At 39.1% G+C, this 71,192-nt stretch overlaps 5 protein-coding genes across 7 annotated transcripts; all 5 read right to left on the bottom strand.

Annotated features, from left to right (window-relative positions):
* Positions 1 to 4,229: 4,229 nt before the first annotated feature.
* LOC111905735 (probable serine/threonine-protein kinase PBL28) lies at positions 4,230 to 6,136 on the bottom strand. Its single transcript, XM_023901464.3, has 3 exons — positions 5,171 to 6,136; positions 4,859 to 5,074; positions 4,230 to 4,739 (listed from the first exon to the last, which is right to left on the bottom strand). The coding sequence occupies exons 1-3, from the start codon at positions 6,086 to 6,088 to the stop codon at positions 4,488 to 4,490; spliced, it is 1,386 nt and encodes a 461-aa protein (XP_023757232.1). The 5' UTR covers positions 6,089 to 6,136; the 3' UTR covers positions 4,230 to 4,487.
* Positions 6,137 to 32,165: 26,029 nt separating this feature from the next.
* Positions 32,166 to 34,559, bottom strand: LOC111905736 (probable receptor-like protein kinase At5g59700). Its single transcript, XM_023901465.3, has 3 exons — positions 33,615 to 34,559; positions 32,806 to 33,021; positions 32,166 to 32,676 (listed from the first exon to the last, which is right to left on the bottom strand). Exons 1-3 carry the CDS (start codon positions 34,557 to 34,559, stop codon positions 32,434 to 32,436), a joined length of 1,404 nt encoding a protein of 467 aa, XP_023757233.2. The 3' UTR covers positions 32,166 to 32,433.
* Positions 34,560 to 49,941: 15,382 nt separating this feature from the next.
* LOC111896661 (uncharacterized) lies at positions 49,942 to 52,964 on the bottom strand. Its single transcript, XM_052769065.1, has 5 exons — positions 51,828 to 52,964; positions 51,384 to 51,731; positions 51,045 to 51,294; positions 50,396 to 50,946; positions 49,942 to 50,328 (listed from the first exon to the last, which is right to left on the bottom strand). Exons 1-5 carry the CDS (start codon positions 52,962 to 52,964, stop codon positions 50,038 to 50,040), a joined length of 2,577 nt encoding a protein of 858 aa, XP_052625025.1. The 3' UTR covers positions 49,942 to 50,037.
* A 1,757-nt stretch (positions 52,965 to 54,721) lies between these two features.
* LOC111905738 (receptor-like protein kinase HERK 1) lies at positions 54,722 to 58,164 on the bottom strand. Its single transcript, XM_023901467.3, has 4 exons — positions 57,216 to 58,164; positions 57,013 to 57,132; positions 55,320 to 55,421; positions 54,722 to 55,037 (listed from the first exon to the last, which is right to left on the bottom strand). Exons 1-4 carry the CDS (start codon positions 58,149 to 58,151, stop codon positions 54,786 to 54,788), a joined length of 1,410 nt encoding a protein of 469 aa, XP_023757235.3. The 5' UTR covers positions 58,152 to 58,164; the 3' UTR covers positions 54,722 to 54,785.
* A 1,581-nt stretch (positions 58,165 to 59,745) lies between these two features.
* Positions 59,746 to 66,126, bottom strand: LOC111905739 (heterogeneous nuclear ribonucleoprotein Q). 3 transcript variants are annotated; one of them, XM_052768681.1, is made up of 10 exons: positions 65,967 to 66,105; positions 65,750 to 65,865; positions 61,595 to 62,099; positions 61,403 to 61,519; positions 61,141 to 61,281; positions 60,868 to 61,041; positions 60,566 to 60,773; positions 60,284 to 60,471; positions 60,105 to 60,193; positions 59,746 to 60,024 (listed from the first exon to the last, which is right to left on the bottom strand). In XM_052768681.1, the coding sequence occupies exons 3-10, from the start codon at positions 62,057 to 62,059 to the stop codon at positions 59,862 to 59,864; spliced, it is 1,545 nt and encodes a 514-aa protein (XP_052624641.1). In that variant the 5' UTR covers positions 62,060 to 62,099; positions 65,750 to 65,865; positions 65,967 to 66,105; the 3' UTR covers positions 59,746 to 59,861. The 3 variants fall into 3 exon arrangements, with proteins under 3 accessions (XP_052624641.1, XP_052624639.1, XP_052624640.1); XM_052768679.1 differs by lacking the exon at positions 65,750 to 65,865 and having other exon boundaries at positions 65,967 to 66,126; XM_052768680.1 differs by lacking the exon at positions 65,750 to 65,865 and having other exon boundaries at positions 61,595 to 62,554; positions 65,967 to 66,118.
* Positions 66,127 to 71,192: the final 5,066 nt, after the last annotated feature.

Genomic DNA, 71,192 nt, shown 5'->3' with positions numbered 1-71,192 from the left:
TGTTCATAAGTTTCTCCAACTTTCCCTCCCTTTCAGTTTATTTATTTGTGTTGTGTGTTGTTGTTAGAATCAAGATCTATCTCAAATGGGTGTTTCCTAAATCAATTCACAACACCCACTTCCCTTTTCGTCATCTATAGCTACAATTACCTCTAATTTTAAAGATGATGGTGAAATATATCTCTACAATGACGACATCGACCAGAAATTCAAGAACTTTTCTACACAAAATGATTTGGGATTTTGGGTTTGTTTGTTTGTTTTTCAATAGTTTTAAAGAAGCAATATGAAATAAAGAAGAAAATAGTGAACAATTTAGAGAATAACAAGGTCTGGCTTCTTGCAAAGTCTGGTGGGCGAGGCCCGTATCTCCTAAGTAGCGTGATCAGAATCAGAAAAGTATATGTATAGATAACATTTGAGGAAGTTGTACCTGCATAGCCCAGGATAGGTGAGACCTGGGGGCAAGGCGACTTAGTAGTATGGTTTGGGTGGGACATGTGGGCGAGTCCCGTGTGTTAGTAGCAAGGCAGGTGAGACCTAGCAGAGAGCGTATGGTCAAGATATAGGATCAGGGATTTTAGGATTTATAGAGCCAAGAGTGGCAATGTGGATAGAGAAGTTGCGGTAGCCGAAGTTTTATATGGAAGTCGCTGGGAGCGACTGAGAGGCTGATTAGTGGTTTAGTATCCGGGTGGAATCCGATATTCTAGATAGTGGATAGATAAATTTGGACCTGGGATGTCCCGTTTCCTTTGGAAGGTAAATAAGAGACAACGTGATGTTTGGACAGAAGTAGAGATTGTGAGAGTTATTGGGTTGGGTAGCTTGTGGATCAGAAGAGCGAAGACACTTACAGTTGGATTGGATAATATCAGAGCAATTGATTTGACACTGTTGCGCAACTCTCGTTTGAGTCTAACCGTTCTAGGGATGAATCTTCTACTCGAAGGATTATCTGAGCCTTCTGTCAAGTATAATTGTCCTGCAGATGGTTATGCAGGGACAGTCTGTCAGGGAGACAGACCAGCATGGATTCGATCTCAGGAAGGGCAGAAGTGAGTTGCTGAAGCTTCAAGTTCATTTTCTTCTGGAAGGAAGTTCGGTTGGCTCTCAGTTTTCTTGAGAGGAATAGGTTACGCATAGAACCGTTAGTTGCGTTCCGCGGATCGTTAGTTGGATTCAGGTGTGAGTAAGGAGCAATTTTGAGGACGAAATCCAATTTAAGTAGGGGAGAGTTGTAACACCTAGTTCTGAATATACCGGGTTGTGGTCTTAGAGGCCAAGGGTATATGTGATTCGGTCATCTATGGGTTTCGGGTCTTATTCGGAAGGATTTTAGGCTTGGGGGTGTGGCTAGGAGCGTAGGATTTCCTGCCACCTTTTCATGGATATAAAGTTCTTCGGAAACAAACTTAAAATGAAGAAGTTAGAGCATTTTGAAGTTATTGTCATTATTGACCCTTAATGGAGAAAGATAGCAAGAAAGGACCATGCATGCAAGGTGGCCAGCACGAGAGTACACCCAACGTAAGCTGGGGGTACGCCCAACATAGAGAAGAAAGTGGACGCATGTGTGGGAGGAGTACGCCCAGTGTACGCTCAGAGTTTCTAAACCCAAATTTTAGGGGTAAGCACTATATAAAGAACATAATGCCCTAGATATCAGCCTCCCTCTCATCCTTAAACAGCCACCACGAAACCTTAATCCTCCATTCAGTGTTCTTGGAGCTTTAAAGGCAATTAGAGAGCATTTTGGTGTTGTGAAGCCACTTTCCAAGCAAGTAAAGAGCATACCATGGTGGTGGATCAAAGGAGAAGTATTAGATCCAAGATTGTGGTTCCATTTCAGATCATCTTGAGGTATAAAGCCTTGAAATTTCCTCAAGTACACTTAGATCTAATGTAGTGTGGTTTTGGAGTCATTTTTGGTCCCAAGTAGAGAGCTTTTTGGTTCAAATCCGACTCCTAGGCTTAGAGTTGCCACTCTCAGTGCCAAATGAGTCCCTAAGGCATAAAGTTGTCATCTTGGATGTCTTATTGGGTTCATGCATTAGGTAAGATCACTTTTATGAGAATAGAACGCCATTTTGGAGATTGGGCTTATCAGGGTCATGTTAAGTCACCAAGTTAGTGACTTTATTGATTAAGACGTTGAAGAGGACTTGGATCTGTGTTTATAGCCGTTGGGATAGAGTATTAAGTGCTTAATGGAAAAGTGACTTAACAGAGAAGTATGTTGGACGTACATGCAAGTACGCACAGCATACACACCATGCAGTGTGTACACTTAGCGTACAGAGGAGTACGCCCCGCGTACTCATCAGATATGGGCTTGGCATGTTTTGGGCCTCGGATTGGGCCATGTAGTGGATTTTGGTTCAATGGGCCTTAGTGGGCCATCAGAAGTCAGATAATTTGGGCTAAGAATATGTTGGGCTTAAGGTAAGGCCCATTAGAGGGATTGGGCCCAATTTAACAAATTGGGCAACTAGTGGGCTTGGGAAGCCTACCTAGTGTTGGGCCTTTTTAGATCATGTTTTGGGCCTTAGATATGGACCAAGTTGGACTATGGGTAAAATGGTCATTTTACCCTAAGGAGAAATATTGGTTTGGACTAATTGTTATTTTGGGTAATGGTAGCTCGGGGAGTCGAGAGATCAGCAGTTCGGGGATCTACCAACTAGCAACGAGAGGTTATTCGCAGGATTCTACAGTCAGCTTGTGAGGTGAGTTTTCTCTAGTAGGAACAAGTCGAAGGCACCAATGTCGGCCTGTTTATGTATGTTAGTGTATACCGGATTTAGATCTGATGTCGTGGTTAGCCAAATGTAGTTTATGTGCTTCCGAATTATGGTCCGATGTCGGGGGGGGGGGGGGTGTCGAGGAAGGTTTATGTTTATGTTTCTGAACTACGGTTCGATGTCGGGTGGTACCCGAGGAAGGAATGCATGTTTAGTTATACTTGTTGTCTTTATAATACTAGTATGTGCCTGGTAGGTAGATGCGTGTGGGCAGGGGGCCGTATCTCATCACTAGCTGAGTGTGGGCGAGGTTCCATATCTCATTAATAGCAAAGTAGGGGTGGGGCCCAAGATAGGCGGGGCCTTGAGACTATCATTATTAGTGTTGTGTTTGCTTGTTATGTACTAGCTTAATTATGATTATATGTTTGCATGTGTATAGCGGGCGGGGCCCAAAGACAGGCGGGGCCTAGTAGAAACAGATATGTATACCGAGCGGGGCTCAATGTCAGGCGGGGCCTGATGCCGGATTCGTCCGATGTCAGGTATGGCCCTATTTACCGGGCTAGGCCCAATGTTTCAGTATATGATTGTGTGTATGGTATGTGGTAGTTTGGGGAGACTCACTAAGCTTCGTGCTTGCGGTTTTCAGTTTTGGTTTCAGGTACTTCCAGTTGCAAAGAGAAGAGCTCGGGATGACTGCATTGCACACACCAAGATGTTTTAGCCTGGGATGTTTGCTCTGATGTTTTGAAACTCTTATAACAATGTTTGAGATACTATAACTTATGTTTTGATGAAATTGGTTGATAACCGTGATTTTATCATTAAATTAAGATGAAAATTTTGGACCGTATTTTTGGGATGTTTCATCATAAGATTCAAAGACAAGGTTCTTCTTGGTTTATTCCTCTCACTGGTTTTCTTTCTAAAGTATGTAGGCGATGGTGGGGTTTCTTTGTGTTTAGAGAGAGAATGAGGAAAAAGAAAGAGACGATAACATAGAAAATCAAAGATAACGAAGAAGGGTAAAAAGACGTTGACTATGTTTAGGTATGGGGAGTGGGAGTATCGGTTTTTTTTTCTTTTTAAATAGTGTTAGTTAAAAGAAAATAAAAGGGTATAATAGTCTTTTACGTGGTTTAGGGACCATCTATTCAAGTTTTGGAAAGCATGCATTCCTATATATATATATATATATATATATATATATATATATATATATATATATATATATATATATATATATATATATATATATATATATAAAATAAAAAGTTATGACTTGTGGTAAACCACAAGACCATTTATATAATTTTGTCTAAAATAAAATAAAAAATCAAACACCAACAAAAGACTAAAGTTCATTACCGTATACATGAATTATGAATTTTTGAGATATGAGGAGAACTTGATTTTAAGTATAAAAATGACTAAAATTCTTTACATACTTCACATTGCTTTCTTTCTGCTACAACACCAACAAATAATCAAATAATATACATAAACAAAAAAGTTTATACATGACGTCCATCTCAACATAAATGTCTATGTGAACTGGTTTAATCTAATATGCTCAAGATATTCTAACACTACAAAATAAAGTTGAAGTGAAAGAAAAATAAAAAAAAATTAAGGATTTACAATATACTTTTACAAAATATATTTACAATAGATTACCAATTTACAACAATAGTAGTTCATATATGAATATATGATATATGCCACAAAAGTGAAGGTGTTTCATTGGGTAGCCTTTAAATAAATACCCAATCCATCTATATAAAGGCCAGCACGGCCAAAAAACCCCGCAAAGGAACCTAAATCCCAAGGTACAGAAAAACGAGTTCCCACCTCTGGACCAAAAGGCCCACTCCTCTTTTTGTTTGTTATAAAACACAACGATGAGATTAGTGTAAGAGTTGATTTCATTCCCATCTTCTCTCCAACGGTTCCATCGATCCCAATTATTTCTTCGTCAACATCAAAATCAACCTATAAATTAAGTATAAAACCAATATTAACAATCTTAAATAACAGATTATTTTTCGGCAAAACCTTTGGAAAATAATGCTAATCAATTAAAAATATATTAACTATTCAAGATTTATCACCTTCGATATTGTGATACCCCTGCGGGCTTTGCCATAATGTTGAGAAGAATCTAACGAACCACTAAAATCTTCAGTCGTAAAACCAATTGCATAAATCCACTGCTTGTGAGCTATCGTTATCTTCCTAAGCTTTTGATTGCTATCAAGCAGGAACGACCATGGACCTCCACCCGTTCTCGATCCCCATAATCCGATTCGAGTAATTCTACTGCAACTCTAGCATAAAATTAACACAAAGTTTGTAGCAATCAGTTGAAATTCTCATGAGATTACCATAGAACTCAACCCAGTTTCACGATAACAATGACTTACAATCTGTAACTCCAAAGAGATTTGTAGTTGTTCGATGATCACTGCCATCGTCGGACGTCGCTTCCGATCTATGTTCAGGCATTGATAAGCAATTCTGGAGAATGTTTGCAGCGAATTTGGTTTAATTTGTTTCCGGATATTGGGAAAAATGATTTCGTCTAGTTTTCCCTCTTCATAACGATGTTTGACCAAGTGAGATAAAAGCCGTTGCTCTTCGTCATATTTTCCGATCATTGCTCGCCTTCCACATAAGACTTCAAAGAGCACCACACCAAAAGAATAAACGTCGGATTCTTTTGTAAGTACCCCGGTGGCTACATACAGTGGATCAACGTAGCCGAATGTGCCAGCTAATTTCGTTACAAGAAAAGTGATATCCTGATTCATAGGGCCGATTTTAGACAACCCAAAATCGGAAATCTTAGCTTCCCAATTCTGATCCAACAAAACGTTGGAACTCTTTATATCACGATGTAACACCCTGTGACCCTCTCCAACGCCGCTATGTAGATAATTTAGTCCTCGAGCAGCACCAAGACATATCTGAAGCCGTTGCACCCATGTAAGATAATCGGTGGCCAGATAATTATCCAGGCTTCCACGAACCTCGTGCTCATAAACAATGATCTTCTCTTCACCTTCCTCACAAAATCCAACAAGAGAGACCAGATTATCGTGTTTGTAACTAGAGAGCATGACTATCTCCATCAAGAACTCTTGTTGTCCTTGACCGCCTTTCACATCTAACCGTTTTACAGCGACTGTGGTGGTAGCAGAGGTGGAGTCGCCCAGTTGGCCCTTGTACACCCTCCCAAATCCACCCTCACCGATGAAATTATCATCGGAAAAGTTGTTTGTCGCCAATTTGATGTCTTCAATTGGAATTTTAAGGTGTGCGAGTTCTTGAATAAGAGACATGATGGAGATATAAAGATTAAGCAAGAATTGAATGGCATGGATTTTTGTTGGATATCACTGAATTATTAGAGCATTAAAGTTGCATGCCAGATTTGAATATTCACTAACGTCTTTTTCAACCTTTTGTTTTATTAACATCCAATTGAATTAAACTTTTAGACGTTGAATTGACAATAGCTCCTGCGAACGTCGTCGGTGGCTTCCAAACTCATTAATAATCTAAATAAGAGTAGCATATCGATTCTCGATAATCTAGAAATTTTTAACCAAATGCAGAACAAGTAACTAATAAAAATAAGCACATACATTCAGGCATATGTTATGATGATGATGTTGAAAAATAACCTATATTTGTTATGGTACTAGTTGTGAGACGTTGATTAAATTAAATATAAAGGTATCTAAACAATAAAAATTTTAGAAGTAAATCCATGGATTCCACGTCATGATCATAAACCTAATATATTCACAATATTTGTAGAAGCCTTATATATTAATCCATAAAATAACAACCAAATCCGTCCAAGTAATGGCCAGCACGACCAATCCCCGTCTCTTCGCCAAAAGGCCCGTACCTCTTTTTGTTAGTCATAAAAGACAAGGATGTGATCACTCTGTGATGTGGGTACCAAAATCCAACTGTTGCTTCTATCCTAGTTATCTCTTCATCAACATCAAAGATAACCTACAAACATCAACAATAATCATGTTGCTAAGAACACGATCACATTATACTGGATTACTTGTGATGCAGCTAGGCCCAGCAACGACCCGGGTTCATCCATGTTGGATCGAAAATCTGAGTGAAGGGAATTCAACGGGGAATTAGATTAGTTTATCTTATTTTATTTTAAATAACTTTTTAGCTTTTATCTGTTTGTTTTCATCATCATCGAGTGGGGTTAGTTCCTCATTTAGTGGATAGGCTAGCTATTTATTTTGTTTCCTCTGTTTTTTGAAGTAGTTAGTTAGTTTTTTTTATCCTTCCTGAATGTGAAATAAAGTAATTCCCATATTCAATCTTGCCTCTCGTATTTACTTGCAATTACAGGAAGAGTATCATCAACTTGTCGCATGCATATGCACTAATGCACGTCATTATAATTTTAAAGATTGTCACCTCAAAAATTCTGCCACTGTTGGGTCCAACAACACCACCATAATGTTGAGAAAAAGACGATAAATCACTAGAATCTTCAATCGTAAAATCAATAGAATAGATCCCCTCTTCGTGATCTATCATTATTTTCCTAACCTTTTGATTGTTGTCTAGGTACAACAACCATGGCATTCCCCGGTGCTTGATCCCCATAACTTAGTCATTCTCCCACAACCCTATATATAGCATCTGATGATATATGGTCCATTAGCATGGCCTAGACAGCTCTGGTGCTCCTTTACCAGCCTTGTCTGGCGCTCCCTTTCCGGCCTCTCCTGGTGTGTGCCCACCAGCCTCGCTTGGTGCACTCCCGTCGGCCTCGCCCAACGCCTCCGGACGGCTTTGCCCAGCTCCTTGCAAATTGAGCTTCAATTGGGCTGGCCCATGGCCTGACCTAATTCCCCTTGACCTAATCGTCCATTATAGATAGAATAGTGCCTCCTCCATAGAGGGGGACTTCAACCAATAGCTTTGCCGCCACCCATATCTCTCCCCCTACTCAGCCGCCACACTATACTCCGGGTGGCTCAGCCACCACCCTTCGTCGTCAGCCACCATACACTACCCCCAACACCAGCACCAAGATGGTTCTCTCCAGCTAAGGAGAACCATCTCAGATCTACCAGGTGATCTAACTTGATCGTCGAAGTCCACTCGCGGGGCACCGTGCCTGGGGAGACTCTAATGCATCTCTCTGATTGTGACTAGCAAATCTTTCTGCCTTAGTTGCCATCAAGAAAAGAGAAAAGAGTGAAGAGGTGGCTTAGATCTATGTCACATCATTTGGCGCCATCGCGGACCCAAGTGAGTAGCAAAAGCCTCAGTTGGTTTCAAGCTCGTTTTCTCTTAGATCTGTTCAGATCTGTTGCATTTCAAATCAGTTTTGCTTAGATCTGTTCATTTCTACCCATCATCTGTCCAGATCTTGTTGGTTCTTGCTTAGATCTGTTCATTTCTGCCCATATTGTCTTCTAGTAAGCTGTGTTGATATTTGATAGCTAACGAGGTAAGTTTTCTCATTATACTTTATACTATAGTATGTGTCCTTGTATGTAGGATGATGTTATGTTGTAGTGATCTGTTAGACTGGTAGATCAACTTATTTTACCCATGCTTGCTTGTTATTGTTTTGGTACATTTGTCGACATAGTGCGGTTAGGTTGAGGTGGTACGGCTTTGTGATGTAGGCCAACAAACTTGGGGGCAATCCAGTCTTATGACAATAGGCCCGGGGAAATCCAGTCTTATGACTGTGGGCCCGGGAGAATCTAGCTATATGTTATGGGCCTAATGTAAATGCATTGTATATGTATTGTTGTATGGGGTATTTTTGGGGTACTCATTAAGCTTTGGCATACAGTTTTGGATTTCAATGTTTTTCAGGTACTTCAGATGATCGGGGCAAGGCGTAGGCGTGATCATACACATCCTTCTACTAATTTATATGTTGAGAGATTATTTTGATACTCTGATTTCTTTGGATTTGATTTGAAAACAATGTTTGAATATCATATAGTTTTATGAAAATGTATCTTTAAAAATGAAAAGTTTTGTTATGGTTTTTGGGATGTTACAGTGAGTGTTGTTATTAGTGCAACTAGAGGTTCGCTATGTACTATCTCATATCCTATTAAGGTCTGAAATATGATTTGTTCATGTATTGTTGATGCGATTGCCTCGAATTTTTTCATAGCGCCCCTACCAAAAATAATATTGTAAGGTAATGTGGATTGTATTACTATGAAGTGTAACACCCGGTTTCCCAGGTACATTAATTAATATTGTAATTTGAATTGTGATTGAGGTGACTCGACAAGTTGGTGCTTAGACTCGTCGAGCCAGGTCGCGAATGGGTGACGTTGAAAATGATTAGACTCGACGAGTCAGGGGAGTGAACTCGCCGAGTCAGAGCTGACGAAAGAAACCTTAATTTCTCGGGTTTGGGACCTATTTAGGACCCTTATAGCCACCATTTGCGGCTACCAGACCCTTGAGAGAAACCCTAAGAGTGCTTGAGCATTTGTGAGAGGGAATAAGCCATTATTTGATCTTTGTGGGTTGGTTTTTGCAAGAAGAAGGTGGTTCCAGCTTAGAGGAGGCCAAGGAGGTTGCATATCTGTGGATTTCAAGCAAAGGACATCATCCTTGAGGTAGCATATTGATCCTTTTTCTGTTTTGTTGAAGAATCCATGGATCTAGGGTTTTCTATACCCATTATTGGGATTGATTTGTTTGGAATATGGTCCCTTATCATGTTTAGACTTCGGATCTGGACCCATAGTGGTCCAGAGAGCTTTATCCATCTTTCTTTATGATGAGTTATGGAAGAAATAGACTTAGGATGTTGTATTTGGGGCTAATTCATCAAGTATAGTTATTTGGACATTGCATGAGCATCAAGATTGAACCTTTACGTGTTTATTGAGCTTGGGAAGGTCAGATCTATGAATTAGAGGAACAGATCAGACCTCAGAAGGTCATTTGAGTTTGAGCATGGAATGAACTCGCCGAGTCCATAAGCAGACTCGACGAGTCGGACCGGGTTGTCCCGGGACTCTCTCAGTTGGTAACTCGCCGAGTTGAGGGAGTGACTCGGTGAGTCAGTTGGGATTTAGGGGACTTGAGTTCACGTCTGAACTCGCCGATTCGGTGCCTGACTCGACGAGTTGGGTCAAAGGGTGGCCTTTGACCAGAGTTGACTTGTGTTGACTTAAGGGCATTAGTCAAACTAAGTCAGGGAGGTATTAATTAGAGATGTATTTATGCTATAGGAGAGAGATAGGTCGGAAGATTGAGCACAAGTGATTATTCGGCATCTTCGAGGTGAGTCTTCTCACTATGCCTTACCCGATGGGGTAATGATGTGTGACCGGAAGGTCTTTTGTGTATGATGAATATGTGATGTATGTTGTATATGTAAATGTTATGATATGAATATGATGATGTGGACCGGAAGGTCAGGATGATATCGACCAGAAGGTCAATAGAGTTTGGACCGGAAGGTCAATAGAGTTATGGGATGGAAATCCCCTGAGACACTTGGATCGGAAGATCCCATAGAGTTATGGCCTGGAAAGGAGTATGTGTTGTATGTGGTATTTTGGGGAACTCACTAAGCATTTATGCTTACCGTTTACGTGTTATGTGTTTCAGGTACCAGTGATGATCGCGGGAAGGCGCCGGCATGATCAGTACACACTTGTAGTGTAAAACCCCGTTTATTTATTAAATAAATAAATTAATGAATGAATGATTAGTAGCCCTCAAATCCATAATTTTAGTGGAGAGTTGGTTTTTGGAGACCAAACGATACAATTTTATTAGTCATGGGTTAAAAGTGTAAGTTACATATTAGTTTTGTAAGTAATATTGAAGACATGGGCTGCATGGTAACAATTAGGACTCAATATGGAAGGAATTATGGAAACAAGGGGTAAAATGTAAATTCTGGATTTATAATGTAAAGATTTGTGGAATCAGGGGTTAAAAAGGTAAATTTCGTATTAATTTTGAAAGAAAAAGAGAAAGGAGGGACCAAAGATGTTATTATGGAGAAAAGTTTATGGGACGAGGGTATATAGACATCAACACCCGTCTAACCCTAAACCTAACCCATAGTTACAGCCGCCATCGTCGGAAGCTCTCCAGCCGCCACCCTTCTTCGTCGTTCCGATCAACGAGTCCGGCGAGCAGGTTGTTTCCTAATCGACGCTATCAACCCGTCTGCGTTGTCGGGTCTGAAAGTTACCGCCTCCGTCACTACACCGCCCTGTGAAGAAGACGAAGACGTCGCCGTCCGCTTAACCCCCCCCCCCCCCCACTGTTACATTGCTACTGCTGCCGTCGGAGGGCTCGTTTCTTCTACTCCGGACATCGGTTGCCATTCCAAAGGGCTAACGTGTTGTGTGTCGCCGTTTCAGTTGCTATAAGCCATTGTAGCGCTGCCCGCCTCCTTCAATTCGTTGTTGCCGCCGTCGACACCGACTGGGAGCGCAGCTATTGTCGCCGTTCATAACCGTCGTCCACCGCATGCTGTCCGTGTTTGTGCTATCATGTGTAGGGCTGATGATCGAAAAAAACCGCCGCCACCACCGTGATGTGGTGGCTGTCATCGCAAAGCACCGCCTGCCGGTATCCAACCTCCATTTGCCGCCACCGACCACCACAAGGTGGTTGTGTGTGTGTGTGTTTAATTGTTTAGTGTGTGTGTTTAATTGTTTAGTGTGTGTTTATTTTGATATTTAGCATTGTAAAATGTAAATCACAGCTTGGAATAATAAAAGAACTTGAAAACCACCACCTTAGGGTGGTGGCTGCCGCCACCGGCCGCCGTGTCGGGTGGCGATGCGCTTTGCCTCTCGTGATAGATTCGTTCGGGGTGCTAGAAACCCTAATGGGCTCAAAGGAGCTCTAATGGGCCCAATGAAGCTTAATGGACTCTTATGGACCTAATAAAACCCTAATGGGCTTAATGATTTTCTAGTGGGCTTAATAGGCCCAATAAAGCACTAATTGATCTAAATGCCCAACAATTTAATTAATGGACTAGTATTGGGTTGGAAACCCTAATTAGGGTTTGGAAAACCCTAATGCCATGAAACCCTAATTTGGGGGAATTAATCGGGCCGCACGAAAATTATTTAATAACTTGAGATATTAAATAATAATCATTGGTAAAGATTAATCTAAGCAATATTGGACTTAATGGATTAAGTCCTTAATGGGTTAAGTAGGAAACTTAACCCTAATCATCATTTTATGTGAAACCCTAATTTCACTTGGGTTTATTGTTGGGCCTTTCTATTGGGCCTAAATGATTGAGAAAATAATGGACCATCCAAGAGCAAGCAATTGAACTAGAATAATTTAATGGGCTTAGCGTAAGGCCCATGTAAGGGGTTTAGGCCCAATTTGGAAAATTGGGCCATAGTTTGGGCCTTAATAATTACATGATGTTGGGCCTCAGAATAAGACCATGTATAGGCCTAGGCCCAATTTGGAAATTTGGGCCATGTGTTGGGCTTTGATTCCTAGTTGACTTTGGGCCTACGAATTGGGCCTTGGGCTTGAATAAGCCAAGCTTGTGGTAATGTAATTATCCAAAGTAAGTGTTTATGGTTATGTAGTGGGACCCAAATATTAATTGGGTGATGTTTTGATATTGACAGATCGAAAATCTGTCGTCCAGCAGCTGGGGTCGAGTCTGCGGGACTTCAGCAGGGTGGGATTGTGTCTTCGGGACTTCAGCAGTGTGAGGTGAGTTAACTTCCAGTAGCGGTGGGTCTACGGCCACAATGTCGGCCCACCAGTAGGAGTTGTATGACGGATGATTGTCTCTGTGATATTCATCTAAGGTTGCTACTACCTGTGATATGTTTATGTGCTAGTATGATATGATGCTATGTGCTAGTGACAGTAGGGGGAGATAGTCCCCAGAGTACCGGTCGATAGGGCCGAAGGGGCGGTCGTGCCCAGCCATGCTAGATAGATTATGTGATATGTGTTATGTGGTAGTAGTAGGGGTGAAATAGTCCCTAGTATCCGGTCGAGAGGACCGAAGGGGAGACTAGCACCCAGATATGCTAGTCAGTATCCGGTCGAGAGGACCGACGGGGGGCAAGCTCCCAGCTATACTGGTCAGTATCCGGTCGAGAGGACTGCAGGGGAAGCCAGCTCCCAGATATACTAGACACTATCCGGTCGAGAGGACCGAAGGGGTAGGTCGGGCACCCAGATATGCCCGACAATATATGTATGTTATGTGATTGTATGGTATGTGGTATGATGGGGGAACTCACTAAGCTTCGTGCTTACGGTTTTCAGTTTTGGTTTCAGGTACTTCGTGTTTAAAGGAAAGGATTCGGCTTGATCGTAGCGCATCACACTATGGTTTTCCGCACATGAGATCTTTGGGATTACACTCTGATATTGTTTTATGATAACATGTTTGATTATTTCTACTTTGGTTTTGACATGACATAATATTACAGATGTTTTATTACACTATTGGTTTTAAAATGACGTAATTAAAAATGAAATTTTTGGCCTGTATTTTTGGGATGTTACAAGTTGGTATCAGAGCCTTGGTTTGAAGGATTCGAACATACTCTCGGGGTGTGTCTGAACTCAAACTAAGGGCTTGGTATGAAAGTTTTCAAAAGTAAAACCATTTTATAAAAGGAGTTTGAAAAGAATCTGAAAAGAGAAAAGAACTTTGAGAAGAACAAAGTGTGTGATGCGTGTAATCAGCAGAGCTCAAGTAAGTTTTCCCCAAGATACCCATACATGTTATTGTTGGGTTTTGAGCAATCTAACACTTCCTAAGTGTGCATGCAACCCTAATAAACCTTGGATCTATGTTTGTCTAAATACATGCAAAATAATAATTTTCCAAGGTTTATAACCTATCTAACATGGCATGGGGAACATTTCAACATAAAAGAGTTAGAAGAGATTACATACCTTTTGTTGTGTTGGGTTCTTAGGAGTTTGAGGGCCAAGCACCAATAGTGTGAATGCCTCAAATGGAATCACAAACACCACAAACTCTTGGAAAACTTTGAGAGAGTATACACACTCTTGTATTTTCGGCCACACACATGCACACACACACTAGAACACTAGCTTTCTCTTAGGCTATCTTAGGCTCTCTTTCATGCTCCATAAGCATGCTTATATAGTATGCATGGTTAGGGTGAAACCCTAATAACCCATGTCTTTTCCTTTTCCAAGGATCCATGGGTTAAAAGCTCCATGGATCATCCATGGACTTCCACATAAGCCTAGCCCATTAACAAATGAGTATTAGCCCACACTATATAAAACAAATAGCCCATAATTTAATTAGTATTCCTTTTAATCTCTAAATTAATCCATAATTAATTTAAGACTAAAACTAATTAAATAACGTAACTTCATATTAATATATTATAACTCATAATATATTAATGAACATATGTGTATAACTCTCATAAAATTATCCATAATAGTTTGGATGAGATGCAACCCAAATGGACCATGCCGGTCGGGTCAAGTATATACCAAATAAGTTATGGACTTAGACACCTTATCCAACAGACTCCCACTTGGATAAGTCTAATAACTATATTTGCCTATAACTTCAGGAACCAACCAACAATCGTAGCTCTCGAAAACTCCCTCGAACAATGAAGACTCTGTCGAACTATGAAGCGCCATTTTAGATAAGTGATCACATAATCCTCTGTTCTCATGATATCAGCCGGACAAACACATGGAACTAAGTCTTGCTTATTGTCTAGCAGTTGTTTCTCGATTATCCGATTTGTTTGACGAAGAACTTTACTGAACACATCGGTTTAGTTCTGACCAGGCCTGGTATATGGGTCAACACAAAATCATCGAGGGGCCCGGATATCACTTCTATTTCTAGAAGGAACAGATAAACTTCGACTGATATGCTTGTTCTACTACTTATTGAATTGTACACAAAGGCACGTTTTATAACATCAAGTTACTGATGCGTTTACGTGCAATCAATGCACAACCAACTCATAGGTAACAACTCATATCTCTAGGTTTAAAGATTTATATGATGTTATCGTCTCACGATCACTCGAGATAAATTCCATGAAGTGATACAAGTGAGCGTGGGTTTATACCAATACTCATAACTTATGAGTACTCATGAATGTTGCAGCAACCATTGCCATGCCTAAACACCTTTAAGGCATCTACAAACCCAATTCATGACAATCTTGATTCATACCTACTTCCGACGTATGATCGATTGTGGAGGTTTGAATAAATTAATTATTCTGGAAGTCAAAACATGCAAAACTGAAACAATAGTAAATAATTGACAATGATAGTAACACTTTACTCATAAATAAATCACAAATTTTATTCATCATCAAACGTCGATTACATTTTACAAGTTTCAGGAAAACTATCTAATCTGTAAAACTAATATCGTCCCTCAGCCCGATGCGTCTCGCATGCTGAAAATGCTTAACCCTCGTCAGTCCCTTCGTAAGGGGATCTGCAGGATTCTCATCTGACGATATCCTCCTTGTCACAAGGAGTCCTTCTTCAATCTTGTGCCTTATGAAGTGATATTTTCTGTCAATGTGTCGGGATCTGCCATGATCTCTTGGTTCCTTGGCTAAGATAACCGCAGCATTGTTGTCACAGAAAATCTCTATAGGTTCCTTAATAGCCGGTACAACTCCAAGGTCTCCGATGAAGTTCTTTAGCCATATCGCCTCCTTCGCTGCTTCACTCGCTGCTATATACTCTGATTCACAAGTCGAATCAGCCACCGTCTCCTGCTTGGAACTCTTCCAAGAAATTGCCCCTCCATTTAAGGTAAAGATCCAGCCCGACTGAGAGCGGAAATTATCCCTATCAGTCTGAAAACCAGCATCACTATACCCTAATATTCTCAAGTCATCACTGCCACCAAGGGTAAGGACCCAATCCTTAGTCCTCCGCAGGTACTTGAGAATGTTCTTTACCGCGGTCCAATGAGCCTTGCCAGGGTTCCCCTGATACCTGCTGACCATGCTCAAAGCAAATGCCACATCAGGACGGGTACAAGTCATAGCATACATGATCGAGCCAACTGCGGAAGCATATGGTAATTGGCTCATCTCAGCTATCTCAGCCTCTGTACTCGGACTCTGAGTCTTACTCAGTTTGGTATTGCTTTGGATCGGTAAATCTCCTTTCTTGGAATTCTCCATGTTGAACCTTTTCAACACCTTATCCAAGTAGATACTCTGACTAAGTCCAATTAGTCTTCTACTCCTTTCTCTTAATATCCTTATCCCTAGGATATAGGTAGCCTCCCCTAGGTCCTTCATAGCAAAGCACTTCCCAAGCCAGGACTTAACCTCCTGCAAGGTTGGGATGTCATTTCCTATAAGTAGTATGTCATCCACATACAGTACCAAGAAGCTAACTATACTCCCACTAGCTCTGACATACACGCAAGACTCATCTTCGCTTCTCAAGAAGCCAAACTCTTTTACCTTCTCATCAAAACAAAGATTCCAGCTACGAGATGCTTGTTTTAATCCATAAATGGATTTCTTAAGCTTGCATACTCTATTAGGGTGCTCTGCATTGACAAAACCCTCTGGCTGATTCATGTACACATCCTCAGCCAACTTTCCATTAAGGAAAGCGGTTTTGTCATCCATTTGCCATATTTCATAATCATGAAATGCTGCGATGGCTAACATAACCCTAATAGACTTAATCTTGGCCACCGGCGAGAAGGTTTCATCATAATCAATACCTTGAGTTTGAGTAAAACCCTTCGCAACCAGTCGAGCCTTATAAGTATGCACTTTTCCTTCCATGTCGGTCTTCTTTTTGAAGATCCATTTGCACCCGACTGTTTTACGGCCTGGTACATTGTCAACCAAGTTCCAAACTTGATTGTCATACATGGACTGTATCTCGCTGTCCATAGCCTCCTTCCATTTAGCAGACTCCGGGCCTGCCATGGCTTCCTTAACACTGCTAGGTTCATCCAAATTTACTAGTGTACTATCACTAATAAACGTATCACCTTCCGTAGTAATATGAAAACCATAATAAAACGAAGGTGTGTTCCTAACCCGTGTGGAACGTCTCGGAGGTACAGACTCGTCAGCTGGATCAACAGGAGTTTCTACCTCAGGTTGATTGCTAGTGTCTGAGGTTCCTTCACCAATTGATTCTTGAATTTCTTCAAGATCAATCTGCCTCCCACTGTCTCCTTGGCTTATAAATTCTTTCTCGCGAAAAATCCCTCTTCGTGCTACAAAAACCACATTCTCACTGGGTCTGTAGAAAAGGTAACCGAAGGATTTCTGTGGGTAGCCGATGAAAATACACCTTTCACTTCGGGGTTCAAGCTTATCATGAGTTTCACGCCTCACGAAGGCTTCGCAACCCCAAATTTTGATGTGGTCCAAATTGGGAACCTTCCCAGTCCACATCTCATGAGGTGTTTTGGTAACCTTCTTTGTAGGGACTAGATTAAGGATATGGGCGGCAGTCTCTAAGGCATACCCCCAAAAAAAAGATTGGTAACGAAACTCGACTCATCATAGAGCGAACCATGTCCAACAAGGTACGATTACGCCTCTCAGCTACACCATTCAGCTGTGGTGTCCTGGGAGGAGTCAATTGTGAGACAATCCCACACTCCTTAAGATAGTCAAGGAACTCGGTACTAAGATACTCACCACCTCGATCGGATCGAAGCATCTTAATGTTCCTGCCCAATTGATTTTCTACTTCCTGTTTGAATTCCTTAAACCTTTCAAAGGTTTCGGACTTGTGTTTGATCAAGTAGACATACCCATATCTACTATAATCATCAATAAAAGTCACATAATACCGATTAGCGTCCCTTGTGGCGGTTTTGAATGGCCCACATACATCAGTATGTATTAGGTCCAACAAACCTTCACCCCTCTCACAAGTTTCAGTGAAGGGTGATTTTGTCATTTTTCCAAGTAGACAAGATTCACAACTATCATCTGATTTGAGGTCAAATGATTCCAAGACTCCACTCTTTTGGAGTTGGTCTATGCGTTTCTTGTTTACATGTCCAAGACGACAATGCCACAATGATGCTTTATCTAGGCTAGTAGAAGAATCAATATACAACACATTATTTCCTAAGTTGTCTACAATCGACACAGTTTCATACACGCCATCACAAGGTAATGCTTTAAAATAAAACACATTATTAAAGAAAGCATTAATACCACCACATTCATTATCAAACGAAAAGGTAAAACCTTGTTTGTACAAAGCATGAAAAGAAATAATATTCCTCGCCATTTCAGACGAGTATACACATTTATTCAAATCTAATTTTAACCCATTATTAAGCAACAAAGTATAAACTCCAATCTTGGAAACAGGTGAAGCCTTCCTATTCCCCATGATTAAGTTTATCTTCCCGTGCTCCACATCCTCACTTCTTCTTAGGCCCTGCAAATCAGAACATATGTGAATACCACATCCTGTATCAAGCACCCAAGAGTTAGAATATGTTGAGTAATTAGACAATATAGTGTAAATACCTGCATAGGTGGGTTTCACTTTCCCATCCTTTAGATCCTGCAAGTACTTAGGGCAGTTTCGCTTCCAGTGTGCCTTTTCATGGCAATAAAAGCATTCAGCATCCTTTGGAATGGCAGAAGGAGTGACAGAACCGTTCTTAGTCTTGGATGAGGAGCCTTCAAGAGACTTTCCCTTGGTACCCTTCGAAGGGTGCTTCCTCTTTTTCCCTTTGCCTTGCCCAATAGCTAAAACAGGGGTAGAAGTTGGAGTAGGAGTAGTAGAGGTAACAACCGCTTTACCCTTAAGACCGGTTTCAGCGGTCTTCAAGAGTCCTTGAAGCTTGCTGAGGGTAACTTCCTCCTTGTTCATATGATATGTCATTCGAAAATGATCATAACAAGAAGGCAAGGAGTGCAAAATGATGTCAATTGCTAACTCCTCGGGGATGTTAACATTCAGCTTCAGCAAACGGTCCACATACCTTTGCATCTTTTGCATGTGGCCCGTGACGGATTCACCGTCCTTCATGCGGGTAGTTATTATGGAGGAGATTATTTCATACCGCTCCTGACGAGCACTCTGATGGTACCTTTCCATCAAGTCTTGGTGCATCTCAAAAGGGTAGAAATCTTCATATGACTTTTGGAGCTCGGCTGTCATCGTGGCCATCATGATACATGCCACCTTAGTAGCATCTCTCTCATGAGTCCTGAATTCAGCGATCTCCTCAGGAGTAGCAGTAGACTCATCAAGTTCTTTTAACTCCTTATCGAGGACATATTCCTTGTCCTCGTAACGAGTAACCATCCTGATGTTCCTAATCCAATCCATGAAGTTGGAACCATCAAAGATGACCCTCCCACAAAGATTCATGAGAGAGAAAGAACCAGTTGGGTTAGAGCCTGAAGCATTAGTGTTGGAAAACATCTGAAAGAAGAAAGTAGGTTTAGATTAGATATTTAGGATCCTTAATAAGACACCCAAATGTAATATTAAGGCTAGGATCCAATCACAATATATTACACTTAGAAGAGGGATGCCGTAATCTAAGTAATAATATATTTGAAAGGTAGGCGAATGACGATTCACCAATTTCCACCATGAAAACGAAATGATTAATTAGGTTTAATTGGATTTGAAATTCCTAGATTCTTTTGAGATTCATTGAACTTTTCAATGGCATGTTTCAATCTCGATTGTGCCCTTCAAGTTTTGTGACTGGGATGCCGAGGATCACAAAACAAGGTGTGAATAACCATGCTAACTCACTTGGTACTCCTAATATTATCACCTAATCAATGTGCCGGTTAACCACACACGCTCCATTGATCTATGACAACATTAAGTTACCCTTCGTGATCCTTACTAGTCTAATTAGTGTGCCGGTTAACCACACACGCTCCACTAACGACTTGGTAAGGTACAAAGTGTGAATTCCATGGATTAGCACCATGTTCACATTTTCCTAAAATAACTAAGATTGGGAATTAAAAGAGTTTAGTTATTTTATAAGATTCATTATACTTTTAATGAGGATTTAAAGTCGTTGTTCTACCCGTTCGGCTAACGACCCTCCACCGATCAAGCAAGCGGTGGGTGAGAGTATACACCCATTAAGTCGCCATTTTATAGGCAACAACCTTATACCCACCTTATAGACCGGCTTCGTGAATGAGGCCTACTAACGGTAAAACGACTTATTCTTATACATATATATAATAATTAACCATTAATGTTATAAATAGTATAAGGGTTGAATTTTAACTATTAAAACTCTAAGGTTTGGAATTAAAGTTTATTAAAGTGTGTGAAACTTTACAAATTCCAAAACTTGAGGACAAGTTTTGTAACTTTGCAAAACTCTTCATTTCATAACTTATGAATTAAAGGTTCATAAAAATGAAGACTCTTCATTTTCATGTAACTTATGTGTTTTAAGTGTGTGTTAAATGAAAGTGACCTTTGGTAATCCATAACTTGAGGACAAATTATGGACTCCATTAAAACACATAAATGATTAAGAATTAATTCTAAACAATTCAGCAAATAATTCCTATCATTTTCTAAATTCATAAGAACATGAACATGATCATCAAAAATTCAAGAATTATATGAACACATAAAATCATGGATTTTTGATATATGCTATTGTAAATGGATTAGAACAACCATTACACCAACTAAAATAAGTTTTACAACACCAAAACAATTTAGGGTAATGTTTCCAGTCCATTTCCAGCAGCAAAAGTCGAGATTCTGCATTCTTTCGATCCTACTCGCCGAGTGCACGAACGGACTCGTCGAGTAGGTTGAAGTTTGCCTTGGACTCGGCGAGTCCCCCCAATGGACTCGGCGAGTCTAGCATGCAGACAGCAACGATTTCGACTTTTTTCACTATTTTGCATCAAGTATCAAACAAGCAAGCCTAGGCTCTGATACCACTGTTGGGTTTTGAGCAATCTAACACTTCCTAAGTGTGCATGCAGCCCTAATAAACCTTGGATCTATGTTTGTCTAAATACATGCAAAATAATAATTTTCCAAGGTTTATAACCTATCTAACATGGCATGGGGAACATTTCAACATAAAAGAGTTAGAAGAGATTACATACCTTTTGTTGTGTTGGGTTCTTAGGAGTTTGAGGGCCAAGCACCAATAGTGTGAATGCCTCAAATGGAATCACAAACACCACAAACTCTTGGAAAACTTTGAGAGAGTATACACACTCTTGTATTTTCGGCCACACACATGCACACACACACTAGAACACTAGCTTTCTCTTAGGCTATCTTAGGCTCTCTTTCATGCTCCATAAGCATGCTTATATAGTATGCATGGTTAGGGTGAAACCCTAATAACCCATGTCTTTTCCTTTTCCAAGGATCCATGGGTTAAAAGCTCCATGGATCATCCATGGACTTCCACATAAGCCTAGCCCATTAACAAATGAGTATTAGCCCACACTATATAAAACAAATAGCCCATAATTTAATTAGTATTCCTTTTAATCTCTAAATTAATCCATAATTAATTTAAGACTAAAACTAATTAAATAACGTAACTTCATATTAATATATTATAACTCATAATATATTAATGAACATATGTGTATAACTCTCATAAAATTATCCATAATAGTTTGGATGAGATGCAACCCAAATGGACCATGCCGGTCGGGTCAAGTATATACCAAATAAGTTATGGACTTAGACACCTTATCCAACAGTTATGATATGATATGATATGATATGATATGATATGATATGATATGATATGATATGATATGATATGATATGATATGATATGATATGATATGATATGATATGATATGATATGATATGATATGATATGATATGATATGATATGATATGATTATGAGAACCGCATGCTAGATTAGGGCTAAAGATCTAGGAGGATGCCTTATACGCCTATTGTATGTGCTTGTAGACTTGCATGCTAGTACTGATCAGTCAGTGATAAGATAACCTGTCTAGGTTATGCCTGATTTTTTGAGCCTTTGAATTGTATGTACAGGTTCCTGATTAGAGGATAGAATGATCTGATTGGATAATGATGGTTAGATTTTCCATTGTCTGAATGCTGCTTGCTCTGTGCTTTGTAGGACTCTTTGTGATGTGAGTTAGCTACTAAGTGAATATGCTAAGTCACATGGGATACAGGCCGAATAATCTCAGAGTGATGGACTTGACCCTATTACGCAGCTCTTGTCTGAGTCCAACCGTTCTAGGGATGGGTGTCTCACTCGAAGGATTATCTGATCTCTGTTGCATGTGGCTATATTCATAAGGTAGTTAGTTGACATTACTGCGAATCTTTCAGCAGCTGAGGACTAGGTGAGTTCGGGAACCTAGGGAAGCCTAGGATATGTTTTAGTGAGTTAGTAGTGAGGCTCGGTTAGACTTGGGTGTACCAGTTTGAGGAAGTGACTTGGAGGATTCGGGAGGATTGCTGAGGAAAGTATGGATAGGTGTGGAAGGTAGTATTGGGCCCGTACTACTGAAAGTACAGGATCCATGCTCGAATCAGTGAGAGTCTTGGAGAATCTAAGAAGCTTCAGGGAAGAGTGTGTGACCCAGTTTGGGGACAGAGGATGTTCCAGTTGTTACAGCTTAGCTATTGGCAAGCGAGCTAGTGCGCGCGACAGGGTGTCAGATCCTGAAGGATATGATTTCCACGAGTTGCAGATGCGGGATCGATTTGGGAGCACCCTGGAAAGAGAGGTGCGTACCAGGTGCGTATAGTAGAGGGTCCCGGGAAGAGACCCATGACTTTTGATCATCGGGTGAAAGGCCAGCAGGGCCAGAGTCAGTGCAACACGTACTGGACAGTGTACAAGGGAGTTTGTCACTCCAAGGGTTTAGTCTGCTACAGGATAGCGGGGTTGATCATGTCAGCAGAAGGGATTAGTATTCCTCCAGATGTTGCGGGTATGTCATCTTATTAGATGGATATTGGGAATACGTATCGCATTGGGATTGCGAGTGAGTTTGGATAAGTCGGATCTCGGGTCGGTTTTCCTGCTAGTGTTTGGGTTATCAAGGATCATATATGCCATCCTGCATGCCGAAAAGTCTTTGATGAACCCAAAGAGGGATGCATCTTGCGGAGTGGCTTCCGCGCATACCATTATCATTTCGGATCTTTGTCGGGATCTATGCAAGAGTGTTATTTAAAGGATACTCGATCAGGGTTAGAGTAATAGTTCTCCGGTGAAGTCAGCGTCAGCGGTTCTATCATGGTTCAGGTATGGCTGACGATTGGATATGGATGAACTTTGGAGTTCAAGGCACTACCGTTGCTAGGTCAGAGCTGGTGACATGAAACGGGTAGTGTCAGTTACGGGTGTTAGATGCATAAGTGGTTGGTCATCACATGTTCAAGAGAATTGTATTTTCGCATGGGCTGTGTTCGGTTAGAGTTCAATGGTACTGCAAGATTGGAAATGAGAACGAGGATTCGTCAGCTAGAGTGAAGATTAAGGTCTTCAGTGAACAGCATGGGAGATGGTTTGAGGTGTCAGAATGTACCAGATTCAAGAGTACTCTTCAAGGTTTCAGAGGATGGGTGATCATAAGGTTTGACTGGTAATTGATCGTTAGCATTGGTAAGCTCAGATTGTCGGCAGTGGACTAATAAGAAGTAAGGACTGGGGATCTTTCAATTCTCCCGTACCGTGAAGACTTAGTTGAATCTAAGTGGGGGAGAAACTTTTTATAAAGTTCTCCAAATGTGAGTTCTTGTTGCGTGGGGTGCAATCTCTTGGGCACCTTGTCAACCAAAAGGGTATTCTAGTTGATTCGGCCAAGATAGAGGCCATGATACAGTCGGAAATTCTGAGGTCTCCATCCGAGATTCAGATTTTCCTGGGTATAGCAGGTTATTACCGGAGATTTACAAGGGACTTCTCCGAGATTGTGGTTCCTTTGACCCGAATGACCAAGAAGTCAATGACCTTTTGTTGGGGGCCTGAACAGCAGGCAGCCTTCGAGACTCTCAGACATCGGTTGTGCGAGGCACTGATTCTCACCTTGCCAGAGGGTGTAGATGATTTCGTGGTTTGCCGTGACGCTTTGATCACGGGCATGGGTACGGTACTGATATAATGGGGTCACGTGATAACAGGTTCGGGAACCAGATTTGAGTTCTGGTTAGGACTCAAGTTCAGTTGTGTGTTAGGTCGGGCATGGGTACGGTACTGATATAATGGGGTCACGTGATAACAGGTTCGGGAACCAGATTTGAGTTCTGGTTAGGACTCAAGTTCAGTTGTGTGTTAGGTCGAGTGCGTGTTCGACCCAGTATGGAAGGTGTGGTAAGACTACGGGGGTAGCCGTAGCATTCACTAGCAGTCAGATAGTTTGAAAAGTGTTGTAAGACTACAGGGGTAGCCGTAGTATTCACTAGTGGTCAATTAGTATGGAAAGTGTTGTAAGACTATGGGGGTAGCCGTAGCATTCACTAGCAGTCAGTTATCATGAGAAGTGTTGTAAGACTACGGGGGTAGCCGTAGCATTCACTAGCGATCAGATAGTGTTAGAGTGTTGTAAGTCTGCGGGTGTAGCTGTAGCATTCACTAGGGCGGTAGATGGCATGAGAGTGTTGTTAGAACGCGAAAGGAACGGTAGCACCCACCAGTTCGGGTGCGGCAGTGAGGATATGGAAATCCACGGATTGGATTTCGGACTTACCCAAATGGATTAGATATGGTTAAGCCAGTAATGAGATGGTAGGGACGTCACTACAGATATGAGATCAGGGAAGCAATGGACTGCTTAAGGTTGTTTGTGATGAAAGACTACCATTGGTTAGGTAGCAATCACTTTTAGTTTTGGATTGGGTGACGTCAGGATTCGACGTATGGACCCGATCGGTTGGATCAGGAGGTTGTTAGAGCCACAGTGGCATGATAACTAGTGACAACTAGTTCCAGAGAAGGATTTCGTTCTGAAATCGACTAAGTAGGGAGTCCTTTAACTCCATAGCTGGGCCGGAACCCAATATTTCAGATGATTGGCGAGCGAATTGAGACCCAGGAGGTCTCGGTAGCTTGTGGGAAGCAGCCATATGGCAGCATACTGCTTCAAACGGTTTAGTGTTCGGACATTTTCAACATCTGGGCAGTGTTAGTATTGGTGTTTGGGGTTGCAAGTACTCACGAAATAGTTGGTTTATTGGGGAGTGACAAGTCACTCACAACAAGAGTATCTGGGCCTTGGCCAGGTACAAGTGATCTGCTGAGATAATTAGGTCTATGATCCTATTTTATAATGGGAACCTCGAGTTACCGGAAATTGAGTAGCCGGTTGAGAGATAAAGTGGACTGGGTCCAACGATATTGATTCCGTATGAGTGGTCTGCCAGGGATTCAGACCATCTCGAGACAGAAGATTCAGATAGAGTGAATGTTACCTTGTTGCGAGAAATTCGTTCATCTACGGATTGCATGGCTTTACGAGGATTGGTCATGGCTATCCTGGAAGGCTAGGGTATGCCCAGGATGGTGACCATGTTACTAGAGTAGCTTGGTATGTAAGGATTGGTACGGAATGATTTCGAGGACGAAATCTAATTTAAGTGGGGGAGAGTTGTAAAACCCCGTTTATTTATTAAATAAATAAATTAATTAATGAATGATTAGTAGCCCTCAAATCCATAATTTTAGTGGAGAGTTGGTTTTTGGAGACCAAACGATACAATTTTATTAGTCATGGGTTAAAAGTGTAAGTTACATATTAGTTTTGTAAGTAATATTGAAGACATGGGCTGCATGGTAACAATTAGGACTCAATATGGAAGGAATTATGGAAACAAGGGGTAAAATGTAAATTCTGGATTTATAATGTAAAGATTTGTGGAATCAGGGGTTAAAAAGGTAAATTTCGTATTAATTTTGAAAGAAAAAGCGAAAGGAGGGACCAAAGATGTTATTATGGAGAAAAGTTTATGGGACGAGGGTATATAGACATCAACACCCGTCTAACCCTAAACCTAACCCATAGTTACAGTCGCCATCGTCGAAAGCTCTCCAGCCGCCACCCTTCTTCGTCGTTCCGGTCAACGAGTCTGGCGAGCAGGTTGTTTCCTAATCGACGCTATCAACCCGTCTGCGTTGTCGGGCCTGAAAGCTACCGCCTCCGTTGCTGCACCGCCCTGTGAAGAAGAAGAAGACGTCGTCGTCCGCTTAACCCCCCCCCCCCCACTGTTACATTGCTACTGCTGCCGTCGGAGGGCTCGTTTCTTCTACTCCGGATATCGGTTGCCATTCCAAAGGGCTAACGTGTTGTGTGTCGCCGTTTCAGTTGCTATAAGCCATTGTAGCGCTGCCCGCCTCCTTCAATTCGTTGCTGCCGCCGTCGACACCGACTGGTTGCTACTACCTGTGATATGTTTATGTGCTAGTATGATATGATGCTATGTGCTAGTGACAGTAGGGGGAGATAGTCCCCAGAGTACCGGTCAATAGGGCCGAAGGGGCGGTCGTGCCCAACCATGCTAGATAGATTATATGATATGTGTTATGTGGTAGTAGTAGGGGGTGAAATAGTCCCCAATATCCGGTCGAGAGGACCGAAGGGGAGACTAGCACCCAGATATGCTAGTCAGTATCCGGTCGAGAGGACCGACGGGGGGGCAAGCTCCTAGCTATACTGGTCAGTATCCGGTCGATGGGACTGCAGGGGAAGCCAACTCCCATATATACTAGACAGTATCCGGTCGAGAGGACCGAAGGGGTAGGTCGGGCACCCAGATATGCCTGACAATATATGTATGTTATGTGATTGTATGGTATGTGGTATGATGGGGGAACTCACTAAGCTTCGTGCTTACGGTTTTCAGTTTTGGTTTCAGGTACTTCGTGTTTGAAGGAAAGGAGTCGGCTTGATCGCAGCGCATCACACTATGGTTTTCCGCACATGAGATCTTTGGGATTACACTCTGATATTGTTTTATGATAACATGTTTGATTATTTCTACTTTGGTTTTGACATGACATAATATTACAGATGTTTTATTACACTATTGGTTTTAAAATGACGTAATTAAAAATGAAATTTTTGTCCTGTATTTTTGGGATGTTACATGTAGTGGAGATATTTTGAGATTCTGGGGATTGTGATTGATACTTATGTTATGTGAAAAAAAACAATTGATACATGTTTTTGAGATTTGTGATTGGAGTATTTTTATTAATTTAAAATGAAAAATTGTTTTGAAATTTTACGGTGTTACATGAAGTCTAATATATGTGTATTTTTGTCCTTCATTTGGAGATCTCATAATGTTAGTGGAAAAGACACTACCCATAGGGCCATATTGAGTGCCCCGCAAATCTTTTCAAATGTGAATCAGTTGCCTGAGTTGCTTTTTCATTGCCTCTGGTAACTTAGAGACACAGTATTCGTATATTATCTCCATTGAACTTCCGCTATCACAGTATATTCGATGAGCACATATTCAGTGAATATGTCCTTGTATTAAGATTGGCGCATCACCGTTTATTTGGGTTTGTTGTGATTGTTTCGTTGTAAATATTTTATGCATGAGTCTTGCATCGTTTCCTCCTATGCACGGTGAAGTTCTCCCTTCTGGCTCGCGATGGTGAGTCATAATGTTGGTGGCACTTATTGTGTTGCTATTGGTAAATGTAGTTCTCAGCTTTATGACACATATGACACCAATGTTGCTACATGGTATCTGGGTACATTGTAGCTGGTTAACGACAACCTATTCTAATGGGCACTCCGGATTGCAAGCAACAAAAAAGAGATGAACACTAAGTTAGAAAGTTATACTGATGGATCCCCGATATGACTCTCTGATGCCTAAATCATTTGTTGTTATGAACCTTAAAAATAATTGCTAGAGTTCCTAATTTCATCAGAACGTTACCTCACCTTCGTGCCTTTTCATGCCTTTATAGGTATCTTTAATCTCTTTGATACAATATTTTACCCGATAACTTACATTAACCGAGTAAAGGCATATATGTTTTATGTACCGCTCTATATTTTATTATTTTCGGGATCTTGTACTTGCATAAGTTATGGGATATGTCTCGTTTCCTTCTTTTGTTTGTTATGTATTGGCATTACCACGTAGGTTCGTTGGTTTGAACAGTTGTGTCTTGTCGTTTATGCGTTGATCCTATTACACCTGAGTTGGTGTTAATATGATGGGCCGAAAAGTTGTGCTTGGTTGCTTGTAAGCCCGCCTAGTGTGACCGGGTAGGCGCTGATCTGATTGGTCGACCTGGGTACACCATTAGTATCCTACTTCAATTCTAAAACTATGTAGGAGACAAAAAGTTAAATATGGTAACTTTCCTAAAATACCCTTTATTTAAACTAGACAAAACCAACTCCTAAAATAAGGAAACTGATTAATCCAGAGAGAAAGGGAGAGGAGAGAGGGGGGAGTCAGGTGTACTCACCGTTATATTTGTTTATTTAACCAACTAAGTTTATTACAGCCTCCATGGTTATACATAATCCTTATATATATATATATATATATATATATATATATATATATATATATAAAGAGAGAGAGAGAGAGAGAGAGTCAGGTGTATTCACCATTATATTTGATTTTTTAACCATGTTTATTATGTCCTCCATGGCTATACATAATCCTTATATATATATATATATATATATATATATATATATATATATATATATATATATATATATATATAGAGAGAGAGAGAGAGAGGGGTCTTTTACATCGTGAATGATAAAAAAGAAGAAAAATGATGGGCTTATTTCTTATAATTAAAAGACAAAACTACAAAATGGTCCATGTGGTATGCATTTTTTGAGGGTTTTAGTCCAAACCCCGACTCCCCGACTTTTTTGGCTTCCTCCGTTCCTCGTCCTTTTGACCATGTTTGTACGTAGATTTGGTCCCTCGTAAAATTGAAATGACTAAATTGCACTTATTATATTTATTTTCTATTTTCTTTTTTATATAAGTATTTTTATATATTAAATAAAGATAGGGGATCCTATCTCTCTCTCTCTCTCCTGGAAACCATTCTCACGGCACCACCACCCGTTTTTGATTTAGGGACTTTATCAACTTGCTTCAAAAATTTTAAATGCTAAATTGATGGCTTAAATAGAAATTTGTGAAGCCAAATTACTGAAAATCAATGAGCATAACTAAGAGCTACAAGTTGGAGCATGGAAATATCATTCAAACAAAAGATCAAACATTTGGTGGGCATCACCCATACTTTATGTTCATGGGTTGCAGCTTTACTGAGTAATCTTTCACTTCCTTTTTTTCTTACATCACTAATTCCCCATTATTTCAACTTTATAGGTAAACCATTTCCATGAATGGTTTAAGGGTATAAAAAGATAAAACAAGAACGATATTCACACGAGAAAGAAGATAATAACAATGCTTGTTTTTCTTTAATGTAAGATTTGTTCGAAGATCGTCACCATCGATCTTCACATGTGTTATCCCTGTATGAATTGAACTCAATCTGGTCCTCAAACATCCCCTCTCTGTCCTATTCCCCACCTAGTGTTCTTCACCATTTCTAGACCAAAAAACCTACAACAAAGATACAAATCCACCACCTCCACCATAAGCATCAATCACACCCATCAAATCATTGAATCGAGATGAAAAGAGATTAGATACAAAACATGAATAGAGAAGAAAGAGGCATTAAATCGAAAAGGGGTTTAACTATAGGGGTTAAGAGAGGAGAGTTTTAATCGGACCCTATTTGCTATGTATAAAAACCGACTGATCTAAAATTTGATTTCTGAGTTGTATATTGGTACGTTGAATCTTAGAAAAATCATAACTTTTTCTCACGAAGTCAGATTTGGATGTTCTTTATATGCACACTCTCGGTTTAAATACTACTATAAATTTTGTTTAGATCACTAAGGCTAAAAAGTAGCCTAACAAAAATTAACATTTTACGACGCATGCTGCCGTATCAGGTTGAATCGTAAAACCTCAATGGATCATAATTTCTTCGTTATAAATCTAATTTAATCGTTCCTTATATCTACGGAATTCATGTCACGACTAATTCAATTTTCGTCAAGGATATTCATCCTAATTATTATTTATTTAGACGTGTATTTTATTCTTATTTTATTATATTATAATAATCACATAATATATATATATATATATATATATATATATATATATATATATATATATACACACAGATACGAAACACATAATATTCACATAACTCTTTTTTATTACATCAAATAGGTTATAGTAAATTGTTGACCCTAACTATTACATCATTTTATTAATGTCTAGCAAGAAATGCAGGCGTTACAGATTATATTTGGTTCACCTATATCTCCTCGGGTGAATTGACCACTTCATGCATTTGGACATTTTTCCCAAGCTACATGCATACAATCTAAACTGTCAAGCATACCCAGAAATTCATGTCTCTCTTCATGAGCCAAATATAATCTCCCAATATCACGTTGAGTAGCTTTACGCAAATATTCTTCGTGGAAAACCTCATAGACACATGAACAAAACCAATTTACGCAAACAACTACGATCCTCTCCGATACTTTGAAGTAGGGGTGAGCAAAAACCGCACCGCAACTAAAATTAACCGCAAAAACCATATAAATCGCAACCGATAAACCGCAACCGCAAAAAAAAAAAAAACCGATGGTGAAGTTTTTTGTTTTTCAAAAACCGCAAATTTGCGGTGCGGTGCGGTTATTAGTTTTTGAAAAACCGCACCGCACCGCATATATTATATACAACTTTTTTTATTAATTATTAATATATTAAATATTAAAAATAAGACAAATTTCATGTATGAAAGATGAATAAATACTAGAAGACAAAAGTATTGGTTTTTTGTTATGTTTAATTTTGAAAAATGGTGAAATTATAAATTTTAAGAAATTTACTGTTAATTATTATTGATTTGATGTTTTTAAGATATGAATTATCTGTGATTTAAGTTAATTGTCTTATACCTTATGTTTTTTATTACACGTAATATGTTTGAACTCTTAAAATCGTTTGAGCTCTAAACTGTGGTTAAAAATCACACAAAATAACCGCACCAAATCCATGCGGTTAATAACCGCAACACAGAAAAAACAAAACCGCACCGCAAAAATAACCGTCTAACCGCACCACAAAAATAACCGCACCAAGCGGTTTTGAAAATGGATTAACCGCATTTGCAGTTAGTAGTGAGGTTTTTGTTAATAACCGCACCGAACCGCACCGCGTTCACCCCTACTTTGAAGTACTCGTCGGATGCATAAAAGGCTATACGTATCCCAAATATCTAAGTGCAGGCGTACATTTTTGTATACTACTAAAACTCATTCTTCATCTATTATCAGGTTTTTGTTTAAAAGAATCATAACGGGCCTTTAAGGCATTACTAATATATAAAAATATAGCTTTATTAACATGGAAACAACGTTCAAACACATCTTCATTGTAAAGACAATTATCGGCAAGTCGTGTGCGGCTTAGCGATCTCGATTGACGACCACTCTTGAATGCGAAACATTCAAACTTTCTTCATCGTGAATGTGTTGCCCAACTTTGAAGAACGTCGAGATGAATTCTCTATCATCATTCGAATCTAAATTCTTAAAGAAATCTATGTATATTTGTTTTTATTGATAGAGAGTATAGAGAATGGTTTGAGTGTATAAATTGTTAAATTGTTGTGTTTATATATAGATAATGTTTTATATTAAAAAAAATCAAAGTTTCGACCGTTGAACGCTAAGAAAATGAAGAAAGAAGCCAATTGGCCATTTATGTTCGTCGTCTGCACCATGATTGAGCCCGACAACGAACAACCACGAAAGGCAGGGATGGTGTGAACGATGCACTTCCGTCCTCGGTATACCAGATGTTCTAACAAGTGTTTGGCGCGTTCTAGAGGTTAAAAGAAATTTGATATCGATATTTGTAATTTGTACCTATGGTCTATAAATTAGGTGCTTTAGTGGTAACAAAAACAAAACAAATTTGGAATCTTCACTCCATGTTCTTGAAGGGGAACCGTATTGGGATTGATTACGGTTTTGGGCTTCAAAAAGGCAAGTTCGGAGAAGGCTTGAAAAGGTGGAGGCTATAATGGGTCGTGATAGGATGTCGTGGTTGACTTGGTTGTAAATCAAAGATAGAGATTTGTAGGTTTAGTTGACTTGCAAATTAAGTCAAAGGGTTAGGTGAAAGGGTACTTTTAGCAATTCACTTGTGGTCAGACCTCAAAAGGTAAAAACACAGGAAGTAGCTCCCATATTAGTGTTACCAGATTCCAGTGCGTGTTCAATCAAAATAAAGAATCAAAAATCTTGGCAACAGATTTGAAGCATATTAGTGTTGATTTTTCTTTTACAAACAGATAACCACACTGAATATTACACAACAGTGTATATGAGAAAACAAAATATGTATAGATAGCGTCCAGTTATCATAAATAAAACATGTGAGATGTCTGAACCTAATATGTTCACTAGATTAGAATGCCAACAACATCAAATTTGAAGACCATCGATGTAAACTAGTAGGTTCGGATTTAATGAGATTTTTATACTATAGACTGTTATTTCAAATTAATGAAGGCCTTCACATGGTAGCCTTCAGATAACAACCGAAACCATCCAAAAAATGGCCAGCACGACCATAAAACCCCGCAAACGACCCTGCATCCCAAAATTCTGAAAAAAAGCTCACTGGCTCTTTTCCAAAAGGCCCATGCCCATTTTTGTTTGTCATAATATAGATCGATGCAATCAATACAAGTCCTCCAATTTCACTGGTTACTCCAATTCTTATCCCAGTTATTTCTTCATCAGCATCAAAGTGAACCTACAAGAATTTACAATATTCAAGTCACTAACAAGCACAATTCTTGAAAATAATACGTATCACTTGTTTGGTAAATATGTTCGATAAAGTTTCGTCTTTTCAATGTTATTAATATTCAAGAATTGTCACCTCGGTAATTTTGCCAGGGCTGAGGCCATTGTCACCTCCATACCGTTGAGTAGAATGTAACGAGCCACTAAGATCTTCGGTTGTAAATCTAACAGAAAAAATACAATCATAGTGATCTATGGTTATCTTCCTTAGCTTATGATTGTTATCAAGGAGCAACGACCATGAATATCCACCTGTGTTCGATCCGCACAACTCCGTCATTCTCAAATAACCCTAGTATATATATAAAGTTACTTTGTGATTATGAGTTCAAATTCTAATAATTAAGATTACAACAGATCTTGAACCTAAGGCCATCTCCAATGGGAGTTCAATGGAGGGTTTAATGGGGAGTTTAATATCATTAAACTCAAAATTCTCATTGTGGGAAAGTGACTAGGATTCAATGGAATGGGGAGTTCAATCCCCACTGAACTCTATATTCTCTCTCTCCTCTCTCTCTTTCTCTCTCTCTCTCTCTCTCTCACACACACACACACACACATATAGATATATATATATATATATATATATATATATATATATATATATATATATATATATATATTATTTTTTATTTTAATTTTTTAATTAATGTTAATTTTAATTGTAGTTTTTAATTTTTAATTTCATGCTAATTAATTTTTTTTAAATAATAATAAATAAAAAGAAAATGCTAAATAATGTGACAATCCATTAAATTGTATAGAGTTTAATGGAGTGTAGAGTTTAATGGGTAAAGTTGTATAGTAAGTGGAATGTATATGTGTCAATCCATTGAACTCATATGAGTTCAATGCATTGGAGATGGTCTAAAGACAACTTACAATTTGAAAATCCAACGAGATTTGTAGTTGTTCGATGACCAACAACATCTTTGGACGATCATGGCGTTTCTTTTTCAGACATTGATAAGCAATTTTGCAGAATGTTTGCAACGAATTTGGCTTCATTTGTTCCCGTATGCTGGGAAGAATGATTTCGTCAAGTTTTCCCTTTTCATAACGGAGTTTAGCCAAGTGAAATAAGAACCGACGCTCGTCCTCGTACATATTCTTCATTGCTAATCTTCCACATAAGACTTCAAAGAGAACCACACCAAAAGAATACACGTCAGATTCTTTTGTAAGAACCCCAGTCGATACGTAAAGTGGATCAACATAACCTAATGTGCCGGCAGCATTTGTTACAAGAAAAGTGATATTCTGATTTGTGGGGCCTATTTTAGACAAGCCGAAATCAGAAATTTTAGCTTCCCAATTTTCATTTAACAAAATATTGGAGCTCTTAATGTCACGGTGGAGCACCCGGTGGCTCTCTCCCACGTCTGCATGTAGATAATTAAGTCCACGAGCAGCACCAAGACAAATTTGAAGCCGTTGCACCCATGTAAGATGATCATTAGCTAGATAATTATCGAGGCTTCCACGAGCCTCATACTTGTAAATAATGATCTTCTCTCCACCTTCGTCACAGAATCCAACAATGGATGCCAGGTTTTTGTGCTTGTAACTAGCGAGCATCACTATCTCATTCAAGAACTCATTTTTTCCTTGCCCGCCCTGCACATCTAACCGTTTTACAGCCACGGTGGTGCCTGGCCTGCCGGAGATGGAGCTGGTTGTTGCAAAGTCGGAAACATGGAGTTGGCCCTCATACACCTTTCCGAATCCACCTAGACCGATGAAATTATCTTCCGAAAAGTTGTTGGTGGCCAACTTGATGTCTTCAAGTGGAATTTGAAGGTGGTCGAGTTCTTGAATACGAGCCATAAGATTACAGAATTCTGAAGCTGAGTGGGATACGAGTAAGGAGGCCAATATATATACTTTAGTTTCTCAAAATTCGATTATTCAGATTTTATTAAACAAGTTACACTTGTATTACAATAAACCCCCCTTCCCATATTAATTAAGTTCTCCACTTGTGTTACAATAAACCCCCCTTCCCATATTAAATAAGTTTTAGAAATATCCACTACTTCTAAAGATTGACAGCTTCCACCCAATGTTTATTTTTGCTTAAATATGTCGATTTGGTGTCCAATCATTATCAAAGACTTTGCTCTTAAATAATTATAAAACAAAACTACATGATTAGTCCCTGAGGTTTATGGGAAGATAATTACCAAAAAATTTACTTCTTCGATATGTAGTTATTCACCTAGGTAAAAGACTTTTTTTACATTTTTTTTAAATTATTTTAAATAGAGTAAATTACTGAAATCGTCCCTGTGGTTTGGTTAAAATTGCGTGTTTGGTCCCCTAATGTTTTTTTTGCACTCGGACGGTCCTTATGTTTTGGATTTGTTGCGTTTGTGGTCCTTAACATACATAAAAAGACTATATTGCCCTTACTATTTTATTTTTTCTGTTTTTCTATTAATTACTATTAATTAAAAAATCAATTAACATAATTTTAATAGATTTTGGTCCCACCCTCACCCCTTTTTTTTCTTTCTTCTCACGTGTTCACCCTTAGAAACCAAACATCTTTGACTTTTCTATCATGCCTTTACTAAATCCCAAACACAACCATAGAACTCCGGCGAGCATAGAATTCCGACGATCTGCAGCTCAAGCTCCTCTCTCTCTCTCTCTCTCTCTCTCTCTCTCTCTCTCTCTCTCTCTCTCTCTCTCTCATCTAGAGTTAACCCAAAACCACCGATCTACACCTAAAGTCCCCTTCGGAGTTGCCGCCACCATAATCTGGCATCTGAAACCCACCACCGGAAACCTGAAACTCTAAAGCCGCCGGAGACTTGCAACTCTATATTCATAGAAAACTTGCTACTCTAAAGCCACCGAAAATCTCTAATTTCGCTATCCAACACCACCAAAAAATCATCAGAGACTAACGTTGAACTCTGAAAAAACCCCACAAAAAAACGCACAATGAAACTCATACAAAAACCCACCTGTAGATCACCCACCTCTGACCCAGATCCATACCCAACTTCTTAGGAATAAGCGATATAAAGATTACTGAGAAAAAGAAAGAGGGAAGGAAGGGTTCTAGTGGTTCCAACGAAAGTCCAGTGGTTCCTCTGATAGTCTAGTCTGGTGGCGGTGGAGCAAAACGCAGTGTGTATGATCGTCGAAAGCAACCAAGGCGTCGGTCTGATTATGATTGGTAGCAGTTGTGGCGGGTGGCGGCTGATGAGGGTTTACTGATTTAATGGTGTAGGGTTTCTTTCTTAAAAATCAGGGAAGAAAGGTAATTATCAGAGATACATAGAAGAGAGATAAAAAGATTGGAAGGAAGGATGGCCACATTCTTTTTCCTGGTTCATCAGTTTTTCAAGTTCATGTTCGCTTTTGTAGTCATATGCTTTGGTGTTGGTGGTGGTTATTGAGGTTAATGATGGTGGTGACCGGCAGATAGAGGCCTTTTTTGTGTTTTGTAGAAGTATTTTATGGAAGTATATGAGGAAAAGGAAGAAGATGAGTGGGGGTCGGTGTTAGGAAAGGGTGGTGGGACCCAATGATTTTTATATTATAAATAAATATTTACTAGTTATTTATAGTTATTAAAAATATGAGGAAAAAATATAGCAAGGATAAAATTGTCTTTTCATGTCTGTCAGAGACCATAACCGAAACAAAAACAAATTAGAAGGATGGTCCGAGTGCAAAAAAAATGTTAGGGACCAAACACGCAATTTTGACTAAACCACAGGGACGATTTCAATAATTTACTCATTTGGATATTATTTTATATCTTTCTTCAAAACCACCGTCGCTCCCTTCTCCAACGTTGCTTCTCTCTCTCCCCCCCCCCCCCCTTCTCTCTCTCTCTCTCACACACACACACACATTCCATTCCTTCTCTGTTTCTCTACACTGTCGTTGGAACCCATCATCGTTGTTGCCTCTTCACTTGCATGTTTTGGAGGAACACAAGAAACAAAACCCTAATTCTTGGTTTTGAATTGATGGTAGTTTAGAGATTGGGTTTGGGTGAATTGAGGGCACTTTAGGTTTTGGGTGAATTGACGGTGGTTTAGGACTGAAGGTGGTGATGGTGTCTGTAACATCCCAAAAATATAGTCGAAAATTTTCATTTTTAAATCATTAAAAAAACTATAATTGTCAGATCATTTCTTTCATAAACATAAGTTGCTTTATAAAAATAGAGTATTAATTCAAAACATGCTTATTTTATCACAGTAAAATATCCCATGCTAAACTTCTTAGTGTGTGTCATGCAGTCATCCTGAGCTCTTCCCTCCGCTACCGGAAGTACCTGAAACCAAAACTGAAAACTGTAAGCACGAAGCTTAGTGAGTTCCCCATACTACCACATACCAAACACTTAAACACATACTGCAAACATTGGGCCTAGCTCGCTACATCGGGCCCCTCCCGGCATCGGAGGAATCTGGCATCAGGCCCCGCCTGGCATCAGGCTCCGCCTGGCATCGAGCTTCGCTCGGTATACAGATCTGTTTCTACCAGGCCCCTCCTGTCTTCGGATCCCGCCCCCTCCACATACAACAATAACAGATAAACATGCTAACACAATCACTATACTATAAATGCTAGTCTCAAGGCCCCGCCTATCTTGGGCCCCGCCCCTATTTTGCTACTAATGAGATATGGAAGCCCGTTCACACTTAGCTAGTGATAAGATACGGGCCCCCGCCCACACTCATCCCCCTACCAGGCACACACAAGTATCACAAATACAACAAGTATAACTACACCTACACTAATGCCTCGGGTACCACCCGACATCGAACCATAGCCCTGAAAAATATATAATCCTTCCTCGGACCTCGCCCGTTATCGAACTGAAATCCAGAACATATAAACTACATCGGCTAATGTAGCACCCGGTTCCTGGTACGTAAATGTTATTTGAGTATTTCCTTTCTTTTAGCCTTGGACTCGGCGAGTCATAGGTCCGACTCGCCGAGTGGATGCGGGACCCGGGACACGTTTAAGTTGGCGACTCGGCGAGTCCATATCCTGGACTCGGCGAGTCATAGCTGTTGGATGAAACCCTAAGTTTCAGGGGTTTGCACCCTATTTAAAGGACTTATCAGCCCCAAGCCGGCCCCCATTGACCCTTAAAGCCCTATATCTCTCGTTCTAAGCTATTCTTTGAGAGTTTGAGGTTAGTGTGTGTGTTTTTGAAGGTTTGGAAGGAGGAAGGAAGTAGATCCAGAAGAAGGGAAGCCATCCAGGCATTATTTGTGTTCTTCCAGCAGTTCCTTTGAGGTATAACCCGTTTTCCCCTTGATTCTATGCTTAAAACTTCATTTGGGTCCTTCTTGGTCAAATCCCCAAGCTTGTATGTGCATTGTATGTCGTAATAAGATGTTTGGCCTCTGGATCTAGGCAAGATTGAGCTCCAGGAGCTCAGATCTGTTAGCTTTATGGCCCCATGTTGCTTGTTAGCCCTAGATCTCCCCTTTTGAGACATTTTGAGCCCTAAAATCCATATTGGTGAATATCCACACGTAAAGTTGGAAACTTTACGTGTGATTCGTGTCCTAGAAACCCAGATCTGTGAATGGCATGGACTGGAATCGAGCAAATCTGTGTATTTAGTGGATGCATGGCAACGACTCGGCGAGTCTGTTCGCGAGTCTGTTCGCGAGTCTTCGAGTTTGTCCCCTTTTCGTAGTGTCGAGTGAGCAGTAAGTCACGGGGTGTGGCTCAGTGAGTCGGAAGCTTAACTCATCTATGGAGGTACTCGGCGAGTTCAAGGCAATCTCCTTAGATCAAGAACAGACTCGGCGAGTTGTTCATACAACTCGGCGAGTCTTAGCATCAGTGTTCATCGGATGAAGATGAACTCGACGAGTTGTTCATACAACTCGGCGAGTAGGATGAAGGACTTGAATATTGGTTAAGAAGGTAAACCCGTCGAGTCGTCGCCTAACTCGACGGGTAGGACCGGGATTCAGGGCAGTCGTCTGGATAGGGACTCGGCGAGTTGGAAAGCCAACTCGGCGAGTCGGGTCAACTGAAAGTTGACTCTGACTTTGGCTTAGGGCATGGTCAGGGGTAAAATGATCTTTTTACCCAAAGGTCAGTGCGCAGTGTTTGATTGGGTATATTGTGGGAATTGCAGCCGGAGGATTTCCGGAGCAGCAGCAGTAGCAGCGGTAGGCAGTCAGTTCCCGATCAGATCAGCAGCTACTTCGAGGTGAGTTACCTTCCAGTAGCGGTGGGTCTAAGGCCACAACGCCGACCCACCAGTAGGAGACGTATGGTAGATGATTGTCTTTGTGATATCATCTAGGTTTACTACTACCTGATATGTTATATGCTAGCATGATACGTTGTATGTGATAGTAGTCGAGTTCGGCTGTTTGGACCGACGGGTAGTCAGACACCCCAGATACGTCTGACAGTATATGATGATATGTTTGCATGCTGGCTTGTTATGTTATATGCGATAGAGGTAGTATGAGGGGACCAGTCCCTGTGGTCGGTTGTTAGGACCGACGGGTAGTCAGCACCCCAGAATGGCTTGACATGGGTAGTCAGCACCCCAGAATGGCTTGACACGGGTAGGACGGCACCCCAGAACGGCCGTACCGGGTAGTCAGGCACCCCAGAATAGCCTGGCAGTATGTATGTTACGTGTTTGTATGGTATGTGGTACGACGGGGGAACTCACTAAGCTTTGTGCTTACAATCTTCAGTTTTGGTTTCAGGTACCTCCTCAGCTAGGGGAAAGGAGCCAGCGCGGTAGCAGCATGTCACACACACACACACTCTCCGGTTTCCGCATTTACGAGCTTCACTGGGATTTGTACTCTGATATTTTGATTGAATGTATGAATTGGCTTTTAGACAAGGTTCACTTGTGTTATGATTTGATCAAACAATGTTTTTTAGCTTTTAATATTTTCTAAAGTAATGTTTTTAAAACGAAATTTTTGGTCATGAAAATTGGGTCGTTACAGCTAATCCCGGCATCGGATCTAAATCTGGTATACACTAACATAAATAAATGGGCCGACATTGGTGCCTTAGACCCGTTCCTACTAGAGAAAACTCACCTCACAAAGCTGACTGTAGAATCCTGTGAATAACCCCTCGCTGCTAGCTAGCAGATCCCCGAACTGCTGATCCCTCGACTCCCCAAGCTACCAATACCAAAATACCACTTAGTCCAATTCAATAATCCTACTTAGGGTAAAATGACCATTCTACCCCTAGTCCAAATTGGTCCATTTTCAAGGCCCAAAACTGCAATATAAAAAAGCCCAACACTAGGTAAGCTTCCCAAGCCCACTAGTGGCCCACTAATGGCCTAATTTGCTACATTAGGCCCAATCCCCTTAATGGGCGTTACCCTAAGCTCAAACATATTCTTGGCCCATAATAATTGAGTCCTAATGGCCCATCAAAACCCAAATACCCAAGCATGGCCCAAATCGTGGCCCAATAACACAAAGTCCATACTGACAGGTTATGCGAGGCGTACATCTACGTACGCTAAGCGTACAGGCTAAAAGGTGCGTATGTTGGGCATACTTGCACGTACGCTCAGCGTAAATCCCCTACTAAGTCATTTTCCCATTAAGGGCTTAATACTCCACTTCAGAAGCTATAATCACAAATCCTGGTCTTTATCCACGTCTTAATCCATAAAGTCACTGACTTGGTGACTTTACTTGGCTCAAACAAGCCCAAACTACAAAAATGATGCATTACTTCCATGAAGAGGGCTAGATCTCATGCATGAACCCATTAAGACATTCAAGATGGAGACTTTACTGCTTATGGGACCCTTTTAGCGCTGAGGGTGCAACCCTAAGCTCAAAGGCGAGATTTCATCATAAAGGTCCATTCTTAGGACCAAAGTGACTCCAAAACCAAACTACACTAAATCTAAGTATTCTTAGGTAAAGTTATGAACTTTATACCTCCAAAGAGTTCCAAATGATGATGTTATTCCATATCTATGAGCTCCAACTTCCCAAGTTCTTCCTTGCCAACTTCTTCTTTTCTTCTTCCAATCTTACACCACCCAAAATGAGCTTCTTGAAGTCAAAATCACCCAATGATGAAGAAATGAGTCGTTCTAGGGTTTCTCTGAGGTTGGCAGACAGATAAGGAGGCTAGGGTTTGAGCCATTATGTTCTTTATATAGTGGTTGGCCCTAAAATTAGGGTTTATGGACACTAGACATACGTTGGGCGTACTTAATGTACGATGGGCGTACGCCTAAGGCGCCCGCGACCATTTCCCTTTATACGCGGGACATAACCCAGCTTACGTTGCGCGTACCCACGCGCCTTCCACTTTGCATGCATGGTCCTTCCTTGTCAACTTTGTACATTAGGGACCATTAATGCTAATAACTTCCAAGTGTCATATCTTCTTTATCTGAGGTCCGTTTCCAATGAACTTTATATCCACGAAAAGGTGGCAAGAAGCCCTATGCTTCTAGCGACACACCCCGCCCCAAAACCTTTCGAATAAAATTTTAAGAACCATAAAAGACCAAAACGCCCCTATCCTTGGCCTCTGAAATCCATAAACGAATATTTTCAGAACAGTGTGTTACAGTTTCGAAGAGTTAAAGTGGTGGTGTTGGTTGAAAGTAGTGATTGAAGGTGGTGGTGGTGGTGGTAGCGTTGGCTGAAGTTGGTGGTAGTAATGGTGGAGGAAGTTGGAATATCCCTTTCAGTATTACTCCACAGTCTAAGCTTTTGTTTTAGTATTTGCAGTTTCTTTCTAAAAGACATCATCATATTCTGACAAAATTGCAAAAATGGTCCCTATGGTTGGCAAATTTATGTGTTTTTGGTCCAAAACTAAATGTTGGTGCACCACTAGTCCAAAATTGGATTTTTCTATTGTTTTTGGTCCCTATCTACTTAAAAAGACCATTATTCCCTTATAATTTGTTTTTCCATTTTTTTATTATCAGTTTTTATTCAAAATAAAAAAAGCCTCAACCATACTTATTTTTCATTCTCGTTCAAACCCTAGCCCATTCCCAAATTACAAAAAAAAATTGGTTGTCGTCTAAAACCTTGATCTAAGAACCTCTGTCACACCCCCAAACCAAGGATGGCGAAAACGTCCGGGGGTGGCGGACTTCATGTATAGTATCACAACAACAAGTATAATAGTGCTCAAAGTAAATACAACCATCACACATATAATTGAAAATTTTACACCAAAGTATATGTTTACATGTTTCAAATCCATTACATTATGATGATAAAATGAACTGTTTAACGATTTAACGTCCCATCCTCAAAATGTTGTTGGTTTTCCAGTTTCACTGTTTTCCTGAGAATACAAGTAGTTTTGAAAAAGTGTCAACAAATAAGTTGGTGAGTTCATAAGCTTTTGAAAGTCAGAGTTTAAAATCCGATCTTTGCAATGAGTTGTATGTTACAAAGAAAATCCAATATTTTCCTTATAAAAACGATATGTAGAGCGTTTTTGGCTTAGCTTTTAAAAGCTCAAAAGTTCTTTTCCAAAAAGTTACAAAAAGTCAGGAAATCCTGACTTTTCCAAAAAGTTGCTTTTCCTTGTATTAAAACTCCAAAAGTTACTAGTTTGCCAAACATCTTTTTGTTTTTTTTCTTTTACAAAAAGGACTTTTGGCTGTGAAAAGCTAAGCCAAACACCCCCGTAGTCTTAAAACCCAAGACTGGATGTGCGTGTGAGTTTTGTGTTATATGATCTCACGTACCGAGACCAAAAGTGTACAAGTAAAATCTGTACCTATTGTTATTAAAAGTGGTTTTAGATCAACATGAAAACCCTTTTTGATTTATAAAATCCCGTATACTTTAAGTTTTGTTAACTCCCTATGTGGGTCACTATAACTATACTAAGATTAACCAGTACTTTGTAATGTACCCCTTTTTGTATAAACCCGGTACTTTGTATTCGTACCCCATTTATGTGAAGACCCGGTACTTTGTGATGTATCCCTTTTGTATAAACCCGGTACTTTGTATTTGTACCCCATTTATATGAAGACCCGGTACTTTGTAATGTACCCCTTTTTGTATAAACCCGGTACTTTGTATTCGTACCCCATTTATATGAAGACCCGGTACTTTGTGATGTACCCCTTTTGTATAATCCCGGTACTTTGTATTCGTACCCCATTTATATGAAAATCTGGTACTTTGTGATGTACCCCTTTTGTATAAAACTGGTACTTTGTATTTGTACCCCCATTTCGTATGAAAACCTTTTGTAATGTAAATGAACATAAACTATACATATTATAGCTTATCAAAATGTTTGTAATGTATATGCGACCTAACTATACCTAGTATAGTGTAGTATGTTTGTTTGTGGTGTATAAGAACCCTTTTCTATGTAAGTCGAATGTATGGCAAAATATAACTATGTTTATCATTCTTGTTTTGTACTAATGGTAATGGAGGAGGATTCTTATACTTCGGTAAGTATTTATATGTTATGTAATTATACCACATCAAGAAACACATGTAAAATATGAAATCTTCAATATTAACACTTTGCTCAACAAGTTACAAAGTGCGATGAAAGTTATAAACTGTTACCTAGATTTTTACTTTCCTACACTGTTTTAGAAAAATCATATGAAGTCGAAAACCGATTCCGTAAATTCTGTGAGTTCACAAAATGTGTCTAGTTTATTCATAATTTTTCTCATGATTTTTAGTGGCCTCCAACATGTGTGAAAACGTCCATAATCACAGACTGGTCTGGATTGCTTCTTGAAATGATAGACAGTTTTGTAAAAATCACCATAAATCGTAGAAAAATTGTGTGGAGATGTTCAAGTAGTCATTTTAAAGCTAAGAAATGGAACTACTTGCACCTAAAACATTTTTGAAAACTAAAATGTTTAAGTTATCCAAAACAGTCCGTGAATGGAGTTGAACTTTTCTGATGAAGGCTGTTAAATGAGTTTAGTTGTGTTCTTGATGTTTTAACTTGTATTCCCCCCCCCCCCCCCTTAAAACTTAATAAAAACATGAAAATATATGGGTATGAAATCACCTTATATGATTTCAGAGGGTGAATGTTGAAGATGAGAAGTGTTCAACTCAAGAACACTTGAAGGATCACTTGAAGATTCGAAGATCTAACATGAATGTGATGATGTTTGTGTAAAATATTTATGATTTGAGTAAGAGTGAATGTAATAACCATAAGGAGGGTGATGAAACTTACCAAAAATGAGAGAAAAATTGATGATCAGCCCTTAAATCTCGAATTTGAATGAGAGGATTTGAGAGAAAAGTGGTGTTTGATACTTGGTGGAAATAAGGAAAATGAGTGAAGTGGAGAGTGAGAGAGAGGGTTTTCCAACTCATTTGGACGTGGGTTTGCTGGGAAATGAGTGGGGTAGTACCATGAGGTGACTAGGAGTGGTGGGGAGTACAATAGTTGGTCAAAGGAATGGGCATGGGGTGGTTGTTTGTGTCAAATATTATGGCAAGATCCATACTCCACCTCAAGATCTCACTTAATAGATTTTATTCTTAAATAAATATTTCCATAAAAATATGTTTAAATTATGAATATTTAGGGTCTTATATGTTAAAATATGATTTTTGGAGAAAATCCCGCGTTAAAATAATTAAAAACGGGCTTAAAACGGAGTCGTGGTCGAAAACCGGGTGAAAATGGCAAATTCGAAGTCAGGAGGGTGACTCCGGCCTTAACAGCATTAGATCCGAAGTGGGGCTTGGCTGCTGAAGTGGGTCTGAAGGAAAAAGGGTTGTGGTCCGAGTAGCTATCGCGGTGGCTTCATCAGCAGGGAAACGAAGGTGCGCCAGGAGGGTCTGAAGGCGAGGTTGTTGCGGTCGCTGGTTGCGGCTAGCTTGCTTCGGCCCGTTGGCTGCGGTCGGCTTGTTGTGGCTCGCTGGCTGCGGTCAGCTTGGTGTGGCTACCCCATTGCGGTCTGAAGATTGTGGTTGCTCAAGGGCCTCGGACTCAGTTCATGTGGTCTCGGATCCAAGAGGACTTGGCCCCTATAGAGAGGCTTCGGCCCTAAGAGGCTATTTTCCAAAATATCTCACCTCTTTGAGTGGTTTCTCATCAAACCAAGTATCAGGATGCCCCCAAATGATCAAAATAAATCGAAAGGGGTTTTGAGAGAGATTTTGGGAGATATTTCTCGTACGAAGAGAGATTTGGGAGAGATTTCACAATCATGGAGAGATTTCAAATATGGAGAGAGATTTGGGAGAGATTTCACAATCTTGGAGAGATTTGGGAGAGATTTCACATACTTAAAGAGATTTGGGAGAGATTTCATAATCTTGGAGAGATTTGGGAGAGATTTCACATACTTAAAGAGATTTGGGAGAGGTTTCTTTTGTGACCTTTCTGAGTGTTTGGTTTCACCAAGCAAGGTCCGTATACCCCGTTAAGCCATGTTTAAGGGTCTTACACACTCCCGATGAGTATGCAACATTGTTTTATCGGTTGAATTCATTACTTACCACAGTTTTAAGTTAAGGGAATCTAGATATACCACTTTTCAATTGATGAATTCTTATTAGAATAGCGAGCTGTATTGTAATTATCTAGCGAAATCCCTAGTATACCAGGGTTAATTGGGTTGACCGGTTAAAATCGTTGACTTTATTTGACTTTGACTTGACTGGAAGTTGACGGTTGTCACAACCTCCACAGTCAACGACGCATCTATACTCGTCTTCCACCATCGGCAATCTCCCCCACCGCCTCCCCCTCCCTCTTTTAACCTGTCGACGCCTTCTTGATGGGGGAATTGATTTCTAGAACCATTTTCAATTATTGGATCTGAGGGGGGGAAATTTCTGGAACTGAAACATTTAAAAAGATTGTAGGCTTAGATATTGGTTGCAGGTTGCATGTTTGTTCTTGATTTTGATTTGGTATGGTTTGGTGTTGAATTTCAATTTGATTTGAGGATAAAATTTTGTGGTTGTCGGAGATGAAACGTGAAAATGGTATGAGATGGTGTTTGTGGGTAAAGGTTGATCGAAGATGGTTATTGATGAAAAGAGGTTGAAACACACACATACACACATTATCCCTACTAGGTCCTCCCGTTCTCAAACAACAATGAAGAAATCGAGCATCAATAGATAACGTTCTTAAATTGGTGAAATCCTATACGTTCTTGAAGTGCTTCGATGTATTCCATATTCAATCTATTTTTTTCACTTCTCCGATCTGTAGTTTTCTAGTTATTGTTCTTTGATGTCCACATTGAGGAGACAAAATTAAATAGATATTGGTGGTGTAGACGGGTGGTAGTGGTGTTGATCAATAGTGGTGGTGGTGGTGATCGGAATGTAAAAGTTGGCTTAGGCGAGGAGTCTCCGGTAGCTTCTGTGGTGGAGATTGAGGAAGATATGTTGGCAACAATTTATTGAAGATTTTGAGGTGGTAGTGGTTGACGATGATGGAGGCGGTGGATTGAAGTCTGGTATTTGGTCTTTACGAGAGAGAGAGAGAGAGAGACGTGGTGAATTGTTGACTTAAGAGTGGGGTGGGTTTTTTTGGTTTTTTTTAATTAAAATAATAAGAAATCAAATAAAAGAAATTAAAAAAGAATCAGTTAAGGGTATAATTGTCATTTTAGGTAGGGTATGGACCAAAACTACAAGAAAATGATAACCATAGGGACCAAAATCACACAAGGTATCTAAAATTGGACCACCGTTGCACCACCAAAACCACAGAGTTTTGTCAACCACAGGGACCATTTTTGCAATTTTGTCTCATATTCTCCTCCGAAACGCCATCAATTTTCCAGGGAACCTAGACCAACTTTGTGTTAGAATTTTGGGGTATGAGAGCACTTGGAATTCTGAAAATCGTGATGTCACTTTCAAATTGAAGTATTTATGTGGTACTCTCGAAATCAGCAATTGGATAAGAATCAGAAATAAGGTGCAAGAATAGAGAGTGTTTTTTATGAATTTCGTATGTACCCAAAATAACAACCAAAAGGTGGTTATAAACCTCTATGTCTGAAAACTATCACAAAGCAGTTTTCTATGTCTGAAAAATGCACAAACTGTCACAAGATAGTTTCCGACAGTCACAAAACCGGATCTTCAACAAGAGTCTAAGACAAAATAAAAAAACGGATCAATACTCTAAAAATTGTGCCCCTTGGACCCCGCCAAGGGATGCCACCCCTTAGACCCCGCTTCCAGGGGCGCTGCCTCCGAACCCACGTTCTTTCAAGGGCTTTGCCCGTAAATGACAGTTTACTTTGAATCTTGAACAAAATTACACAAATGTGCACTCCGCACCACCATCACTTGTTTAGTATTTATCAAGATTGTTTATTGTCAACAAATTAATCTATTACACTTAAATACTATTAATGAAACAAATCACCAACACCTTGCGAACTCGTCATGCAAAAACAAACACTGAAAATATAGAACGAAGTTGAGCTAAAATTCATGACTGCCTCTCTCAAAAGAATAAGTGGGTTATCGCGGTCAAGAATCAATCCATTTGGTTCCTTTTAAAGAAAGTTTTTCTTCTTTGAGAAAAATTATATTTCTGCTTACAGCATTGTCTTATATTCATTATCAATGTTCCATTACCTCGTCTTGGACACCATTGATTGAAACCCTCGGAATTTGAACTTGTGACTTCTATAAAAAAAATCATTGTCTTTCCAAGTGAATTATCAGATGATGGTTAAAAAAAATATTTTTTGTTTATTTAGAAACTCAAACCTTTATTAGTTTTACTCCTTTTTAGAAAAATTTCTATATTAATGGTAAATTTTAATGAAACACAATCACATACACATGTTCTCTATAACTATGCATACATGAAATTGTGTTTAAAAGAAAATGTATAATATTCACCAATGTTTTAAATAACGTTAGGTGTGTTAGGTGTGACGTGACAGCAATGTCAAACTCAAACTTTTGCGAGTTGTGGCTTGTTTGTACGTAGTGACGAGTCTTGAATAGAAAACCACATGGTTCACTAATTTTTCTATATACATTTTTCTATGTAAATTCAAATATTTTTATTGGTAAGTTACGTCCTAAATACTTTTTAAGGTTGGTCGCCAAAAAATTTCTATAGAAATTTTAGATAAATTAAAAAAAAAAAATTGGTGGGTCCTAGGACCAACCTTCCTTACACGTTGTTTCGCCACTGTTTGTACGACATGACTTAAAATGACAATTTTGTATATATTCAATTATTCTATATATTTTTCTATTATTATTCATTTTTATATACATATCACTACAAGAAAGTCGGGCATTAGCGGTGACAAAGATAGGGGCCGTCACCGCTAAAGGTATTAGTGGCGACCGGTCGCTGCAAAAAGGTATAAGCGACGACATGTAACGCATCAATTAGATGTCGCCGCTAATGTCAAGGTCGCTGCTAAAGGCGTCACCGGTAATGGTAACATTTATTGTAGTGTATTGTCTTAAGACGACATTTTGTTAAATTTAGTCGTCAAATACAAGCTTTGGAGCCATGACGAAACCATATCGAGCTTTTTAGAACCTTGATCTTCACCAATGCTACTTCTAAACTCTAATTTTTTTATATAAAAAATATTGTGATGTATGCATTTTTTAAATTATAATGCTTATGTAAGATTGATGATGATATGAATGCAATATGAGACAACTTTGTATGTAAATTAATACTATATAACTTGTGAAAAGTAAAGTCGATCATAAGGAATTAATGATTGGCATCTAAGTTGACATATTCAAAAGAAATTATCTATTGATTAAAAGTAGTTAGGCTTTAGTGGCTTTCAAGCAATGCCAAAAACCTATGAAGCCATGTTTAACGGGTTATAAATCTTTTATTCAATAAAAATCAATATGTCAATGGTACTGTATTTTTCCATAGAAAAACCTGATAGATGTGATATCCTAAATGATAGATAGCTAGCTGTATCAAGTAATTTTAATCAACGTATGCTGTTCTGAAAGTCTATTTCTTGATGCTTATAATCATTAGGCTTGGACAAAATTTCACAAAGAACAAAATAAAGACAAAATTACACAGATGGTCCCTGTGGTTGGCACGAGAGACCAAAGATAGTCCTTATGAGGAATTTTGGACGAGTATGGTCCCTGTGGTTCCAAATTGTTGCACGAATAGTCCTTATGACATACTCCGTTTAATTGTTGCCGTTTATCTAAATCACGTGACCCTCACACGAGGGTATTTTCGTCATTTGCTTATCCCTTCTCTCTCATGATCTGCAAAAGATAGTCCCTTTCCCTATAAAAATTAAACCCCCGTCACTTCCTTCTTTAATTTATCGTCTCCTCTCTTCTCTCTTCTCTCTTCTCTCTTCTCTCTTCTCTCTTCTGTGTGTTTGTAAGAAAATTTGCATAAGAATGGTAAATTGTTTTTGTGGAAGGCAAGCGGTGATAGTGACATCATGGACGGATCTCAACCCAGGGCGTAGGTTTTGGAAATGTCCTAGCAGTTGCGGTTTCATTGCATGGTTTGATGAGCCCATGTGTCGAAGGGTTGTGGTTGTCATTCCAGGTTTGCTAAGATCCATGAACAAGCTTCAAGAATCTCTGCTGCAAGCAAGTTTTGAAGCAAAAAAAGTGAAGATGATGCTAGTTTTTAGTTGGGTTTTCTTTTTCATGTATGTGTACAAAAGATGCTAATAGTATTAGTCTGGAGATGATGGTTCTTTTGCTTGTGGGTAGATAGATGATGGTTCTTTTGCTTGTAGGTAGAATCAGATAGTAGTATTAATTTGAAGATGATTTCGTTTTTTTTGTTTGTGATGTAAGAAATGTTCGTATGTATGAATGGAATGCTTTTTATTTGGGAAACTTTTAGTCTGCAACCATTGAAAAATATTGGTCTGGAACGTAATGAGTGTAAAATATTGGTTTGCAACTTAATGAACTATCCAGATCCATTAAAGTATAAAAAATGAAAGTGAAAGGTTTTTATAGGGTTTAGACCATTGTAGTATAATGTGTAAACCATTGTAAAGCCATAACAACATTAGAAATGTTCAAAAATAAAATGCAAACTTTTGCATAGTCATAAAGTTCATTACATAACCTTAAAGTGCAAAGTCATAATACCAAAAAAATATCAAAATAGCTTGCAGACTAATGTATCATAACCAAAAGAACCATCTTAGTCTAGCACCCTGTTTGAACCATAATACCAACAAAAGATAAAGACACACAATAACCAACTTAGTCTGACCTTTCTAAGGTACCAAAACAAACAACACAAAAGACCTTTCTAAGGTTCCATAACAAACAACACAAAAGACAACAAATCAAACTTTTTCCTTCATTTTGGATTTATCCTTAAGTTTGGTTTTCTCCTTCATTTTGGGTTTCTCCTTTTTTCCATCTCCCTGCTTCTTTGCCTTGCTAAGCTTCTTGCTCCCTGCCACCACATTTCTAACTTCAGTTTGTCCCCCTTGTCCCTTGCAACTCCTAGAGTTGTGACCCTTGTTCTTGCATTTGCTACAAGTAACTGTAAGGAACTTCCTGGTCAAACTTTTACCTTGATTATTTGGTTCTTCAGTTTGAGCTCTCTTTCTCTTCTTTTTTGGTCTCCCCACCTGCATAATTAATAAATTACAAAAACAATATAAACGTATACTAACTTGTAAATTGAAAATTATTTACCTGTGTAGTATGTTTGGGGGGTGTTAGTGTTGTGGGGCAATCTGACTTTGGCCACATACTTCTTCCATTGATTGGTTGAACTTTGTACTTGTACATTTCATTCCATGTGCTTAACCTATAACATGGATGTACCCACTCCTCAAGAGGTGGGACATTTTTTGCCCCATGCTCAACCTTATCCCAAATGGCACTAACAAGATGAGAGCATGGTATCCCAGTGATCTCTGTATGCCTACAACTACAGTTCCTGTCCCTCCAATTAACCACAAATTGTTCCCCCATTGTCCCAGTAACTTGAGTCTTCTCAGCACCATTAAATATGCAAGTGTATTGAGAAGCATCTTTCTTAACTCCATCTAAAAGTTTTGTGGCTGTTGGGGTAAGAGGCCCTTGAGACTTATCTATCACATTTTGCACAATACAAATTCGTTTCATTAAGTATTCCCTAATATATTCTAAACATGTAATTATAGGTTTGTCTCGAGCATCTAACAACTTTGAGTTGAAAACTTCACATAAATTATTCAATAAAATATCTGTATGTGCTCTTCCTGTACAATGCAACAAAATATATTATAAGAATCTGTCAAAGTGTAAATCTTCCTTGAATATGTCAAGGTGTCTAACTGTTATATAAGGGTAAATATACCTGAAATATGTGCTCTGGCCCAATGTTTGGGTGGAATTTTCTTTAACCAATCACATGCCTTTGAATTGAACTTGTTAAAATCTTCCATGAATCTGTCAAAGTGTCTAACTGTTGTTGTTGTTGCACATTCCCATAAATGATCTCTGTGCTCCTTCCCCCTCCATTGTAGCTTCATGTTTTCGTGAATATGTCTTAAACAAAACCTGTGTTCAGCGCTAGGGAATAGGTTGGCAATGGCAGGTAAAATCCCCTAATAAACAAGTAACAAAAATGTTATTTTTTAAAGGTAGCAGACAAAATTACACAGATGTCATGAACAAGTATCATAAGAAGACTAACCTTTTGCCTGTCAGAAATAAATGTGAAGTTTGAATTTGTAGACAGCTCCAAATCTTCACCTAGACACTCTAGAAACCAACTCCATGAGCTTTTGTTCTCGGCTTCAACTATGGCATATGTTAGTGGGTAGATCCCATTATTGGAATCAAGACCCACAGCAGTGAGAACCTGTCCAGGGTAAGGTCCCTTCATGAAAGCCCCATCGAATCCTAAGAAATCTCTTAAACCTGCCTTAAAACCCAGTTTTAATGCACCTAAACAGACATAAATTCTCTTAAACATCCTAGTTTCCAAGTTTGCATTTGGTTCACTGTATACATCAATCTTCACAGTTGTTCCTGGGTTACACTGTTATAATTCTAGTACATAATCCCTGAGAAGGCTGTATTGCTTTTCATAATCTCCGTGAACATGTTTATGTGCAAGCTGTTTAGCCCTAAAGACCTTCATTCTTGACATCCCCACCTCGTATGTCTTTTGTAACTCTACACGCAAAGCTTTGACTGGGATAGTTGGGTTTCCTTCCACTTGTTGAAGAATGGTGGTTGCAAGAAACTTAGAAGTACACGCTTTAATAGATCTTGACTGCACACATCTATGCTCATGAACCAAAGTTTTCACCATCCAATCGCTTTCTTCATCAGATCTAGAAATTAATACCACCCAAGGGCATGTAGCTTTTTGTGAACTTACTGTTTTGTCCTTGCATTTGATTCTACTTTTTGTCCATGGCCCACCTGTCATTTCTGGGACCACACCCCTGCATTTTGCCCTAATTCTTTGTTTATCATTTTTTGCAAAATAAATGTTTCTCCTAGTTCGAATTGAATGCATTTTAATGTAGTCCTTCGCTTTTGATGAGGACTTAAATATTTGACCCAGATAGAATGCAGTTTCATGTACTACTCCTGATGAACACGTGGTTGGTTTGTTTAACCTTCTCATTAACTTCTTCCTCTCATCTTCTTCTACACCAGCTGATTCAAACAATTGTGTATCTATCACCTCCAAATCGTCATCAACTGTGACATCAGGTGCATTGAATGATTGGTGGTTATCTAGATTTGGAAAAGAATAAACACCACTGTGGAAGTCTTTCATATTCACTTCGACATCCTCCACCATATTAAGTTCATCCACTAAAAAGTCACTATCCTCGCTTATACTTCCATTGGTACTAGTCTCATCACTAATAGCATCTCCAATTTCTTCATTGTCCCCCATCTGTTGGTAATCATCGTCCCCCATCTGTTGGTAATCATTATGATCCATATAAAAGAAAGGATCAAAGTCTTCTAAGGGTCCAACATCTTGGGCTTTGTTAAGCTCCTCACTTGCAGGCTGAACTCCAACATCTTTCAATACATCTCTATCAAAATGTCCAAAAGGTACAACAGACCTAGAAAAGTCATAGTTCTCATTCAAGTCCAATTTTCTACTACATGATCCTACCTCTGTACTTGTAAACTTTTTTCGATTGAGTTCCGGAGAAATAGGCTCATTGATTTCTTCCAATACGACCTTATTTGGAGACATAAAGTATGTATGGAGTCTAGTAGTTCCATGTTCAGTATACACCATAATCTCTTTATGATTAGCGACATGCTTACTTAACAAAAGTACGTCTGAGTCATTACCTAAAGGAAGTAACCCATAATCAATTTCAATCTCTGGAATCAAGAAGTGGTAGTAGATAGGCTCACCGTTGATATAACCTATCTCCTTCATCATATCGTCTAACTCATGTACGGAGAACACGTCCATGTCTACGTAGTCAACATAGTCAATACTCCCACCAACGTAACGTCTTCCTGGGTATTTTATGAACATACCCCCATGGTGAATCTTGAATGTGCAAAAACTACTTAACTCAACTGAAAAACAAATAAATAATGATATGAGGAAAGAATGAAGTCTCAAAATTGAATGTGCATAAATTACTTAACAAAATTGGAAGTTGTTAACTGATCACTCACCATAAGCTTTGATCAGGTCAGGATTTTCTGAGAATTTTGAACGGACATGCCACAAAGTTAGAACCATCGCAAATGATGAAGATGAAAACCCTAGTTTCCGTTTGATGTTTTGCAGTGACGAAGATGATAAACCAGAGGAGAAAAGAAAGGGACGATTTCTTGGGGCAACGTAAATGGCAGCTGGATGTAAGGATCATTTATGTATATGATCATTTCGTGTAACAAAGCAAATGACGAAAATACCCTCGTGTGAGGGTCACGTGATTTAGATAAACGGCAACAATTAAACGGAGTATGTCATAAGGACTATTCGTGCAACAATTTGGAACCACAGGGACCATACTCGTCCAAAATTCCTCATAAGGACTATCTTTGGTCTCTCGTTCCAACCACAGGGACCATCTGTGTAATTTTGTCCAAAATAAATTAATCTAATATATACAACAACAAAAATGAGTATACAGGTTTTCCACTTCGGGTAACTCATTTATCCTGATATATTCACGATATTTGTAGACTAAACTAAACTAAAGTTGATGGACATTAAGCGAAAAGAAGTAGGTTAGGGATTCTATGAGATGTTCTTTCCAATAGTAGATTGGCATGTTATTGATGGGTTTTAGCCATAAGAACTTTCCTATGTGCGCATGCAAAACCCTAATGCTTGGATCTAGGCTTTCTAATAAACATGATTTGAATCCAAGACTTCTAATTACTAATTAGGTTAAATAACAACATTGAAACAGATCTAGAATCATACCTTTGAGTTCCTTGTTGATCTTGAGGTCTTGGAGCTTCTAGAGTCACAAATGGCACTCCTCTAATGGCTTACAAACACCAATAGCAATAAGAATGATTTAGGAGAGAGGAGAGGGAAGGAATTTCGACCAGAGGTTCCTTGCTTTAGGTCAAGTGTCGAATTCCATCAGTCATAGGGTCTATTTATACTTGTAGACTCCTTAAGGGTTACAACCTAAACCCTAATTGGATAATCTTCTCTTAAGGCTATCCAAATCCATTCCATAGATAACTCTAATGGACGATTTTAGCTATCCTAAAGCCTCTAGAATCCGTCCATAGCTTATCCAAATGGATTTACAGTCTAAAGCTTAACTATCAAACAATTGACAGTTTATACCCCTTTATTTAATTAATCTCTTTAAGTCACCAAATTAATTCTAATTAATTCTATGACTTATATTAATCAAATAACAAATATATTATTCATTATATTATTGCCATAATATATTAATAATATTTACTCTCTCTTAATAAACCATCCTATCAAGTTGCTATGGTGAAGGCAACCCAAAAGGACCATACACAACCGGATCAAATATTTGCCTAATATAGTTACAGCCTTAGACACTATTCCAACAGTTATATCTTATATGTACCTATAAGGAGTCATATAAGAAGAAGGCTTTCATATTGTAGCCTTCAAGTAACAACCCAATCCATCTAAGTAAAAACCAGCGCGACCATAAAACCCTGCAAACGTACCTTCATCCCATGGCACTGAAAAACAAGTCCCTGTCTCTTTACCAAAAGGCCCACACGTCTTTTTGGTTGTCTTAAAACACAATGATGAGATTACTATATAATTTGCATAACGTCCGGTCGTTTTCCCAACTGTTCCTAGTATCTCGGTTATCTCCTCATCAACATCAAAGTTAACCTACAAAAACCAACAATAATAATCATATTGCTAAAAAGACAATAATCACATAGTTATGGTGTTAGAGTATTATTATATGTTATGTCATGTGGCATCATTAATTATAGGATGTATATAGATTGCATAGATTGTTATGTCTTAACATTTTGAGACGTTAACTAATAATATTAAGGTTCTCTGTTTTAGCTTTCAAATGGATCACTTTTGACTTTTTGGTAGATATGTTCAATGAATAGACTGCTGCATCTTTTTTCATTTTTTGTAATATTAAAGATTTGTCACCTCAGAAATTCTGCCACCGCTAGGGCCGCCGCTGCCACCATGACGTTGAGAAGAATCCAACGTCCCACTAAAATCTTGAGTTGTGAAACCAATAGAATAAAGGACAAAACTGCAAAAATAGTCCATGTGGTTTGCATTTTTTCAGGAAACAAGTCCAAACAGTGATTTTTTTTGATTCGTGGTCCTTTTGGAGTGGTTTGTATGTGAAAATGGTCCCTCCGAAAATTGAAATGACTATAATACCCTTGGGGTATTTATTTTTCATTTTTCTTTCATTATTTCTTAAAATTTAATATTTATTTATTTATTTTAGCAATTAAAAAAATAAAAAGGGCCCACCTCTCTCTCTCTCTCTCTCTCTCTCTCTCTCTTATTCCTTCATTCATCAGGTAGAAGACATTCCTTCATTCCTTCCCATTTTTCTTCACCACCGACCAAGGAAGGTTGTCGGCCACCGGAGCTGCCTTTTCCTTCCTCTTCCGGCCGAGCAACGCCACCCAAACACCCCTAAAGATCGTCATTCTCTCCAAAAGATCCAAAAACATCACCTTGATTGGCGACTGCTTTGCTCCTCCTCCCCTTCGTGTGTTGTCGTGTGTTGCTACTGGGAAGCAAATGAACCATGGAGGGCTCACAATAGATCGACTGCCCATCCTTTCCTCGTGATTTCTCAGCCATCATCGGAGCTTCCCATTAGCTGCCTTCGTTCCTTTCTTCCCGATCTGTCGAATCCCGTCGGCTGGAGCTTTGGGGGAAATACACTTGCGTTCTTAATCGGCTTCAGGTAACATTTTATTTTATCCCCGATGATCAGATTTTGTGTTGGATCGAAATTTTGAGTTTATTGTTGTGTGATTGTTTTAGGGTATACTGGAGTTGGGGTTCTTTAAACTACGGGAAGCGATGAACCCATGTTTCCCTCTGCAATTTCCGACTTCCTATCAGCAGCGATACCACAGGGACCGTATTTGGTTGATGTTTGTTCTACGTATTCTAATCAACAACCTTTTTCTCAGTTTGGTGGCTTAATTTCGGACTATGAAGGTTGACGCCCCTTAATTTAGGTTGGTATAGTTTGGGTATTAGATGGTATTTAATTACTTTCATTTAGATTGCATCGAGATTGTAGGCGGAGGTTGCTCCGACACTCGAGTGGGGTTAGGATGGTTATTTCCTATAGCAATCAGGAGGCGACCTTGCTGCCCTGTTTCTATTATGCTGGTAACGAACATGAAAGAGAGGGGGGAGGGAAAGGAGGTGGTTTGGTGGTCGGAGGTTGCTCCAGCAGTCGAGTGAGGTTGGGATGGTTGTTTCCGGTGGAGAGAAGGTGGTGGCAGTAGGGGTGGTGTAGTGTGTGGGATTTACGGTGGCATTTTAGTGGCCGACGGGGTGTGGTGGCTGGCTCTAGATCACCGGAGAGAGAGAGAGAGAGAGAGAGAGAGAGAGGTGGGACCTTTTTTATTTTTTTAATTGTTAAAATAAATAAATAAATATTAAATTTTAAGAATAATGAAAGAAAAATGAAAAATAAATACCCCAAGGGTATTATAGTCATTTTAATTTTCGGAGGGACCATTTTCACATACAAACCACTTCAAAAGGACCACGAATCAAAAAAAGTCACTGTTTGGACTTGTTTCCTGAAAAAATGCAAACCACAGGGACCATTTTTGCAGTTTTGTCTAGAATAAAGCCAATCCTCGTGATCTATCGTTATCTTCCGAAGCTTCTGATTGCTATCAAGCTGCAACGACCATGGGGATCCCCCTGTGCTCGATCCCCATAACCCAATTCGTACGATTTTCCGACAACCCTAGCATTAAATAGCACAAAGTTCAAGTTCTTTACAAGATTACACCAGAACTTTGACCTATTTTCACAAGAACAGTAACTTACGATTTGAAATTCCAACGAGATTTGTAGCTGTTCGATGACCATTGCCATCGTCGGACGTTTTTTCCTATCTATTTTCAGGCATTGATTAGCGATTCTGGAGAATACTCGCAACGAATCGGGCTTTATTTGTTTCCGAATACCGGGAAAAATGATTTCGTCTAGTTTCCCCTCTTCATAACGGAGTTGAGCCAAGTGAGATAAGAACCGACGTTCGTCGTCATATTTTCCGATCATCGCTAGCCTTCCACACAAGATTTCAAATAAAATCACACCAAAAGAATACACATCCGACTCTTTTGTAAGAACTCCCGTCGATACGTATAGCGGATCAACATAGCCAAATGTTCCAGCGGCATTTGTAACAAGAAAAGTGAACTCCTGATTCGTTGGACCTATTTTTGACAACCCAAAATCGGAAATTTTTGCTTCCCAGTTCTCATCCAATAAGACATTAGAGCTTTTAATGTCACGATGTAAAACCCTGTGCCCCTCTCCGACACCGGTATGTAGATAATTTAGTCCACGAGCAGCACCAAGACATATCAGAAGCCGTTGCACCCATGTAAGATGGTCGGTGGCCAGATACTTATCGAGGCTTCCGCGACCCTCGTGCTCGTAAACAATGATTTTCTCGTCACCTTCTTCGCAGAATCCAACAAGAGAGACGAGATTTTCGTGTTTGTAACTAGAGAGCATGAAGATCTCCATCAAGAACTCATTTTGTCCTTGACCACCCTTCACGTCTAGCCGCTTTACAGCGACGGTGGTGGATGGTCTAGTGGATCTGGTGGCAGTGGCAGAGACGGGGAGTTGGCCTTTGTACACACTCCCAAATCCACCCTGGCCGATGAAATTGCCGTCGGAGAAGTTGTTGGTGGCCAATTTGATGTCTTCAACTGGAATTTTAAGGTGGTCGAGTTCTTGGATTAGAGACATGATGAGATTACAAAAATTTTAGGGTAACTGGGTGTTGTTGCGAATTGTGATAGACATCCAGTAAATTCTCTACTTATTTGTATAATTCTAATAAATATATTAAGTTCTAAATTATATTTTACGATTTGGTTTATGCCACTTTAATTAGTAACAGGAATAATATAGTGGAAAATTGGAAAATAATATTTGTGAAACGTGAAAGTTATGAAAATTGACAGACGGGGTTACGAATGAAATTGTGATAAGAAATAATTAAGGTTTTTTTTGAACGCATGTTATTTTTATCTTTATTTTTACATGATATATTTGTCATTTTGTGAGAATTTTAGAAATTTTATTTTCTATTTATCATTTTTTAAAGATTTCTATTTTCTTAAAATGAAATTCCATAAAATTGTAATGGGTTTTATAAAGAAATAAAATCATCCTATTAATTTGGTAATAAATTCTCATAAATACTTCAAACGATTTAATTTCTTTTGCAAATTTCAAAAAATTACATTACATTATGTTATGTAAAGTATTACATTATAAAATATTTTCATATTTATATATTGATATTAAATTTTTATTTTTAATAAACCTGTGTAATACACAGGTCTCACACATAGTAGAACTATTTAGCAGGGAAACATGTACTTATTATTTTATTTGTATTGTAGTTATGTTTTTTTTTTTTTGAACCGTAAAACTAACATGTTCTTAAATATATAATATATATATATATATATATATATATATATATATATATATATATATATATATATATATATATATATATATATATATATATATATATATATATATATATATATATATATATATATATAATAATAAAAAGTTTGTTTTTGATAGAGATGGTTATGGTCAGTAATAGGGTAGGTAAGGGGTTGTGCGTTGTAGTGAGGATAGTTTACATGGGCTTATGGTACATCTTTTATTTATCATGATACATTTTTCTGATACACCCACTAAATCGAATCACGTTTTTTTATGTTACCATTTGGGTTGCCTTGTTATATACTTTTTTTGGGCTTTTTGGTACGAATGGGTGGATGATACAAGTTAGTCATATTAAACTTTACGTAATGTAATGCTTCCCCCAATCAATTTTTTATGTGATTGTGTGTCTTAGATTATCAGTGGCTGCAAATGATGAATTTCCTTATTTGTATGTGACATTACCATTAGTACAATGTATTTCCAGCACATTACATTAATTTAAGTGTGAGTATGTAATTTAGCGAGGGAAGATAAGTAGTTGGTAAAGGTTTGTGCTGTTAGACTGTAGCATCTGGTAACATTCTCTATACCTAACTTACTTTAATTTCAGTTATTGGATATGGTTTATGAGTTTAGTTGGTGATGAAACTGTACAATGGAGATTAGGAATAAACGATTGTAAAGCTTTTACATGCAATGAGCCGAGTCCAAAACAAAGGTTCAACAAAGTTGACGACATGATGGATTGGATTGGATTGGATTGGATTAGTTAGAGCAGTCGGTCTAGTTTTATTTTCCATATAACAAACCAACTATGATTGTTCATTCAAGCTAATTAAGCTCTCCATTAAAAAAAAAAAGCACAAAGAAATGTTAAAACAATTTAGTTGGGCAAAGTTTTTTTAACCATTCAATCCCAATCCCTATCCCTCCAGGTGCTCTTAAAGTTAATCCATCTGAAACACAATTAACATTAGACCCGGCCTCCTAATACGGGTTGTAGCGTCGTCCTCCACCTCCTCGACCTCCACTGTCATTACCCCGCCTATGACCACCACCTGAGCCGCCTCCTCCACCACTCCGGCCACCACCACCTCTTGGCTGTTGTTGCATGGCCTGTGGTGAGTGTGGCTGCATACCTGGTTGTTGCCTGTTTTTGCAAATAAAAGCGAATGAATGAAAAAAGACATTTGAACACAAAAACCGTCTAAATCTTCCTCTTCAACTTACAGGACGTATCCAATCCTTCCGTCAGGCAAAAGCATTGGCATCATGGCCATACCAGCTGTTGAAGGTCCCCTTCCGTATATAAGTGGCGGCTGCAGTAACCCATGAATAATACTTTCATTTTTTTTTTTTAAAAAAAGATAGATAAGATGAAGAAATGTGTTGTGTCGGTTGTGACCTACCTGTCCATAGGCGGCTGCCCCATATCCTGCACCCAAACCACCATATGCACCACCTACCAAGCCGCCATAACCAACACGAGGAGGGTGGTGGTTTGGAAGTAGAGCCGCCTTATTCTGGTTGTTTGAAGATCCTCCAGATGATTTCTGGTCTGCTTGTGGCTTAGCAAGTGAGCACTCCAATACTTGACCTATATTACATTATATATACACCAAAACCATCTCAATCAAAGTACATAAAATTGCTTTGATCATGAGAGAGAGCAGTATGTATGTATGTATTACCATCTAACTCATACTTCTCGGTGTTCTTAAGAGCCTTCATGACACTTGATCTATCTGCAAAATGAACAAAACCAAACCTACTCCTCTCGTGGCCTGCTTTTGCAGGAGGGAGAACCACTTTTATGATCTTTCCATGGTGCTCGAATATCTTTTCTAACTCATCTTGAGTCACATTCTTTGGTAGATTCTTCACATACACTGCCTTCACCTATACATATATATGACTTGACTAGTCAACAACTTAACTTTAATAGTTTAATATATATAAAAAAAAAAAAAAAAAAGTATGCACCTTCACCTACCTGAGAAGAAGCTGAAGACTCTGCATTTTTGGGGTCAGCCCAGCTGACAGTTGGAGCATTATCATCAAGTTTAAATTTAGGGTTCAGCATTTTTTGTCTCGAATACTCTGCACATGCATGGTTATAATACTCAATGAAAGCAAATCCACGGTTCCTCCTAGAGTTTTGTGGATCCTGTAAATAAATACAAAAAACAAAAAGCCACATTATATTATATTATATATAATTAATATATCCAACAAACAACCAACTAGTGATGGTATCTATTGATACCTTTAGCAGCTCAACAGAATTGATCCCTGGTCCAACCTTTCTCACAACTTTTTCCATGTCTTCCAATGTCCAACTTTTAGGAACATTACCAATAAATAACTTATGTTTTGCTTGAGATGTGGAACACCTCACCCTTTTACCCTGAGATATTAATTAACAAACAAACAACAAAAACTCCTTACCAACCAACAGCCAATATAGCTTCATATTATTATTTATTGTTTATAAAAAGAATGATAATGATAATTGTAACAAGCAATACCTTCAACTCCTTAGTATTAAGCTCCTTGATGGCAGTAGAAGCCAACTCCTTGGTCCTGAAGGTCACAAAAGCATACCCCTTATTCTCGGATGCATCTTTGCCCCTCATTATCCGCACCTGTTTGTTTCTTATTTATTAATTATATATATATTTATCTTTAATGTGGTGAGAGAAAGAGAGGGATAAGGTTACCTCTGTGACTTCTCCAATGGATTCACAAAACTTTTTGACATCATCTTCGGAAACATCTAGAGGAATTCCACCAAGATATACTTCTGAACCATAAGGAGGAAGGGCAAGAAGTTCTGCATACTTTTTCTCTTCATCAGCATCAGCATCAGCATTCTCCATTTCTTCATCCTCCCCCGCTTTCTGTCTGTCTGCTTCATCATCAGCATCTTCCTCCTCCTCCTCCTCTTCTTCTTCTTCTTCATCTTCCTCAACTTCTTCTTCTTCTTCAACCTCTTCCTCTTCTTCTTCCTCCACTTCTTCCTCTACTTCCTCATATTCAACCTCCTCTTCAACAGCCTCCTCTTCAAAGTCCACCTGCTCTTCTGTTTCAGATGCTGCTTTTTCCACTACCTTTGGAGATTCCTCGGCCTTGGAAGCTGCCCCACCTGCCCCTGCCCCTGCCCTTGCCCGGGTGGTCCTTGGCATCTTATGGTTATGTATCTAGGAATAAAAGCTTGAACAGCAACTGGGATAGATACACAGAAGCCAGAAGAAGCATTTACAGAAGAAAGAAGAGAGCAATGGGAACAAGATTCAAAAGGAGAAAAGGAGTGGCAAAGTGAGAACAACAGTGATAGAAATAGAATCTGTGCCATTAGATATGATATGATATGATATGGTTTTGCTCAAGGAGAGTTCAAAAATGGCAGACAACTGTGAATGACTGAATTCTCAAAATGATATGTGGAAATTTGTATCTAGCTTTCTACCATCAACAATGCAGCAATAATGAGAAAGGTGGAAGAGCAGACAATAAGGTTTGAGATATCAAAAAATAATATATGTTCATACACAGCAAAGTCAAATAAAAGATGGGGAACTATGTCCAGGCAGGCATGGTCAAAGGAGAGCTAAATGGGTTCAACAACAAATTATAGCATCAAAATTTATCAAGAAAGATGGGATTAATTTTCCTGTTTCCTGCAGCAAGTTAATGCACAGGGGCTGAGAATATACTCTCCAATGAGCAATTCAAAAATGCACAAAAGCAGTGCTTAATAGGAGTATCATATAAGCCAACTCACTCACATAACAATGTGCATGAGAGTACTTGTCCCCTTTATATAACTTTTATACATCTTTTACACAACAAAGAACAAAAATATATAAAAATTGCCAGACAAAACAGAAATATGATTAGAGAAAGAGGAGAAGCAAAAAAGAAGGCTGCTAAATCATTGGTCATCCAATGCTTCTACTAATACAATTTACAGTCACCAACATTCCTCACAAATAACAAATACCTCAAGCATGCACACTTGATGCAAAATACAATATGCTCTAGCCCACATGTGCTTAACAGCTGCATGTTGCAACCTCATCAAAGGATTAAGTCTAGCTTAAGATATTAGGACACCACATGGGGACTACTGCCATTCAGTCTAGCCTAAGATTCTCCATCAACACAATGGCAAGCCTTTTGTGCATCCTATAGGGGTAGATAGAGAGGAAGATGGTTTTTAAACTATCTTAAATAAGACAAACCAATAGTCCATAGGCTTTCACATAACTTAGATATATTCTGATACATGATATCTCCCTCCATAACATCACCAATTCAGGATTTCTCTCCTAAAAACCAAAATTCTTTCCTATTGTATATGATCTTCTTCCATGTGTTGCCTTAATTATGCTACTCGGGTTGCTTGCTCGGTTTCCCTGTAACTTCATTTATAGCTGAAACAAAGCTACTTGCCCGATTTTCCGAAAGGTTTATATACAAAACACTCTGACAAAGTTGCAACTTTTCTTTTGCTCTTTGTTTTCATTTTTATTCTTTTTATCATCTGAAGGATGGTTTATAATCTACAGAGTAGTGGGATTCATATTTGTCTCAATTCTACGACAACTATTCATGAAATACAAGATGTTTACTCAGCCTTTTTTATCATCTTGGTTCAACTTATGAGAGCCTTCATGTATGTTTGTGTTTTCTTTGCCTCTTGCCTATTCTTCCCAGGAGACCAATGTATAACACTAGCAGAAACACATATGTGACTAGTATCTCTCACTTTTACCAATAGCCCTAGTATAGCATTTTCAACAAGTGAGGTGGGCAAATCCAAGCTTTCTGTCTACACTTTGGATACAGTATTGCATGATGTGAGGGGTCTCTAGATGCTTCAGTTGATAGGTTTATGATTGTAAGAGTGAAATGAATACAAATAGTAAGAGGTTAAGACTTAAGAACTAGTCCTACAGTCTTCAGGGATAAGATTATGGATTGGAATAACAAGAAATGAGATTTTTCTCTTTTAGGCCAAGTTAAATTATCTTGCTGTGATAAAACAATAAAAGAAAAAGACGTTAAAGATGAACAGCATGAGAAGAGCTGTCTTTGGTTGATGAAGATTTAGAGACTTCTGAAGCAACCATGCACATAGTTGAGATTCAAATCTTCAATGAGGTGCAACTTTGTCCTAACAAGGTGGTTGATACTTCTCACTAACCTCCTTCCCTTGTCAATAGTGTTAATGGAACTAGACAACTAGACAACAGTTTCACAAAAGTCTCTTCAAGAACACAATGATTCGATATCCTTGTAAACATGCTTAAAATGTATGTCCAAAGTTAATGGGGAGTGCTATCATTAAAAAATGTATCACTACTCGCTAGTTATGTCGTTTTGGTAAACTAATTGTCTTTAAGGTCTTCCCAGGGTTTCACACTTTCAACAAATCAGCCAATCTGAATTCTATATAACCTTATTTTGATCAATGATGCAATCATGCTTTCTCCACCTAAACCTCATCAGCCGAAATAAATGCATTCCTTTTATCTGCCCAACAAATTTTACCTGATCAAAGCTCAAATGTGAAAGATGTAAGTCGATTCATACGAGCAAAGCAAATCTAAGCTTCCATACCTAGTGTCATCAAGAACTATAAGATTAAAAAAATATATATTGGAAAATTAACATAGGAACCTATTGTTAGTGAAAGTTCTCATATTGTTCTTCTAGGATGGAGACTTCAAGAAATCATTCCAAAAAAAAAAAAAAAAAAACGAGAAATGTAGAGGAGCAGCATCATGCTCAACTAAAGCCGCCAAAGGAGTATATTATATTTGCATACAAAAATGTGTCATCTACATTTCTCTATTGCTTTTCAGTATTGTTCCTATATATCTAGTTCTACACTTTTCAAGGATCCATGCAAGTGGCAATTACAATTGACTGTAAGTGCTAGAAGCCTCACTTAAACATGTGAATTGTGAAAACAAAGAAACCTTAACTTCAAAAGATTTGAACTGGCACAAAATTTGGATGACTCGGACAGGTATCCTAAGTAGTTGGGTAGACCACAAATGAGAAAGAAACCCGATCCATATTAAAACAAACAATAGTTCATGAAGGGAATGGAAGAAACATACAGCAATTCGAACCACCTAACAGTTAATGAATCCTAATACTCACTTATCTTTGCTTCACAAATATAAAGTTCTAAATTTACAATCCTTCACCCATGTTGGCTAACTGATACCAAAAAACTTGACCACCAAAAGAGATGTCCATGTACTCTAAATAATACTTCACAACCATATCAATCCATGTCCATCAAGCTAGACCTTTTTTATCTACTGCCATTGGCATTTCTATGACCTTCATCAACTGGCCTCTACTCCCTACTTATATGTTATCAAACTAACTATAGAAACACATAGTCTTAGGCACCCACATCTTTTATGATAGATAGGTGTCCATATACACCTAGCATCATTAATATGCTACTACATAACTTCAAAGTGCCATTAAATCAACATTATTCAAAGCCGATTTGAGTGAAGAGTCAACTATAGCCACTTGTAGAGATTCATCTCCCAAGGTGATTCATAAATTCGCTTCTATTATTACAGACACTAATAACCCATATGTATCAAAAGTCAAAACATACACACCGAAACCATTACCAAAGACACGGTTAACTGGGTAAGAAGAACATAGATTACCAAATTAAATATGTTCTTAAAGACTACGGCTAACCCTAAAACAGCCGGAGTTAACCCTAAAATTGAACGCGATGCCCGGAATACTGTCAAATCTCGAAAAAATATAACAAAGAATAACAGGAGTTACACTGCCCAGCAATAAACTCAGCTGTAAAAATTAACACTTACAATGTAAAATGCAATGTCAATTTCCATCATGGGCCTAATAGTTTCTAGTTTCTATGTTCTCTTAGTACACGAATCGCGTGTCAAATTGATCAATAATGAATAGCATAATCATATACCTGACCAGATAAATATACAATTTTTTTACAATATTTTCCTTATCTTCGTATAATATAAAAACCGTAGGTCAGAGAAATAATAAAGGTAAATTATGTATTACCTGTATGGCGGTAGATGACTGATCTCGAATGACGACGATGGTAAAATATCTGCCGGTCGGAGATGATGGTGTCGGAAGAAGGGAAGAGCGGCGCTGAAGCCTGAAATGTTGCAGGTTAGGTTTAGTTTTACCCTCTTTCAATCCCTTCTATATTTATTTCAGAACTACTGAGATATTTTTTCGAATTATAAAAAAAGGGAAAATTGGCTGGCAAATGACATTTTCATCCTTATTTTATTCTCACTTCATTTATAGAAACGCAAATATATTTTCATAATTCATATCAGTTTGTTAGAAAAACGACAGTATGTCGGACAATTTTGGAATATGTCTTTCATGTAAAACATCTCATATTATTTAGAGTAAATTACAGTCTTGGTCCTTGTGGTTTACATTATATAACACTTTTGGTGCAACTTTTGACAAACTAACATCGATGGTTCCTATTAAAGGTTTGGATAACACCGGTGGTCCTCCCAAGTTAACCCCATCTGTTTTTCCATCCATTGCACACAATAGAGGGGTAAATTGGTAAACTCGCATCTTCAAGCCAAGTTTGTCCGTCGATGTAAATTCATACTCGGACACGTTACCTCCCCGGATAACTCGCATCCCCTCCCTTATCTCCCCTTGAACTCCTCTCACCCTGCAGGAGCCTCAATCAGGCGTTAACTTATCGTCACAATTATCATCTCCATGTGTTATACATGATTCTGGAACGAATGAATTAACTTTATCTGAATCAAAATTCATATTGTCCTCGATCATTAATGTATGTTCTTCATAAACACTAAAGATCATAGAGCCAGCATTGCATTGTATACAAAAATTAATCTTGCATGGTTGTTTACGTGGAGAATTGAATACCACCGGTCCACCGGATGCGAAGCTGTTAGCAAAACTGATCAATTTTGTTTGCAAGCGTCATGAATTAGGCGACGAAGGTGTAGAGTTGTTGGTTTTGAATATAATTTTATCTACAGTGTCATCAATGTAGTTGAGGATACATGGTGATAGTTTGTCGTAGATTGATAGTTGCATATTTATTCATTTAATTTGTGCTTTATCTTAATATTTTTAGTTATAATTGTGCTTATTTTAGAACAAAATGTGCTTAATATGTTTAAATTTTGTTTTGTAGCAGCGAAGACACGTGTGGGATTAAAAAGGAAGCAAAATGCGGATCTAGAAGCAGGAAAATCGGACCAAGTCATCCAAAGTCAAAAATGCTTTGAAATTTTGAAGCCCACAGAGTGGAGATCATTAGCCACGCCGTAGTGAAACGAATATTCACGATCATGTATGTCGAGTTAGGGAATACGCGTATTTAAAGATGACCACATTGTTGAGCCTGTTTGTCACTGCGTGGGAGCCAATTTTTAGAAAGTATAAATATTTCGGTTCTGCTTTCAACCCTACCTTATGCTTCAGGTTACTTTCGACTTTTGAAGACCAGAGACGTGTTGGAAGACCAGGGGAGATTTGATTTCGATTGAAGTTGAGTTTTGAAGAGATTTTAAGGCAATAACACTTCTAAACCTTTGTTCACTTAGTTTTTAATCATGTTTTCCAAGGTGAACTTCGATTTTGATTGTGTGATTTCAGTAGTTATGGGCTAAAAACCCTAACTTTTGTTTAGAATTGCAACGCTCTGTTCCGAATCGTTTCCTATTTGGATGAGGGTGATGTAATTTAGATGGTCCGGATGTTCGGTTTGTGTTTTGGAGCCAAGGGGTATTTTGGTAAAGTGTCAATTCGGGCTTTTATGGAAATTGGATTTTAGTTCGGGACATTTTACGGCAGGTATGAGTTGATAAAAGCGTAGAGCTTCTTGTTACCTTTCCGTGGATATAAGGATCGTCGGAATCGGATCTATAATGAAAAAGTTACGGCCTTCAGAAGAATTTATGGTTTAAGGATAACCCTAGTACGTGGGGTGTACTTTGGGTGAGGGTGACATAATTTAGATGGTCTAGATGTTCGGTTTGTGTTTTGGAGCCAATAGGTATTTTGGTAAAGTATCAGTTCGGGCTTTTTATGGAAATTGGATTTTTGTTCAGGACATTTTATGGCATGTATGAGTTGATAAAAGCGTAGAGCTTCTCGTTACCTTTTCGTGGATATAAGGATATTCGGAGTCGGATCTATAATGAAGAAGTTATGGCATTTAGAAGAATTTAAGGTTTAAGGATAACCCAAGCACGCGAGGCATACTTAGGGAGTATGCAGAGCGTATTAGTGCGAGGTCCAGTACGCGAGGCCTACGCTAAGCGTGGTCAGTAGTCATGGTCGCGGATGCGAGGCCTCGTACGTTGGGCGTACGAGGGTTACGCTTTGCATGCGAGAAGATTAAGAAACCCTAATTTTAGGGTGTTGCACCCTATATAAGGTCCTTAAGTCCTTAGGGCTGGCCTCTTTATTAGCCACCATAACTCTAAAGCCCTAAATCGCGACCCTTAGCCTCCATTGTTTTGTCTTTGAGCTCTTGAGAAGAATTTGGTGGTTATTTTGCTCTTTTTGAAGGAAGTAAAGAAGATTGAAGGTGCTTTGCTTGGTGTGAAGTTTATAGATCCAGAACTCCAGAATCACCACTCATTTTGCAAGTCTTTTGAGGTATCAAGTTCATACTTTGTCATCTTCTTGCTTAAATATCTTCATATCTTGGTTTTGATGCTTTTGGTTCCTTTTTGGGCTAGTTTGATGGGTTAAGTTGTTGTGGGGCTTATTCTTTTAGATTTGGTCATATAATTAGTTTCTTAGGCATAAAGTGTTGACGTGTCCCATCAGGAATACGTCAGGGATAACAGAACCGTCAATTTGATAGACGGCCTAGGAAAAAGTCGGTGTACGTCTAACGTCGCGTCCTCACCCTCTCCCTTCACAACCTCGTATTTGTTTCTTGGCACCCAAGCGCCAAAACCAGTGTCACGAAAAAATAGTACCAGTCGTCCTCCATAGCGACAGGTGTAACGCTCAGGACGTTGATCCCCTGGAAAGCCTGCACCAATAACAAACGGCCACTCACGGAGCACGATCTACCAATCGAAAACCGTCTGTCCCTGTTAGACCTGAAAAAGTAGAAGATATGGTCGGGGTTTTGTCCCCCCGATTCCATGTATAAAAATGTCCATTATCCTCCAAGAGAAGGGGCCAACATTCAACATTAACCCTTTATCTCATACTTTCTCACCCTCTCATTAGAACCTTGAACTGACTAGATCGTCGGAGCATCGTTCCGGGATAATCTCCCGAACGACGAATGACGGTCATATTTTTTGTTGTGATTATCGAACCCCTTTTCCATCCTTCACAGAGCAGGAATCGAGTCGGAGACATATCACAACATTTGGGGTCATCCGGACATACACCCAGTACAGCACAACCCACTTCGCAACACCAGGCGTCGGAAATAACGAATAAAGGACTGATACATCAGGAAGGCGACAATAATAGCTCGGTGAGACCAATGTAGTCCCCTGACGGAAGCAGTCCATCAACACTGGAAGGACAGCCGCTCACACAGGCACCAACGACACCGCCAGTCGGCTCCACGGCAGAGTTCATTACTAGCTTATGGCGGCCGTCACCCGTCACAACAAAACAATCGGCCACAACTACCACCATAGTGCCTCAAAGAGCGCTGACCACCAAATCACAACAAACAGCAGATCGACCATAGCCATCGGCATAACAGGCGGGGACCAGCCCTTGGTCCCTCGACACCATTCTATCAGTCGCACCACTTGCATGTCACCAACCTTCTCCAATGGAAGCCATGTCACATATCCCGTTATTCGCCCAACAACCGTTGTTCAACCCATATTCATACCACCACCAAGGCGTGTACCCTCACACACAGACACAAAGTGAGCTAGCACAGGAGACGAACGCACATGTTATGGGGCTAACGGAGTCGAATTTGCAGCCGAATAAGCTAATGCACGTACATCCCACACATGCATCGTATATGCCTCGAGCGAACATGTATAACAATAAGTACCATTACGAGTTTGGCCAAGGGTATAACAGCTCATACCATGCAACAGGCGATAGCCGGCGGGCCATTCAACTACCCACATATGAACAGCCTCGTAACAAGTATCAGCTCAACATTCTGCCAAGAGCTATTACAGTATGAAATACTGCATTCCACCATGATACCAAACATCCCAAAGTATGACGACACGACAGATCCTGACGAACACATAGATACCTATGAGTGGACCATGACATCCCTTCGGATGGACAAGAGATTCACTTGCACCTACTTCCCGCTTACACTATCGAGAAATGCTAGAAAATGGTTCAAAGCACTACGTCCGAAAAGTATCTCCAGCTTTGAACAGTTAAGATACCTTTTCCTCCACGACTTCATGCAATTGAGGAAAGTCAAAGGAGATGCCAACTAAATCACGACATGCAAGCAAAAAGAGGTAGAATCCATTCGGTCATACTATGATCGGTTTACAATTGCTACCCTGAGTGTCCCCGGCCACAAGGAATTTCTAGTCACGGGCGCCTTCGCACAAGGGCTACTCCCATTCCCCTGTCAAAGAAAATACAAGGAATAGTACCAAAATCCAAGGAGGAGCTCAAATACATGGTCGAAAAATACCTCAGGCAGATCAAGGATAAGAACGAAAAGAAGCCAATCTAAAAGTCGTAGTGAACACCTACCTCAAACAAGAATCAGCCAGCTCCCAATACTGCCATAGCCATAAGGAGGGCAGCGATGGAAGTAGGGCCGGCCCATGGCAGGTTCATCAAGTGCCTGTGAACAGGGACCAAAAAACTATAGGGCCTAATTTTTTTTTATCATTTATACTAGAGTATGTTCGTTCAATGGCCCAAGAAAATTAGGTTAGTTTTTTTATTGCTCCATCAACCGACGCGGCAAGGAGGGAGCGGGATAATTTTTAGGAAAACAAAAAAACTCTTTGGTTTCTGGTTTTTTCATCACTGATAACGCACACATGAGTGACAGGAAGCATAAGTCGATTCCACTCAAATATAAAAGACGCAAGCAATCAACAATCTTACTTCTTTTTCTTTCTTCTCAAAACTATGAAGCTTACCAACGATTTCAGTTCTAACAAAGCTTACCAACAATTTTAGAAGCCTCAAATTTGTTACCTGCTTGAAGTTTCAAAATCAAAAGGTAACATTCAACTTTAGTTTTGTCCTTTCTTTTCCTGATCAGTTTTTCTTTTTTTCAGAAGCTGCAAA

The sequence above is a fragment of the Lactuca sativa genome, chromosome 2, assembly GCF_002870075.4.
Source record: "Lactuca sativa cultivar Salinas chromosome 2, Lsat_Salinas_v11, whole genome shotgun sequence".
In the NCBI taxonomy this organism is placed as follows: Eukaryota; Viridiplantae; Streptophyta; class Magnoliopsida; order Asterales; family Asteraceae; genus Lactuca; species Lactuca sativa.
This window is presented reverse-complemented; position numbering and strand designations above follow the sequence as displayed.

What these genes read in the sequence shown, in the direction of transcription:
- LOC111905736 (XM_023901465.3), bottom strand. Translation starts at nt 34,559, where the DNA reads ATGGCTCGTATTCAAGAACTCGACCACCTTCAAATTCCACTTGAAGAC. An exon ending in TCTCGTTGGATTTTCAAATT is followed by an intron (nt 33,022 to 33,614) that starts GTAAGTTGTCTT and finishes TATATATACTAG; the next exon opens with GGTTATTTGAGAATGACGGA. An exon ending in GCCCTGGCAAAATTACCGAG is followed by an intron (nt 32,677 to 32,805) that starts GTGACAATTCTT and finishes AAATTCTTGTAG; the next exon opens with GTTCACTTTGATGCTGATGA.
- LOC111905739 (XM_052768679.1), bottom strand. Translation starts at nt 62,059, where the DNA reads ATGCCAAGGACCACCCGGGCAAGGGCAGGGGCAGGGGCAGGTGGGGCA. An exon ending in ATTCTGTTGAGCTGCTAAAG is followed by an intron (nt 61,042 to 61,140) that starts GTATCAATAGAT and finishes ATTTATTTACAG; the next exon opens with GATCCACAAAACTCTAGGAG. An exon ending in GGAAGGATTGGATACGTCCT is followed by an intron (nt 60,025 to 60,104) that starts GTAAGTTGAAGA and finishes TTGCAAAAACAG; the next exon opens with GCAACAACCAGGTATGCAGC.
- LOC111905735 (XM_023901464.3), bottom strand. Translation starts at nt 6,088, where the DNA reads ATGTCTCTTATTCAAGAACTCGCACACCTTAAAATTCCAATTGAAGAC. An exon ending in TCTCTTTGGAGTTACAGATT is followed by an intron (nt 5,075 to 5,170) that starts GTAAGTCATTGT and finishes ATTTTATGCTAG; the next exon opens with AGTTGCAGTAGAATTACTCG. An exon ending in GGGGTATCACAATATCGAAG is followed by an intron (nt 4,740 to 4,858) that starts GTGATAAATCTT and finishes CTTAATTTATAG; the next exon opens with GTTGATTTTGATGTTGACGA.
- LOC111905738 (XM_023901467.3), bottom strand. Translation starts at nt 58,151, where the DNA reads ATGTCTCTAATCCAAGAACTCGACCACCTTAAAATTCCAGTTGAAGAC. An exon ending in TCTCGTTGGAATTTCAAATC is followed by an intron (nt 57,133 to 57,215) that starts GTAAGTTACTGT and finishes ATTTAATGCTAG; the next exon opens with GGTTGTCGGAAAATCGTACG. An exon ending in CGATAGATCACGAGGATTGG is followed by an intron (nt 55,422 to 57,012) that starts CTTTATTCTAGA and finishes TGCAGTTTTGTC; the next exon opens with CTTTATTCTATTGGTTTCAC.
- LOC111896661 (XM_052769065.1), bottom strand. Translation starts at nt 52,964, where the DNA reads ATGGTGTATACTGAACATGGAACTACTAGACTCCATACATACTTTATG. An exon ending in TTATTTCTGACAGGCAAAAG is followed by an intron (nt 51,295 to 51,383) that starts GTTAGTCTTCTT and finishes CTTGTTTATTAG; the next exon opens with GGGATTTTACCTGCCATTGC. An exon ending in GGCCAGAGCACATATTTCAG is followed by an intron (nt 50,947 to 51,044) that starts GTATATTTACCC and finishes TGCATTGTACAG; the next exon opens with GAAGAGCACATACAGATATT.